Raw genomic sequence first — 72,089 nt, forward strand, 5'->3', positions numbered from 1 at the left:
GAACACAGAGAAAATATTCTAAAAAGAATTCAAACATACAGCGTCTCCAGACATTTTTCCTTAAACCACAATGCGGATCCTCAGGGTCTTTCCATAGTGGCAGTGGAGAGATTCTTGGAAAACAAAAGAGGAGGTAACTGGTTTAGACAATTATGTTTGGGGGAATCTGCCTGGATATTTAAACTAGAAACTTTGCACCCCAGAAGATGAAATTAGGCCATTAGATTACTCTTGTTTGGATGATTAGAAATAAGGCAATGTCACGCCTCAATTCAATTTACATATGAGTAAACGTGCGTCGCCATATGTTCTCTTGCTGAATATGTGGAATTTAGCTCTAATATAATATAATATACTCCAAGGATGTTTCACCAATTATTTTTATTCCATTTTCACCAAGTCATTTTGGTTTAATCGCATTTACAAATACACAGATGTTGACAAGATGAACAATGATTATTCCATAATATAGCACTTTACCCATACTATTTTCTGTTATCCTCATTTATTTTATTCTATATGTTTTATTGTTTTTATTTTGCATGACATTATGTATTTTGACTCTTTATATTGGTCTGTTTTTTCTGTTGGCATTATTATCATTATGATTATCCATATGTCACCATTTATTATTTCCGTCTATTTAGCTCTACGTGACTGTGCTACTAGAATTTAAATAATGGGTTAACTAATGTGCATGATATTCAGTTGTGTATAGAATATCCCCTCTAATGAAATTAAAACATTATCTACTTCTAACTCATCACAATATAATTAATAACAAGAATAAGAGGCCCAACTTCTTAAATCAATGCTATAGATGAATTTAGAGTTTGCAGTAAAATTATATGGTTGCCAATATTGATGTATACAATTTTTATATTGAACTAACTATCAAAGGTGGTCCCTAATTGAGGAAAAATACAGTGATCCTACAAATGCTGTCAGTCTTGAAAAAGACTCTGTTGTATCAGAGATTAAATGCGTTGATGTCACGATCAGCTATGTTGCTCCAGTTTTGCAGCAGTAGCATAGTACCTTGACCTCTGAGAGAGAATCCATCACAACACCTTCGTCAACCCGGCGAGTGGAGCTCCACATGTACAAAGCCATATTAAGAACCCTGCATACACTCTTAGACACCACTTGACATACCTGGAGAAGGGGAAGTGTCTTCATTTCATCCACTACAGTAGCATCTTGCCAGTGGGTAAAGCTAACTGTGGGGGTCATTCAGTCTGGGGAATCCATCTGGCAGCCCATGTTTTATGAGGTGTGGCTTAATGAGGCTGTTCATATCTGTGCTCGGACACCAGCACAGATAACTTTAACTATACCACTAAAAGGTAATAATCTATGTCTGGCTGCTACCTGCATAATTTTATTTGACTTTTTCCAGATATCCACACAGTGTGCTAGTGGAAACATGCTTATATTGGGACTTGTGTACAAATAAACTATATTGGTCTATGACAAACCACTTTATATTAGCAACAATCTATCAAGCTAACGCTGTGAATTTTTATACACTATTAATATGTTATTATTGTATGTCTGTTACTATTTTATGTATTATATTGGGTCTATTTTCTTACAAAATATAATTATTTATTGATACTTGTTGTAGCCTTATGTTTCTGCATACTCTGATATACATTTAGGCTTTTACCGAGCGCAGTGTAATCCCCTCTTTTCTGATGTTTTATTTTTATTGAAGGTGGCACTAAATTTCTTACATTTGCTGCTGGTTTTATATGCTGGCTATATTTCAATCTGTATCAGCGCTGGGAGCTAGGTAGAGATTCTACCACCTGATGTGTTTAGTCCGTTTAAGATGTTAAGCTTCAGCTGAATGATATTTGAGATTAAATGGTCTTGTAATTCTACCAATGTACTAAAGGCACTAGCGCACGCAGGGGGGGGGGTTCTGAGTACCTAGAAACCCCCCCTGCTTGCCGATCCATTGCTGCAGCTGACCGATATGAGGAGACAGCTGTGTCAGTAGCGCAGCATCTGCCTCCTCATATCGAGAGGTTTCCAGGTGTGCCGCCGGAAAAGAGGTGGAGAGATCCCGTGCCCGCAGTAAACAAACTTACTTTGGGTCATGACTAATGGACACGTGACAACTAACTTTGGGTCCGGGCAGCGCTTGGCTCAGCCTCTGCCCGGGCCATGACTAGTGGACACTTGAGAGCATGACATCATAGGTCACGCCCGCCGCTTTGCCGTCACAGTGCTCCCTGCTGCGCAGTGAGAGGTCCTCCATGGTAGGCTGCCGCTGTACCTGCTTCCATGGCTGAGGTGCAGGAAACGCCTTTCTCTTCCACGGTCAGGTAGGGCCAATATAAAATCTTATAGCCAGTGTGGTTCTATTTTTATGTGGGATGTATTGTTTTGCCTTCTGTGGGGACAATGCAATGTTTTTTTTAATGTGGGGGGGAAATGGGATTGTTTCTTATGTGGGAACAATTTGTTTTGGGGTGGGCGCATCTTTAATAAAATTATGTCAGCAGTGTTTATATGCAGAGTTGTGTGTGGTGCGCGTGTCTGGGGGGTGCTCTACGGGTTTTAAAAAACTCAGGCACAGTAGGTAACCATCTAGGTTCACTAATGGCAGTGCCAGCCCAATACATATTCAATCTACTACAGTAAAACAAAATGTGTGTTTGTGTGTTTATTTTACCAGAAAAATAGCCCTATATATATATATATATATATATATATATATATATACTACATACATACACACACATATACATATATACATACACACACACTGTAATGTATGGAAACCCCCCCTTAAAAATCCTGCGTTTGCCCCTGAAAGGTTACACAAACTTGGAGTACATAAGTGTGTAGGACAAGTTAAAATTGATAAAATCCACAATGTTATTCATATTACCACTCCTGCATTCATGGTTTTCCTTTTCACATACCCACAGGTAAAACAGATACATTTATTATACTTAGAAAAAAAATAGTTGGCTTGGTAGGTAGCCAAGAATTAAGACATGCAGGTTTCTCTTTAATCACTCAGTGCTAAATTCAGATTTATGGTGAAATGAGCGCTGAATCATGTGTACGTGTTCAAAATGTGAGAACTAAAGTAAAACTTTAAAAACAATATGGTTCAAATATTATATGTGAACAAGGATAAGTTGGAAAATGTTTATACTCTTTTGTGAATATAATTGTAGAGAACGGGACCTTTTGCAGTGCTCTATGGTCCGGTTACATTCGTAAAGGTTAGTTTCAGGACTCACTGACAAGCTTTCCCTACCTCCACTCTTGCAACCCAGATCTGCAAGAGGTTGTTGTGCCCACTGATTTTCTTTGATAAGTGCACCTGGCCGTGAGTGGTTGATGGTAATGTTACTCTGCTGTTGCTTTGGTGCTGCTGGTCTGTGGTTTTCTTCCTGGCTTTCCAACAACACTTCAAGTATTCACATCAACCTCTACCAACAGTACCTGGTCATATCACTGAATCAGGGCCAATGTTACAATTTGTGGTCACGACTTGTCTCCCTCTAGCAGTTTACCTTCTCCTGATGCTGTTGTTCAGGTTCCCTCAGTTGCTAGGCGATCTTCACATGCTATCCACAGCATGGCATGATTGATTCATTCTCCTATTTGTGCACACTGGCCTTTTGCACCTCGCGACTATACCGTTCCTTTTGTTTCTCTTGGCTCTGCTGCATGGTCAGCATCCTGTGCTGTCTCGCTATATTGTGTCCTGGTTCTCCAGCTGTATTGCCTAGCCACTGGTTATTGGGTTCCCAGCAGCTTCTGTGCTGCCACCGACTCCCAAGCTGCAGTAGTGGCTTCCATGCTAATACCGACTCTCAAGCCACTGCATTGGCTTCCCAGCCACAACAGCAGCTTCCATGCTGTCACCGGCTCCCAATCCACTCTATCGGCTTCCCAGCCACACCAGCAGCCTCCTTGCTGTCATTGGCTCTCAAAGCCACAACTCAAGTACACCAACTTGTGTAACGGCTCTCAAAGCTGCACCATCGGCTCTCGAAGCCACTAAAACAATTTCATCAACTTCTGCTACTGGCTCTAAGCTTCACCATCAGCTCCCAAAGCCGCATATCCATTACACCAACTTGTGTACCAGCTCTCAAGCAACATCATCGGCTCTCAATGCCCCACCGTCAGCTCTCAAGCCACGCCATCTGCCTTTGCCATTCCATTGACTATTTGCTTCTTGTTCCTCACATCATCACTAGATCCCATTGATTATTCATGCAAACCACTAGTACCCGGAGTATTCAGACCAGGCGGCCATCTAAGTACCAGTGAACATGTCTAATTCTATGGGAACAACGGGTGGCTGTAAGTGGCAGAAGGCCTTGCTAATTTGGGTTCTAGGGGGTTTGCATGGAGCAGTCCCTGGGACTCATAACAGCCAGAAGATTCTCTCCAAATTCAACATTTTCCAAGATTCACTTTCCTCTGTGACTTCAGTGGCTTCTCCCAAGCAGCAAAGAATGAAATCACTGGCTCCTTAGTGGTCCAGTCAAAAATGCACAAATCTCCATCCCACCCGGATACCGACAGTAACTTTGTCTGGCTTAATACTTTAACTTATCTGGGACCATGTTTTCCTCTGCTACTGACCTAGCTGACTTTTCCATGCCCTTTTTTGAGTTAAAAGTTGGCTCTACAATACTCCTTTTTGAATACTCCTGATTTCTTTTATACGTCTGCAGTTTTTTCTGGGTTTCCACCTTAATTTGTAACAGTTTGTGAGCCTGAAATTCAGACTTGTGTGAATTATTGTATGTAAGCCCTCCATGTCAGCTATTCTTTGGGTCTCTTGACAATTGTGATTTTTACATTATGATATACTATGTTATGTCTATATTGTCCCATACCAGTGATCACCAGGCTATGCACCAAGTGCATAATTATAAAATGTATCCCCAAAACTGAATGATCTTGCACTTTAAGAAATTAAATATTTTGTTAAATGCATCTGACCAGTTTCAAACATCCATTAATCTATTTACCGCACCTGCTTCACACAGCGGGGAGTTAATTGCAGGCCAGGCCCTCAGGCTGCTTAACCTCTGGCTGGTGATCGCAGTGTGAGAAGCAGGTGGTCAGAAGCTTTGTGCAGTCTTGGCCACATCCATACAGTTGGGGTGGTACTGCAGGCTCAAGCTCCTTGCAGATATTCTAATCTGCACTGTGCCAAGAGGAAAGGCACAGACATAAAAACCTTCAGGACAAGGAGCCAGCATGTCAAGACCTGGAGTGTTGTACCATGGTGATACCCCATTTCACCTAAAGGGCTCCTCTGCAGATTGGACATTATAAAACAGATAACAGTACTTTTCTGTACTGTATATATTTTTACACACTTGCTCACCAAAGATGATTATGAACTTTCATATATTTAATAATTGGGCATTTGAAGCTAAGATCACCAGGTTTGTACATTGTATCTATTTATAGCGACATAGTATGTTTTTATGACTTTTTTGTGTTACGTATCTTGAGGTGTATCGTATTTAAGTGTATTAAATTTCTTCATGTTTTATTTGTCTAAAATATACCATCCTATTTAGTTATATTGACCACTAATACACTTAATAGATATCAGCTCCTTCACATATTTTTTTTTCACATTTCACTAATTGTTTTACTGGGCCAGCAACCAGTTGGTTTACTTTGCAACTGGTGTTAAAGATATATAAAAAATTTTGCTAGTAAACCAAGCAACAGAAATGGAAATGTTCCTTTGAACATTTCACTATTGTACAATCAGATATTGGGGGAGGTGTACGAAGCCCAGAAGCGGTATCAGCGCACATTATGTGCGCTGATACCGCTTCTCCCCGATGTATGATCGGGGGTCTGGGCGGTAAATGACAGGGGTGCCATACGCCCCTGTCATTATCGGCGCTGCTATCTACAAGATAGCAGCGCTGATAGCCTGGGCTATGTACGAATGGTCAGATCGTCTGACCATTCGGCCGGCTGTAGCTGTCGTTATCGACAGCTACAGCCTGGCGTTAGCCTATCCCCACAGCAGGGACAGCGCTGTCCCTGCTGTGGCGGCTGCCGGCTCCATGCGGGGATCTCGCGATACTTGCGAGATCCCGCGCATGCTCAGTGGAGCCGGCCGGGAAGAGATACAGCGCATCAGCACTATGCTGATGCGCTGCTGTCTCTAGCGGGTAGCGCCGGAGGGGGGCGTTAACGCTCCCCCTCTCCGGCCGATGAGATGTTCGTACATCTCAACGGTAGTGCTTCCTGCTTCACCTCGGTAAAGAGGTGAAGCGGGAAGCATTATAGCGGCACGGCAAGTGCTGCTATAATACGTCTACCCCATTGTCTCACCTTTTTTTTCCTCCTCCAACCATCTTCTCCAATAGCTCTACTACTCTATCCTTCCTTAACTCAACTCCCTTTGCTTTACCCATTTCCCTTTACCTCTTCAGTCCCTCCCCTTAACTCTTCCTCCCCCATGAACTCTTGTATTAACATCCCTCCACTGTTTGAAGGTTCATGGACTCTATCCTTGTTTACTTCAATTCCCTTTGCTTTCCCCCAGTTCCCTATCTTCCCTTAGTCCTATTCCGCTACTTCAACATGTATTCTTGTATTCACATCCCTCTACTGTTTTTGATGGTTCATGGTCCATTTCTCTCCAAAGTTTCTTCTCCTCACTCTGAATTTCCCTTGGCCACTAAATATCAAAACAAACTTGTTCAGCATGTTATTTCGGTGACCACTTGTCAGATTGCCATTGCCTAGTGGCAACCATCCCCAACATACAAGTGATTATCAACAGTCTGGCATGTTTAACAAATGGAGTTCATTACTAGTATCCTACATAATTCCTCAAAAACATTCAACAAGGTTTGGGAATCTTGAATTTAAAATTTTCAAGCTTGTTCACCATTCTCTTTATAGCAATACTGCAATGGACGGTTCTCTTTGCAGTTTTTCCCCTATCCTACTACTTATCATTGCTCCTCTTCTCTTTTCTTCCCTCTATACATCCAGCACCTCTGCTTCAACTTCCTTTCCTCCTCTTCTCTTTTCAAGTTGCATTTCTTTTTATACTAAAATGATCAGCTCAAATTTAACAGCTTTTTGGTATGGAGATCTTCTGCTACAATATCTTCCTTGAGTTTATGTAACTTTAAAATCTCCTAACTCCATTTACTGAAATGCAGCCCCAAACTTGCAAGGAACCTCCATTGTGCTTCACTGTTGCCTGTAGACACTCATTGCACCACTCTACAGCCCAATAGCTCAGAACTGGCAGAAACCAGAGGGACTCAAAACAAAGGAATGTACATACCTGCACACATGGTTGGAATAATACTTGTCATAGAGACCCCTTAGTTGTAGTTATATTTAATTATTGAAATCCAAAAAAATGGGGGTGCTGCCAATTGACAAATAAATACTGCTTAAATTGTAAGAAGAAAGAGAACAAAGATTTGTCTACTTATATGGTGCACAACTGCAAATTATATTAAAAGATAAATTCTTTATTGATTATAGGTTAAAAAAAAGGTTCTCATGGGAACAAAGATTAGCGAAATAAAGGTTTAAAAAAAATGACATAAGATGATAGTAAAGATATTATTAATAGGAGAAAAACAAGGAAGAAAATAAGATTAAAATCACAAAGATAGCCTACTATGTGACATTTATTGTCTACAATGTATATTCGTTATTGAAGGTATTATTCACTTACAGTGCCTCAAAAACATAAGATTTATTCTTACAAAATCTTACATATCATAGATTAAGTACATTAAATACATATGTTCAAAGATATTGATATTTATCAGCTATTCTCTCTTCCTCCTACCTATGGTCAGAGATATAGAGGTTTGTCAGCTATCTTCTCTTCCTCCTATATATATCAAGCTTCCTTGTCAGTATGTTATTTAATTATACAAATCCCCACGGAGGTGTTGGTTTCACAGATATTATTGGAGGAGAGAGTACAGTTACAGTGTATTTGTCTCTAAAACCACACTAAAAATATTATTTCTTTAAATTAACATAGTTTATTGTTCTAATTTGGTGTGGTTGATACAAGGAATATACCGCTAAGTTCATATCCCTATATAAAAAACTATAGCTCATAGTGGGAACACTAAATATCTATCATATTGTTTTCATTAGTTTTTGAAAGGGTTCTAATCAGCTCTTATACTGTGGATATTTGGACTATATACTGAAATATTCCACATATTTCACTTGGAACTCCAAGCATTAGTGACAGTATCAGTAGTATGCAATAGTGTTACTTTTTATTTTATTTGTAATAAGGAGCACATACAAATTGAAATCAGCTGAATTGTCCTGTAACTGGACATATGGGGGATCACCCTATTAGTGTGTCCTATAACTGGACATGTATTGCTTTATTAAGTAAGGCTGAAATAGGTGATGCGCTCAGTCATTCTACACATTTCTCTAAGAGCATTGACACATAGTTACAGTGTTGGTATTATACAACAATGTTGCTACCCCTGTCCGTTATGTCGGCAGGTTGATTTGATATCCCTATTCACATTCACTTCAGACAAGTAATAATAATACTATCAATATCCAGCAACAGTGTAACCTTCTCCCTCCACAAATTTTATTTACTGAGAGGGTACTATTCAGCTCTTATATTGTGAATATTCATACCATCTGTTGAAATATTCAGCCTGTTTAGCTTGGGATTTCAAACAGTAGTTACAGTATCAATAATCTGTGGCAATGTTATTTTCCCTGTTATTTATAATAGTAAACACATGCAGATTGGGTCAACTAAATTGTCCTGTAGCTGAACATGTGGGGAATCACCATATTGTTGTGTCCTATAACTGGACATAGATTACGTTTTCCAGTTAAATTAAATATATGGCGCGCTCATTCTTTCCGCACATTTCTTTGAGAGCATTAATATATGGTTATAATGTTGGTATTATGCAGCAATATTGCTACCCCTTTTAATTATATCAGCTGAATTAGTATCCCTATTCACATTTGATACAAATAAGGAGTGACAACACGATGAATATCCTGCAACAGTGTTGCTTTTATTCCTTCGCTGGTAGTGATAAGGACAGGCTGATTCTATAAACTAACTTGTCCTGTAACTGGACATGAAGATTCCCTATCTATGTGTCCTGTAACTGGTCATATATTACATCTAAGAGAGGTAAAGGCACGTGTGTCACACGTCGGGTGTGCCGACATGCATTTCGCTAGTTAGCATTTTCAAGGCAAGACGATTGCCTACATCCTTCCAGGCTAAATTCATATCTGAGGGCCAATGGGAATGTGTCCATTAACCACATGATTTGTTAGACTAATCACATAATTTTTGACAAATTTGACATGAGTTCCATGATTTATCCATTAAATGATGTGGTCTCAGAAGTTAAAGGAGAAAGGAGAAGTGCCCTTTTGTTTAGGTTTAATATATTATAGACCACATATACATCATATAGTATACATAGGATGCATTACATCCTACTAATTAAATATCCATTAATAACATAAGCACTATTAAGTTTATTGAAAAAGTTCCAATGTCTAAATTAGTCATTAAAATTTACCTACTAATCCTGAAGTATTATATATTTTTTTAAAAATAAACATTTTTTAGAAAAAATAAACTCAAAATATCTTCTAGATACTTGATTGTAGTTGATTATATACATTTTCATTTAATATATTAGGGCCATAAGCAATGAGAAAAAAAAATCGTTAAAAATAAAATTATACCCTTGTTATGAAAAGTGAATAAAATGAGTGTACAAGTGTGAATAATTATGTTTATTTAATAAACATGATACAGTAAGAAGGATGTCAGAGGGGGGACATTTAACCCCCCATTACATATATACACTGAAGTGTAGTTTAAATAACTAATAATGGTTGTGAACACACACGACAAAGTAATCAACATTAAATTGTGACAAAAATCATAATGTAGTGAGAGTGAATAAAAAGGTGTCAAAAATAGTAATAATTTATTGGTATGAAAACTATTTAGTAACCTATCAGAATAAATTGTCTTCTACAAATCATGAGAACTCTCATGTATAGTCATATAACTTCCAAAATAACAAAGAAAAAGAGACTACCTTCATTAACCCCTCAGTAGTTGTGTTATAAATCTAATTGCTGTATATTCAATTAGTGTATGAATTCTACTTGTCCACCCATGTGGTCCAATGTGGTGGAGATACCACCTTCACAGATTTATTTTATATTTATTAATCTGGAAATCCTGTTAATCTAGTAAAATACAACCTTTGATCTCTATTATTATTATTTAGTGTCTTCATTATACACATATAGTTAGTGAGATGCCATTAGTTATGGAATCAACCAATTGGTCTAGAAATTATAATCAGATATTGTTGGTTACAAAATTTGAGGAAATATAATATTTGTTGTATACATATCTATATAAGAAAAGATAGATGTTGCTAGTTATTACAGAATAGATTAGAATACATGTATATTTTTAATGATTATTTACAATATATTATTATAGATCTTAGAAGACAGACAAATCACTTATAGAATGCCTATTACAGTAAATATACAAATTTAGTATTCACCACTTCCAATTTTGAACATACCATTTCCCCTATTGATACGTTAATTGTCTCCTCATCTATGATCTAATTAAAGCTGATATTCCTGAATAAATTAGGAAATAATGTATTAAATGATAATTAATGGATTAGTGTTCTTATGGCCAAATTACAGTGCTGTACCATATCATTAATGGATATTGATATATTTAATGTACTTCAATTTAGACAGAAGCTAATAATGCTAGGATAATGCTGCATATTTTGATTCATAGCATCTCATTATCCATATGAATGCGTATTTAAGGTTCTTTAGAGAAAGGGAGCATAGCCGTTTTCTTCAAGCCTCCTTGATGTAGGCTGTTCATTAGAAAGATGAATTTTGTCTTTTCATCCAGGTTACCTCCTCAAATTCCCATCTGGACATGTTTAATGCCAAATGCTTGTAGGGTACTAGGATTACTGCTGTGATATTTGTAGAAATGCCTAGCTTCTGTCGTGAGGTGTCTAAATTTTTCTAGATCAGTGCTGCCATTACGAATTGTCCCTGCATGCTCTAATATCCTCACTTTGAGGGATCTGGATGTTTGGATTAAACACCATTTAATCTAGCATATTCTCCATGATTTTTGTTGAATTTACGAGCCTGTGAGGCCCACGATACATACCTAGGTGTAATTAATAATCCATTCAGAGATCGCAGAACTCCAAAGAAAAGTCTGCATGGTAGCAGAAGAATTGTGTATTTTGGTAAGTGACCGAAGTGTGCCAGCATCACGATCAGCTGATCCAGATTGCTGTAACTGAAACAGCCCCGGTTTGTGACACTAACCCCTGAAGGTACTTGATCCTATTAATATGCCTTCCTTTTTCTGCATTAGATGCATTCTCTACTGAAAAGCAAAGGCTTTACCCAATTCCATTAACTCCTGTCAAATGGGTTTCATTTCCCAGTAATCCTTTACATGACCATACCACATACAGTAAATAAATTTGTACAATATATACATATATGTTCCAGTCAGTAGTTGAAATTTTTTTTAGGAACACCTTCCCTTATGTTGTACACATACAGAAGAGCAATACTGACTTGAACAATGCAAGCCCAGGCTTTGAATATATCAGTGTGATGATCTCATTATGCTGCATATAGTTCTAAGGTAAGTATCCTTAGTGGATAAAGGACATGGAGCTCAGGTTCCTGATTAACCTGCACAGTCTTTTAAGGTTATCTAATCCTTTGCTCTTTGACTAGAAAAATAAAATAAAGTATATATTGTGATACTTGGGGTAATTAGCCGAGTATAAATGGTATCAATGGTGCAGTGTTAGGTGCTTGAATCAGGGTCCACACAGCATTTCAGGTTATAAATAAAAAAACAAACAAAAAGTGGTTTTAAGGTCAGCATAAATATGGAAACAAAAATAACAAACGTCTAGCCCCATTTGGGCACCAACTCACTTCTGTACCTTTGCAGACTAGCTTCCCAAGGTTAGTCAAACATAGTCCAAAGTCTCTCTGCCTCCTGCAGAGCAACACTGGGATAACTAGCCTGCCTCTGGCTTGTCAATCGTCAGCTGTCCTGACACAGGCTCTGGCCTGGTCTTTAACTGGCTGGCTGCTACAGCCTCACAGTTGCAGTCTTAACAGTCTTTTAGATGTTTTATGTTTTCCCTACCTCCTATAGGTCTGAATTCTTGCTTCCTAGCCACCAGTGGTTTCCCAGTACACACTGGTCTCTAATTGCAGTCCCACCTGGACATTGACTGCTCCAGCCCCATCTGTGCAAAGGGCAGCCATTAGGCATCTTCCCACAATCCTTTTCCTCTGTGTGGGTGGATCTTTCTTGCCCCACACCGAATCTGCAGCTCACCAGCACCGTTTATTCTGTCACATATTATAAATAATAAAAAAAAAAAAAAAATAAGTTCCTCATGTGTCCACACTCACTTAGAAGTGATCAGCCTGCTGGGGTACTACACAAAACATTGGTGTAGGAAAAATCCATATTCCAAAAGCTGTATAGTAAAATATAGGGGTGCTCTCACCAGGCTTTCAATCAAAGTTTATTTATTAATCACATCAAAATATATTGATCAACGTTTCGGTCCTCACAGGACCTGTGTCATCAATATACAATTAATCATTACAGATAAATGTAAGGCCTATATGTGTAATGATTAATTGTACCTTGACAAAAGGTCCTGTGAGGACCAAAATGTCGGTGAGTATATTTTTGATGTGGTGAATAAATAACCTTTGATACCTCTGATTGAAAGCCATACAAAAATACATAAATACAGCCTCCCATATCCAAAATGCTTGGGACCAGGGGTATTTTGGATATCGGAGTATTCCGTATTTTGGAATATTTGTATACCATATTGAAATGTTTTATAAATAGGGCCCAAATCTAAACACAGAATGCATTTATGTGTCATATACACATTATACACACAGCCTGCAGGTAATATTATACAATATTTTCAATAATTTTGTGGCTCAAACAAAGTTTGTGTACATAAATTAATTTCATGTATGTTTCATATACACACACACACAGTCATTTTATGCTTTAAGGCACAAAATTATTAAAAATAAAAAGTTTTTATACATTGATCCATCAAAAAGCAAAAGGTTTCACTAGCTCGGTCATGCTAAAAATATTCCGTATTTCAGAATATTTGGATATGGGAGACTCAAGCTGAAAAAAATAAAAAATAAATAAAATTATATATTTTATATCTTTGGTGCAGTATACATCCTTAGAGTTCTTATCACAACTGTCTGCTGCCGCTCTGCAATACATTATTTCTACAGTATGTAAGACAGACGTTAATTGAGTAATTTTATGCACAGCAGTATAGAAAATTAGTATGAAGTTAAGTAAAAATCCTCTGTTACCTTCAAGTTAAAACTTCTTTAGTATTTCGCTAATATGATCAGTAGCAATTTCCTATTTCATATATTAAAGAAGCTTGTGAATCTACAGGGAGGGAAGGGAAGGTGTGCCTTGGTAGTTTAAGAGGTTCAGTCTAGGTGAAACAGACCTTGTCAGCCTTACTCATGGCACTGTACATATCCTGTTGCATCATCAGGTCAGCAACAGTGTCTAAGAACTTCCCGCTGAAGAGATGAGCAGGCTTAGCTTTGTCAGTTGTCTCCTCCTTCACTGGGATCCCAGTTGGGAAATTAGCTCTGCCACTCCCCCACTTCTCAGAGACACTTCAACAGCACCTCCATTTAAGTTAACTCCCAATAGTCCGCTCACTCCACTATACTGTATATATGCGTACACTGCCTGCCAACTGTCTCTTGGCATGCTGTGCTTCTAGAAAAATTTTCTCCTTGTGCTGCTGAGAGTCTGTTTTACCCCTTACAGGCAGTGCGATTCTATTCCAGTCTATAGAAGCATCTCTACGGTTCATGGTCTCTTGCACAACCAGGCAGCTCTGAAGTCACCCTGAACTTGTTCAGTACATACAGTAAATAGGATTTCAATTACATTTTTGTCTTACAACTTATTCACACACGTCCACTTTCCAGCTAACAGTTTTGTCTATTATAATATATAGCCTATAGTTAACCAGGTGCTACATATGAATATAAACACCTTTTGACCAAATATATATAGATAAAATGTTATGTATGCTTCAAATAAGGAATAATAATTTCATTTGGAGACCACAAGCAGTCATTTGTACATTTTGCCAACATGCCATACCCAATAACAATAAGACTTTGGCCTTTTGGTAAATAAATCTCACTTTTCAAAGCCACCATTTATTGATGCTTCTGAGTGCAGAATTTGAAAACAGTAATACTATTAAAGTTCAAAGAAAGTGTGTTTTGCATTTAAACGTATTGTTGTTTTGAATTTTGCTAGCAAACAGAAGGGGGATTTTAAAATCCACCATTTAGTAAATAAACACTTTAGTCTAGCTTTTGCTTCACCTTCAAATACACACTTACATTTTAAAGAATTTAACCACTTCACTACCATCTACATATTCCACCTGTGTATTCTTTAATGAGATATGAGTTGCTTCAATTTGAGTATTTATATGGGTAAAATGCCAGGAACCATTTAATGAAAGTCCTACAATCAGTCTTCCATTTGCAAATGTTGCTCATACCCCCTGCAGATGCAAAAAAATGCCCCAAAATAACTTGCCAATAAGATAACCACTAGAAGCAATATGAAGCAAGATAAGAACCTAGACTATAAGGTCATTAGAAATTATAAAGCCTAATAAAATGCCAATTAGTTACAGCAATTCCCATGTTTAGCAACACTCCATTATCATATGGCCAATTGCTGAAATTTAAAATGGTTTTGTTTAAAGTGTGCCACTAGACATAAATCCGTAGTCATGTATTAACTCAAACTAGTTTATTAATTTAGGTTTACAATGGAGGTTTATATTACAAAAATAGACCTTCTGGTAACAAACATTAAAAAGTGGAAATGTAAAAAAGGAAAAAAAGTTAAGTTAGAATTCAGAAGAAAGCAAAAAATGCAAACAAACCACATGACAGCACTATTCCACGGACCATCTCTCCAAAGCAGTGCATCAATTCTGTACATGAACCATACCCTGTGACAAACTGTATACAATGATGTGACCAAATATTTATAGGTTTTAGATTTGCTTGTACTTTATTTAAGTTACTTTTTTCTTTCTGCCTCTGACAGATTTCTTCAGTGGAGCAGATTGAGTGAGAACAGTTTTGTTTTCTTCCTCTTGTGTTTTCTCTGCCTAGAACATGGATAAATTCAAAATAGAAAACTGAATTCACATTTTAGATAAGGCAGTGTACAAATATTACATGACTTGCAATTTCCACTTACTGATCTCAAAAACATTAGCATATTTGCATACACAATTGCAAAAACATTGTCTTAATGCTTTGTATACATGAAGGTATTTTAATTTTGCAATATGTCAGATTACAGTTGCCTTATATAAAAAATTAAGCTAACCTTGGGAAGTTCCCATATAAGCTTCTCTTGGTACTACAGTATCACTTTTGAAACTGTACCCATACACTCAAGAAACTTTCCACACTCATGTGGTGCTAATCCTGATCAAACACACTTTATAACAAACACTTAGAATTCATTTCAACATATGTGGATAATTTTTATTACATACTTAATTGTGACTTCTATACTAAAATGTATTGAGTAGTTTATGTGCCTAATAATGTCCACATTTAAATTATGAATGTACTAAAGACATCTCATTCTCAGTCATCAATTCTGCTCAACACAGTCTTCTCCACTGCAACTACCACTCTCTCACTACATATCATGCCCCAACGATGCAAAATGAATTTTAAGAATTGGGTTGGGTATAGTTTGTAGACACTCATTTTGACATAGGATTATTTACATCACCATGTCGACAGCAAGGACTTGTCACCATGATTAGAATGTCCAAAAAACATTCCTGGTGGTCCAGTGGTGCATTACCTTGTTATGCAGCTCCAGCGGCTCCAACAGTGTCATCACCATCTGGCAGTGCTGTGATGAGGACATCTTACTTATTAAGTGGTTCTGTAGGTGAGTAATGCCTCTAACCATGACCTTCCCCAGGTGCCCAACCCTCCTACCCTGCAGCCTAGCCATCCTATCCCACAGCATGTTGAAGTTTTAGGTCAATATTTCATAATGCCAACTTCATAACATTAACATTTTGAATGTCAACATGGCATCCCATGAGAATTGTTATAAGTTAGACCTGACCTGTGCCATTAGCAGTTAGCATGCTCTATCCGACCCTGACCATGCAGCTTACATGATCATACAGAAACTTGTGTATGAACAGGGATGAGCATAGCACCGCGCCATTTGGAAGCTGTCCTGCACTCTCCCGTGTGTTTGCTTTCAGCAGTCTGTGTGCCAATGAAATTAGAGTGAATTGCACTCTTCTTGGAAGACATAATAATACAAGCAAGTGTCAATATGGAGCAGTAAATCAGGCACCTACCAATTTCAACCTTTAAGCGAGAAAGCATGTGCCTGTTTGTCATTTTATGCATGGCCAGAGTTTTGGACCTAGCTACAGTGTATCAAATTTATCATGGTGGTGTAGTTTGACCAGGATTAGGTTTTTGCCTAGGTTTGAACTTCATCAGGCCCAGACACACCGTCTCTCAAACCCTAAAAATGTGAACACACATTACACAGGTTCCAAGGCTGGCTCCAGTGGAAAGATACTTTAGTAGCTTCCTCAGTCTGAGCAAACTTGATGATTCAAGCAAGTTCATTCAGATATTCCAGAGCTCTATGGTTGCATGCAAGGCCGCAACTAGAAACTTGTGGGCCACAGCAAGATTTTAAAAGGGCCCCACAGAGATGGGAAAAAATAAATACATTTGTCCCCACACAGAGAACATTAATTTTATGCCACACAGTAGTACCCCTTTTACACATGCCCTTTACTGAGTGTGCCACACAGTAGCAGTGCCACTTATATTTTATGCCCCCCCAGCAGCTCACCTCCCCATGTCCCTCCAGCAGCCTCTCGCCTCCCCAGATGCCATCAGCAACCCGCAGGTGTGGATTTGGGGCTGGGCTGCCAGCTAATTACAGCTGATGCACCAGCAGGCAGTGGCAGACATGGACAAATAGCACTGGCATAATTAGAATCAGGTGCTGGTCTGAGCACAGATTGCCTCACGACCATTGTGCTGTCTCTCCATGACTGCCTGTCAGTGCACCAGCTGTAATCAGCTGGTGAGCAGGCACTGAAACATAACTGACACCTGGGCCCCCCCTTGATGGCCCTGAATGGACTGGCCCACCTTGTGTGCATGATTGCCACAGAGGCACCTTGGACAGCACAGCAGCTGCACCCCTTGCACACACAGTAGTTACACCAATGTTTGAATGCATGTTAGCAAACAGTGGAGATCCTTTATAGGATCAATGGTATGGAGTTACAATCAAGGACAATGTAAACAAATAATGTCTGGGTTGAAGACTGGACCCTGAATTACACCTGCAGCCTTTGTCGGTTATCCCAGCTAGTTTTGTATAAGTGAACTATTATTGTGTCCCCTTGGTGGTTAATGTCTCCTTTAATCATAAGAGTGTGAATATTAAAGAGGCCTCCAGCTGAAAGAGCAGTTAGGTTAATGGTGTTGAATGGGTAGATGCACATTTCAGTATTGTTAATGAAATTGAGGGAGTCCAATTAAAACAGTCATACTGTAAATGTAGGGGAGGTTGATACAAACCAAGATTACAGAAGAGAAATGGAGGGTGTGATTGCTGAGGGGGAATTAGGAAGAGTTTGGCAAAGTTGATAGTGAAATGATATGGTTCAGAGGACTAATTAGGTTTGTGTTTGGGGGGGTGGATGAGTAGGGTTAGGCAAGGGCAGATCAGGAAACATAGCTTTTTCATTAATCAAGAGGCCTGAGGGAGTTGGATTATGTATGTAGTTGAAGGCAGGGACAGGAAGGGTTGATTGGTAGTAAATTTGATTTGGAATAAAAAAAATGTTATTAAAATTTATGAGAGAGGAGGGAAGGAATTTACAAAAAAAAAATTTAAATCATTCACATCAGTCTATGCCCCAAAGAAAGTTTATTTTTTTTCTTGGCAGATGCACTTGCAGGAGAGCAAGTGCATCTGCTTAGAGAAAAACTAAAAAACTTTCCCAAAAGACCCACTGGTGATGAAGATGAGTCAACACAAAAAAACTTTTTGGATGGATGTTCTGCAGATGATTTAACTGGCAGGAGATTCAGTTAAGTAATCTGTACCCCTTTGTAAAGCCAGAGTAAGTAGAGGTAGGAACCTTGAAAATCATTGTCTGGATTTGGGTAGAAATAATTCCACACATAAGTAGTGGATTTTTTTGTCTTGTGGCCAGGCATAAAAATGGGCAATAACTTTCTTCCACTGTTGCTTGATTTACACAAACATCCTCATCAACATCCTCATTAGTGTCAGCTACACAAATATCCTGCTCATCCTGGTGCACTTCCACAGAAGCAGCCTCAATTTCTATGTTAGCATATCCACTTGTGCTTACATCATCATAAGGAGGAAGAACCACCAGTCATGAATAAAGGCCAAGACCTTAGCTTTTCCTTGCCACTTCATGTGGTGAACAGCATACTGTATTGCCAATGTTATGTCTTTCTGCAGCCAACTTTCCCTTTGATGGTTTTTTCTTTACCACTGTAAAAGATTGGTTCTTGATTTTAGATGCACTAACTCAAACCCTGTATGCCCTTGGGCATTGGCTTTAGTAGATTATGGAGATGGACTAGTATCGTATGTTGTTCCTGCTTTCCTCTCATTCTCCAGATCAACAAACATGAATGAAGTGTGGGTACAGCACATGCCAATTTGTACCAATTTAAAATATTACACTGTGGTATCAATGACCATGACCTACAGTGTCACAAGATTATTTATGAATAAGAATAACACTGCACTACCACACAGTGTCACAAGATTTTTTTTGAAGAAAATAATAAGAAAAAACAAACAAACAAAAAAAAAAAACCACACTGCTATACCACAGTGATGTCATTATGTTTTATATATAATACATGTTATTTAGCACTTTGTTGTGGTCTTTTAGTCAGTATGTAGACTAATCATTTACTCACAACAATTAAGAAAAGTGGTGAAATGTTGATTATATTGCGCTACCACTTCGTGTCACAAAATTTTTTAGGAGTAAAACACTGCACTACCACTTAGTGTCAATATTTTTATGAATAAAAATAACACTGCACTATGACTTCTAGTGTCACAATAAACTGCAGTCTGGCCGGCAGTGTCACCAAACAATAATAGTACAGCCAAATTGCTAACGTGCACACACAAAGAAAAAAATAAATAAAATAATATTATTATTTTTTTAACACTGGGGAAGAGCACCCCTGAATGAGACAGCACCCCTTCTTTATGGACAACAAAGCATCCCTGCCAAGTGCGGACAGACCACCTGATAATTATTGTTTATATATAGCCATTTTCTCCTAAAGGACTCAAAGTACTTTACATTTACAGTACAAAATACAAAATAAGCTTAAACAAGGGACATTTGTGAAATGCTTGGGTGAAGAGATAAGTCTTGAGTCTATTTTTGAAGAATTCTACAGTTGAGGCCACTCAAACTTTGCGGGGAAGTGAGTTCCATAAGGTTGGAGCCACAAAACTGAAAGTTTGACCCCAGACAAATTCTGGGAGATTCTAGGTACTGTTAATAGTCCTTTGTCAACGGATCACAGTAATCGTGTGGGATTGGTAAGGAATCAGAAGCTGCTTCAGGTATTTCAGGTACCTTGGGCCATGGCCATGTAGGGCTTTGTAAGTTAGTCAGCCAATCTTGAAAAAACAAATCGCCATCCGACAAGCAGCCAGTGAATGGAGTAGAGAATGGGTGTTATTTGGCTGGAATGGGGCTGGTTGGTTAAAATAGCCTGGCAGCTGCATTTTGTACCATCTGCAAGCGGTGCAATTCTTTTGCTGGGAGACCAATTTATGGGGTGTTGCAGTAGTCTAGGCATGATGATCTAAATGCATACATTAAGTGATTGATTCTGGCTATGTTCCTCAGATGAAAGAATGAGGATTTGATTGTGGCTGATACCTGATGTTTAAGTGTCAAGCCACTATCCAGGACAACACCAAGATTCCGCACATGTTCAGTGTTTTGAAATTCTGATCCCCCAAGTGTAAGACCTGTTGGTTTGCTATGCTGTAGCCAGCTATAATACTGGAAAATAGCATCCCTAATTGACAGAGCACCCCCCCCTGGACAACATAGCATCCCTTTGTGGACTGCAGCCCTAGCCTAATGGACAGGACAACACAGCAGCAGCCACAGATAATTGACAGGACAAGTGACACAGCAGCTGCAGCACCCACTGAAGGAAGTCCCGCCTTTACAGTATATTCTGCAGCCTAAGCCTCTTTATGGACACCACAGCAGCAGCCTTCAGCCCAAGACCCCAACTGGATACACACACTAAGTGACTGACTGCACATCTGCTAGCTTCTCTCCACAGCTGGAGTGAAAATGGCGCCGATCGCAAGGACCTTTATACAATTTAAAACCCACGAGAATCAGACAGTGGGAGGATGACGTTTTGAGATCAGAGTCACGTGGGAAACCTTGTGCAGTGTTCGGAACTCGGTCCAGATCTCAAAGTTCTGATGGGTCCAGTCTCGGAGAACCGGACCTACTCATCACTACTATTTTCGCCATGGCTGTGTCTTACTGTATATTTGGCACTTGTGCAAAATTATGCAAAAAAGTCTCATGAAGCATTTAAGTAAAAGAAGACACCCACTGCTACATCCAAAGATGCAGCATTGGATCAACTGCGTGAACATCAGACATTGAGTAATCCTACTAATGATGTCTGGCAAAATCATGCTGCCGGGCTAGCCACTGGCTTCAGCGAGCCCAGAAAACTGGTCTGACACACCACCCTTATGTGCTAGTAGCATAACAATCATGCTGCGGCTTTTAGTGTACTGTAACCCACATCACAGGACCAGTTCTGCACATGCAATACGGCTCCTGTGCAGATCATTGAACAGATATGCGTAAATCTTTCAATCCTGCCATGAATCAGATAGCAAAGTATAAGCCATACAGTATATTGAATAGAAATCTCACCTTTTTATTCCCATCCTCAGATGTTACCTCTTGCCTACTGTCACTTTCAACTTCCTTCTCTGATGCCATAGTCTTTACAGGGACTTCTTTAATACTAGTTGTAGATCTCTTCTTTCGACCACTCTTAGATTTTGTACCAACAGCAGTTTGAGAGTTAATATCATGGTCCTTTGATGGAGAAAATATTACAATTAAGAGGCAATTCCATAGGTGATTTAGTTTTAAACAAGTGTAAGAGCAACAAGCCCAAGTTTTACTAGCGGTTAAAAAAAAAAAAAAAAAAAACTTTAAAATTGTGCATTCGGGAGGTAGGAGGTGAAGGCCATCACTGACCGGGGCCTACAATAGTGATTAGCCCCATCTCTGGGCACATCTCCCATTAATAAATACTGTACTACTTTTGTAGGAATGAATGTTTGCTTTTAAAGTGCTGACTATTTACAAAATTCAGTATGCAGACATTGTCAATATTTCCCACATGGACTCTAAAAGTGTCATCAGTCCTGGGGATGAAAAAAATTGGTCATCACCACTATATCTACATGGTCAGTCAGAACCCCAATTTTCAAATATATTCAAAGTTTATTGCATATAAAAATGTTATATTGTTGAACATAGACCTAAGCCTACCAAGCTCAACTTTCTAAAGTTAAATTGGAGAAGGGTCAGAGCACTATTTTAACCTTTAACTTGTGTGTACACTGTTTAAGTGGAGATTTCCCCATTATGAGTTATAGGTAAGTAGAAAAAAAAACCACCACACTCGGTCACACTATCCCTGCTCATTAAAAGCCTGCAAAGGTACCAAGTTTAAGTACATTTTCATAGTAAAAAAAAAACCACTCAAAATGAAAAAAATATTGAATGGCACATCATGTCCATCTACATTGCAAGCTTTCCTGTGCACTCTATGGGATATAAGAGCAATCTTGCTTTGTGGAGTGTAGTGTAACTGGCTGATGTGTGCAGCTGAATATCACTGATGCTCAGCCACAAATCAGCTAGTTTAATTTACCCATTAAGGTGATTTTCTGAGAAACCATTCTCCACAATGCAATGAAACTTGGTTCTAATAAAGTTTGTTGAAAAAAAAAAAAAAAAAAAACACCCAAACAAATCAATAGTGATAATATTGATCCAGTATATATTTTCATACATAGTTACTAGCAATTTTGCCACCCACATTCTCTGTACCATCCATAGATTCAATAGCTTTGTAAAAGGTTGAAGCAGAAACATCATTGTCCTTCTTCCTGCCACGTTTATTGGGTTTGAAGTCTTGGAGGGCCGTTTTCTCTATATCAGCAGACACCTTAGAAGATCAAAACATTTTAGTAGGTTACTTCACTACATTCTAGCTCAAACTTTAAAGGAAAGTTTACTGAGGACTATAATCATTGGTTAAAGCAAGTCATTTATATATTTCTGTAACTTAAAAATATAAGATCCCAACCACCATAACAACCTTACTTACCTGGACTGTAGAAAAAACAGGAGATTGTCAGAGTATGGTTTCCTTGCCTCCTCCAAGGCAGCATATACTGTAAAAATTGATTAAAACTCACCTTCTCCAGAATTAGGATTGGAAAGAATACACACGGAGGGGTATAGAAGACCAGAAGCCTCCTCTCCTTCCTCTCCACAAGCTGTAAGATATCTTAACACCATATATTATTTGACTTAGGAAATGACACATACTACCATGGAGGAGTCAAGGTAATCAGTTTAAAAAGTAATTTCCAATTAACTTTTCTTCTCTCTTTAGCAGCTATTACAGTGGAGTTAATGTATGCAAAAGATGAAACTGTTTTATGTGGGCCCCATAACTACTTCAAATATAATACACTCCACACAATAAAATTAGAACGAAAAGTACTTTGTGCAATTACATGAAGAAAAAGTTGATCTCATCTGAATCTTCAATATGGAAATCGTAATGTTTAGTGAATATACAGTACAGTCTGAAATAGATGCAGAATCTCTCCCATGATGCAACCATAGCTGTAGTAGAAGTCCAATACTTCCTGTCCACTTTGACTGTATAGGCGTCCCAAATCCAGGATTTTATCAACCTTGTAACAGATGCTTTTGAGGCCAATTAAAACTTTCCTTTATCGTTTATTAAAACAAACGATTCCATGGTGTTTCTAAATTCCTTAGTTGGCAATTCATGCCTTTTAATCCCAATTTATATCTATTTCCCCATATTCCCTGGGCTATACTGTAGATATCATTGATAGATTCAAAGCTGCTGCAGCTGCTGGATGTAGCTTTTATTCAAACCTTCAGTCCATCCCAACTAGGAAATAATTTACTTCTTCAAGGTGAAAAATCTCTCTCCTGGGTAGTCGAGCTATTGTTCTGTTCACTTTTGTTGGTGTCCCAGGTCTATGCCTCTTCAGAAAAGAAGGCTATATATGCCAGAGGTTCCCAAACTCTGCCAATATAGTCCAGATATTAAGGATATCCATCCTTGAGTTCAGATGGTAAGATCAAATTGACCAAGGTACTAGTTAAGTCACCTGTGCTCAAACCGGGATATCCTTAAAACATTGACTAATTACAGTTTTGGTACCTCTTGTTAAATGCAATATGGTGAATTCTTAATGATGAATTTGTCTAGGTGCACTCACTTTTAATGGAGTTATGAATAGGGATAATTAAGTATGAGTAAAATGCCAGGTATTTCTTTGAGGACTTAACGCCAGCATCAGTGGTAACTAATTTGAGTGTGGATTTGAGCCATCAGATGCTTCAGTTTCAACCTGCTGCACCACATAATTCATGCTCCTCAGAATCAATGTTGACTAATGACTCATCTCTTGGATTTGAACTGGTTAAATCTTTCTTTGTAACAAAAAATATCAGAAAATGCAGTTTTTCATCCATGTAATACAGTGGTTCTTAAATGCGGTCCTCAGTTGACCAGGAAATTGTGAACTGTGTAGGGCAGCATTTTTCAACCACACTGCCATGGCACACTAGTGTGCCATGAGCGCTTGTCAAGTGTGCCACAGCGGTAAGCTCAGCGTACTTGTACTGTAGAGCGTTTTATTCCTGAGGAGGCTAATGTAGTGTGTTTTATTCCAGTAGAGGCCAATGTGTGTATATTTTGTTTATGTGGGAGCCAATGTTTGCTTTTTACTGGACTCGCCTGGTACATTGCCTTGGCAATTTTGTGTAGTGTGCCTCAAGTTGAAAATCACTGGTGTAGGGTCCTAACAGGTGCACAAGTGTATTCATTACTCACACTTTAAAAAAAATCCATAGGTGGAGCTAATTATTTCACATGATTCTGAGAAGAGACCTGGAGAACATGCTCTGTTTTGGGTCCCAAGGACATCGTTTGAGAAACTGATGTAATACATTTAGCCACATGAAGGGATGGCTGTTATTGCTAATTAGAACTGCAGTTAATGTATATACACATCAGGTACCTTCTAATCAAGCAGAACAATGCAATGTTTAACTTGATAGATTTTTCATCTGTCTGATTAAATGTTTAGCCTGCAGCCCATAATTAGTGCATACAACACAACCATATAAAATCCTAAAAAAACAAAGTGTGATGCCTGTGGCTTATCCAGTATTTGATTGGGACAACTTCTCCATAGGTCTTTGGCTAGGTTTGGTTCAAGAGCTGCTACAGGTTAATACTAAATGATGACAGTCAGGAATGTCAAATAGTCAGCAACCCCTTCAGCATCTCAGTGGAAATCAATTTCAGCAATTACAAAATGCTCCCAGCATTCCCTGTATTGTAATTCACAACACATTATTTCATCACACACTGCACTAAAATGCACCCATCTTAAAAAGGTGCAGAGCAATAATTGCAGCAGTAAACAAGAGAATATAGTTCCCATCACACCACCAAATGTTTGGTCCCATCTCCTTCACTAACACTGAAGGCACATGCACCTGGGTTTCAGGAAATAAGCAGCCTATCAATCTTCAGTCTCTCCTGGCAGTAACTCTACTGTAGGTAATACCCAAAGACTATAACAACAACAAAAACATGCCCACCCAGACTCTAGGATGAAAACAATAGTGAGACATACTAAGCAGGGTCCAGTATACCATCTAGATGTGTTATCTTCCCTGTCCTGACATTAGAAGGCTAGTTTACCCCATTGTTTATGCTGACAGAAAAGAGAAATGTTGCATTGCATCTACTTCCATTTGTACATTAAAACATGGTTATAGGGATGAAGTCCACCATATACATTAGCCAGCTAATATTTGCCACCTACGTTCTCTGTGCCACACATGGGTTCAGAATCTTTGTACATGCTTGTAGCAGTATTTTTCTTCTTCCCGCCACGTTTATTGGGTTTGACATCTTGGAGGACTATCTGCTCTACATCTGCAGGTTCCTAAGGAGACAAACATTATAGTATGTTACTTTACAAACCATAAGGCAAGTTTACACAGATAAATGTGAACATTTAATGGGATGTAGTTTATTTCCTGGCTGTAGGGATGCCAACGCGGAAATCCCAACACCAGTCAGAATCCCGGCACCATCTTCCCAATGGTAAGTATTGGGATGGTGGGGGTGGGGGGGGGGGGGTTGGGAGGATAGGGGTTAGGCACTAGAGGGAGGGTTAGAGTTAGGCTGCAGTGTTTAGGTTGTGGGGGCAGTGACCATTAGGTATAGGGTTCGTATATTTACCACCAGGTCTTGGTATCCTAACCGTGTCAGGATGCCGGCATCACGCTTCTGACCGCCAGCATCCTGTACCCAACCCATTTAAACCTGTACTACAGATGTGTAGAAGAGTTGTCCAATGTAATCCATTACAATTTGTAGTGACAAAAAAAAAATTTACTTATACTGAATGTGGACAAAGTAGCCTTGCCGATCAAATTCCTTTGCTTGTTTGTACAGTTACTGCAATATTTGTAAAATGCAGTATGTCCAAATGCTAAATATTTCCACTGAATAAGTTTTCTAGATAATATTTACCTTTTTCCCACCTGCATTCTCTGTATTCCCTGTAGAATCAGAATCTTTGTGCAAGGTTAGAGCAGGAGCAGCATTTGTCTTCTTCCTGCCACGTTTATTGGGTTTGATATCTTTGACTGTTTTCTGATCTACATTAACAGATTCCTAAAAAAAATTAAAATTTTAGTACATTACATAAAAAAAAAATGAAAACAAGAGATGATGGAAATGGAACAAACATAGGGGTTCCAAGATAATGCGAGCAGGGTCTCATGTCTTCCTGCCATGTTCCGATCCCAAAACAAGGCAAAAAAGTAATCTTCTTGGCATTGGATTTCATATTAAAGTCTTGCTGAGTATGTTGGACTTTTAGATCAACTTATTTTGTTCACTTTGCCAGGACCAAAGGGCTGTCAAGATCTTGCTATTGGATCACTACAATTTGGCAACCATCATAGACCTGTAAAGTTTAAGCCTTTCTTTCCAATTGACACAATTTTGATATCTGGTCAGGCTTATAAGAATTGCCCACAATTATTGGCACCTGTACTGTGATTCAATTTGATACACTATGAATCAAAGGAATGGTGGAAGAATATTTTACAAATTAATCACACTTATTTTGAATACTGGAGGGAAAAAAAAAATGCAAATTTGAATCACTTGTACAAACTAGCTTTGATGTACTTAAGCTGCCAACCCTCCAGTTTGAACTCAGCCAGGAACCTTGTTAGCAATCGGCATAGGTGGAGACTTCCTCAAAATGTGGAAAATTTCATGTTCATAAACTCCAAATCTATAAGGAAGACCTTTGCCACCAAATGCAACAAAGTACAGAGACTTCTGTAATAATGGAAACCAGTGGGGATGAACTACTATTGTGTGTTGATGATGTGAACACTGATAAGATTAAGGAGGATGAGGATGATAACGGACATCTTCCCAGTGTAGAGAGGTATAACAATGCTGTTGACAAATTTAAGCCTTTTGGTTGCTTGTTTTGTGGGGTACCAAACAAACCAAGCACTTCATCGACAGGACTGCCACTTTTAGAGCTAAAGTGCTTGGTCTGTCAAACTGTGCATGTCCTTTTTAATATAAAACATAAGGGTAGGTGGGAGGGCCCAAGGACAATTCCATTGTTTACCTACAGTATTCAATTCATTATGGGCTTTGCCAATTTGTGTTTAGCAGGCAGTGTATATTACAGTACAGAAAAGAAATATGCCCGCGCTCGGTTTTACCCATATCATACATGGTACCAGCAGCATGGCAAAATTAATGCCATAAATGTATACAAACAGAAAAACGTCTGCTATCGGCACTAACAATAATATACTACAAATTTAAAATAAATATATATATATATATATATTTATTTTAAATTTGTAGTATATTATTGTTAGTGCCGATAGCAAAAGTTTTTCTGTTTGTATACATTTATGGCATTAATTTTGCCATGCTGCTGGTACCATGTATGATATGGGTAAAACCGAGCGCGGGCATATTTTTCTGTTTTGTTTCAAAATTTTGCCTTGTGCTATCATGGCAGCTTTCATTTAAGGTTATAACAGCCAGCCCCTGTATAGATGTTTTCCTCTGTATCTAGGAGGTGAGTACATTTAACTGCAATGTAATGACGTGCTAGGCATATATGCTAGTGTTAGGGACCTGAAGAAAAATGGGGTCCCTTGATGCTGGGCTGCAGGCTTAAATGCTTTGATCAAATCATGACAAAATCCCCTTTGTTTTATTTGCTGCACACATAGATAGATTTTTAGTATATTATTGTTAGCGCCGATAGCAAAAGTTTTTCTTTAGTGTATATTACAGTACTTTGAGCATTGGTGTTCTGTAGCTTGCAAGACTACAGTATCTCTTTTTTTTGGTCTCTGAATAGTTGTGTACACATTTAGCTTTATTGCAATAAAGCAACTTGTATACTCTAACACTTGAAACTGGACAAACAAGCAGCAAGACTGCTATGTACTAATCAAACAGGGTCTAATACACATCAGTCTCCACCAATGATGGCAGCCAAAATGCATTGGGGCCCCTTACGCTATGCAATAGTACAGTTTGCAGTTTGATTTTAAGAGAATAATGAACTTGAGAACAGAAAAAGATTCACTTTTTTTTACTCAGTTCTTACCTCTCCCCCCAAAAAATAAATGTTCTAAACCATGATAGTGTATAAAGAGAGGGGTGACCTAAAAACAGAGGCGACTAAGCACACAAAAGAATGGGGAGGGGAAACAAAGCAGCATCTTACTCCCAGGGACTGGATAAAAATAGGGAAAGAGTGGAATCCAAAGAATGCATTCATCTAATTATCTTCGCCTATAATTATGGAAATACAGATGTGTCCTCATACTGTACATCTTACCTCTGTAGGCTACAAGTCGTGTTAAACATAACTCGTGAGCGTTGTGTGACTGTAGTGTTAAGTGTCTTTTCATGCTACTTTTTACCTTCAAATTGATGTGAATAGTACACACAAAAAGCTTATGCTGATTAAAATATGCGGCATGCCTATATTTTGAGTGCATCTACATGTGAAATGCTACATTACAGTGTCAGCGGCTGTGACATTAACTTAACATTTCACATGCAGATACACCCTCAATTGTCACAACTACAAGGGCTGTTTAACATGCAAGAGTTATTTGGACACAACTGAATTGCAGACAATTAAAAGTCCCACCAATTCCAGTACAACTTTGGCTTTCTCCGCTGTTTAAAGATAAAAAAAAAAAAAAATTAAACAGAATAGGACAAAATTGATAATTTGTTACCCTAACTTAAAATTATCAATTTTGAGGGTCATCCATGTGCATTATCACTATGCAAGAAATGGACGTAGATAATATTTGTTTGAAGAAACATTTAAAGTGATCCATTTTCCATTACATACCAGACCTGCCAGTATACTCATTGAAGGGAAAATAAAAAAAAAAATAAAAAAAAAAAGAGTTATGGTAGTACATGCCTCAGTTAACTTTCTTCAAGGTCCATAGGGTCCACAGGATCTGCCTTGAGGTATGTAGTTGATGTGATCCATTGCACCAAACAGCTTCCAGCTTTGAGGCTCACAGTATGCACTGGTCCTCCTCCCTATATACCCTGCCCCCAGCCACAGGAATTCAGTTTGTAAAAAAGCCTAACGGTAAGAGACAAAGTGGAGAAGGAAGTACAATGAACCCAAGAAACACTCAATACGGAGAGTGAATCAGTGATACAAAAAAGCAAAAAAAAATTATCCCAACTTAGGTCAGGTGCATCAGAGTGGGTGCCCTGTGGACCTCGAAGAAAAAGATAACTGAGGAATGTTATACCATAACTCTAAAATTGTCTTCTTCAGGGTCCACAGGATCTACCTTGGGGACATCCTAAAGTAGTTCTCTTCAGGGTGAGGACACTCCTGAGCAGAGGAGAATTTTGACTCCCAGGATGCTTCCTTTTGGGTGGCAAAGTATCAAATGCATAAAAATTTGATTAAAAAAAATAAAAAATAAAAAAAAGAAGTGTATGAATGGACACCAAGTGGCTGCCTTGCACAGTTGTTCAGCTGAGGCACCATGTCCAACTGCCCATGATGGTCCCACAGACCGAGTAGAATGTGTTGTCCTCTTGATTGGGACAGGGAGATCAGCCTGTGTATAAACCTGAGAAATAGTCATATGCAACCAGGAAGCCAAAGTCTGTTAACTGGCCAAACTTCATTTGTGAAACCCATATAAAACACAAAGAGCACATCTGATTTCCTGATTGAGCTAGTACAATCCATGTAGATACGTATGGCATGAACCACATCCAGGGAAGCTTCACCCTTAGAAAGGTCTGAAAACAGAGGCCAGGGACTATAATTTCTTAAATATGAAAACAGGATACCATCTTAGGAAGGTAACCCACTCTAGTACGAAGAACATCCCTATTTTGCTGAAAAATCAAATATGGGGAGCGACATGACAGTGCTGCCAAATCTGAAACTCTGCGTGCTGAGGACATTGCTAGGAGAAGAAGGGTCTTCGCTGTAAACCATCTAAGGTCCACCTTATCCAAGGGCTCATAAGGAGAAGCTTCCAGTGCCCTTTGAACCAAAGAAATCCAACTGTGCCACCAGAGGGACAAATGGAGTTTGTAGATGGAGAACCCCCTGCAACAATGTTCTAACATCCTGCAGGGGAGCAATTCTGTGCTGGAACCATTCTGACAATGCAGAAACATGAACTCTCAGGGTAGCCAGGTGAAGACCCAAGTCTAAACCTTCCTGAAGAAAAGCAAGCACTTACAAGACCATGAAAACTTTAGGGTCATATTTTCTGTGTGAACATCAAACAAAAAATGAATGCCAAATCCTGTGATAGATGCAGACCGAAGCAGGCTTCCTTGCACTCAGCAACATCTGGATCACAGAAAGAGAAACCTTTGGCCTTTAAGATGGAAGACTCAAGAGCCAGCCGTCAAAGCCAGCCAAAGTAAATCCGGATACAGGCAGGGACCATGCACTAGTAAATCTGGTAGTAGAGGCAGTGGAGGTGGACTGTATTGATAGACATGTCAGAATGGTGAACCAATGTCTCCTGGGTCAGGCAGGAGCCATTAGTATTATCCTGCTGCCCTCCAGTTTGAACTTTGATGACCCTTGTTAGGAGGGAGCTTGGAGGAAACAGGTATGCCAACCTGAAGTCCCATCTCAATGCCAGAGTGTCCATGAAGGTGGCTGAGGGGTCCCTTGTTCTGGATCCGTACCTGGGGACCTTGTGGTTGTGACATGATACCATGAGGTCTACATCTGGTAGTCCCGACCGGTCCATCAGGAGTTGAGAGATGTCCAGATGGAGAGCCCATTCTCCTGCATGTGTGTCCCGATGACTTATGAAGTCAGCTTCCCAGTTGGACTCCTGGGATGAATATTGCTGCAAGATAACATTCTGCTCACTGCAGAATGTTTGCCACTTCCATCATGGCTGCCGGACTTAATGTGCCTCATTGATGATTGATATAGGCCACAGTCGAAGTAGATCCTGTGCCAGAATGAGTGCTCTGTGCACTGAACGAAGCTCCAAAACATTTATCTGTAGGTGCCTTTCCTGATCCATCCACCTTCCCTGAAAGGTGTGATGACCTGTCACTGCTCCCCATCCTCGTTGACTTGCATCTGTGCTGAGTACCCCCCAATCTGGGACCCATAACAGGTGACCTTTGTCTAAATGAGTCATTAGTCACCAAGCGAGGAAGAGACGAACATCTGGCAAGATGCGGATCTTCTGAGACTTTGTCTGATGATACCAACCATTCCAATGAGACAGAATTCATTGCTGTAGGGACCTGGCCTGGAACTGGGCATAAGCCATAATGTCAAATGTGGACACCATGGAGCCCAGCTCCTGCATTGCCAAGTAAATTGATACTTCCTACTTGCAAAGTAGACTATGCACATGAGATTAAAGTGCTGCAATATTGTCCTCTGGCAGAATCATCATCTGTCCCAGAGAGTCCAGCAGCACCCCTAAGTGCGACATTTGATGAGTTGGAGAAAGAGAATACTTTTTCCAATTGATTATCCGGCCATGCTCTTGTAGGCAGACAATAGTCATCTTGAGAGGACATTGTGCCAATATCAGGTGGTCATCCAAACATGACAGTATCCTGACTCCTTGTTGTCTGAGATGAGCTGTCATGACTGCCATTGGCTTGGTAAATACCTGAAGTGCTGTGGCCAACCTGAAGGGTAGAGCCTGAAATTGGTAAAGTTGCTGATCTACCACCATTCTCAAAAATCCTTGGTGAAATTGTGCAATAGGAACATGCAGATAAGCATCCTGTATGTCTAGGCTCCATTGCCAGCACAGATGCCAGTAGGGTTTCCATATGGAATTTGGGCACATGGATGAATCTGTTGAGAGAATTAAGATTTAGGATAGGGTGTTGTGACCCATTTGATTTCTGAATCAAAAATACAATTTAATAACCACCCCTTCCCTGTTGCATCACAGGAATGGGGATTATGACTCCCGGCCTCAGGAGGGCGTCAATAGTCTCTTGGAGTGCCAGAGATCTGACTGGATCTACAGTTTTCTGTGGGAATTATCCCATCTAGAGGAAGACTGTCCCTTTGCCCTTCCTGTGGGCGAAAGGACAGAGCTGATGACTACCTATACCAGGGCTGGGAATCCTTTTTTCTGCAGAGGGCCAAATATATATATATATATATATATATATATATATATCACTATTTGTGGGCCTGGTGCAGACCATGCCCCCTCAGTGTGCCCTGGGGAGCTGTAAGGGCAGCAGTGTGACCATCTTAAGTATCCTAAGGATGTTCCAGGTGGCACTGCTGCATAGATTATTGCAGCAAGGTGCCATTCTAGGCACCGTGCTAGCCGGATGAGGCTAGCAGAAAAAACTCAGGAGGACCAGACCAAATTATTATGTGGGCCTTATATGGCAACCAGGCTGGAGGGTCCCCCACCCTGACCTATACTTAGGGGTAGTCATAGATGGCAACTCACCAGATACTATGTCATCCAGCTCTGGTCCAAACAGTACCTTCCCAACTAAAGGTAAAGACTCCAGGGCCTTTGTGGACCCTGTATCCACCTTCCAGGTCTTTAGCCAAAGGGTTCATTGAGCATTTCCCAATACCTTAGAAGCCAAGATCCCTGAATCAATGACATCTTCCTACATATACATTGCAGCTTCTTGCATCTGCCTGAGATGCGACAGCTGTTCTCTGGTAGCATATGGCATGCTTTCTTCCAGAGCATTCGTCCATTCTTCCATAGCTTTGGCTACCCAGTCTACAGCCATAGCTGGTCTGGTAATAGCTCCAGATAATGAAAACACTGATTTTAAATAGATAAAGTTTTCTGTTACCTCTTTTAATGAGGATGCTGCAGGAATGGGTAATGTAGAGCTCTTGATCAATCTAGTTACATGAGCAACTACTGATGGGGGAACTTCCCATTTGTTACACTCACCAAGTGCAAGTGGGTATTGAGAGGTTAAATTCCTTGTAACATGAAAATGTTTTTTTTTTAGAGTACTCCATGCTTCAGACATGAGATTAGTCAGTTGTTCAGACTGAGGAAAATAACCTGTAGCCACCTTCTGACGCCTAAAGACCGGAGTCTTAAATTTTCTGTCCAACCATCCAACTAGTTGATTGGTTGGAACGAAAATCTGGTAACATATAGGAGTAAATGATGATCAGCAATTTGCTCCTAAATGCCAAAAAACAGATGAAAATGGCCATTCAGACAAGTTTGTTAAATGTTTGATCTAAACAATTTGTTCAAACAGTTTTTGTAAAGTTTCCAGCATTTGGAAGCAAATTGCTGGTTGGAATGAAAATCTGGTAACGTATGAAAGCAAATGACAATCAGCCAGTTTTATGGTTGGACAGAAAATCTTTAGGTGTATAACCAGCCTTCAATTCAGCAGAACCTCCTCTTCCTCTATACTGAGGACAGATCTAAATGCTCTCACTAGAGAGGGGACATCCACAGAGGATTGGATGGTCTTCTTCCACTCAGCAAGACCCCGAACTCTCAGTATTAGAGTGTGATGAGGAGGCAGAGTCAGAATCCTTAGGCAAATGTCTGAAGAGAACCTCTTATGCCCCTGTTTTACTGCCACTGGTCTATTCACCTGCACCACTTGCTGAGGGGCTATAGATGGCAGCATACTCTGACTACAGTGAGCAGAAGAATCAAACCAATACGGATTCATGGGGGACATATACAGTACATAGAAAGATGCAAATGCTGTGGGTATCACATAGCAGGAGACAATACCGTGGCAAGAGCATGCAATGCTGTGGCCCTGTCCACCAATTGCAACAATACCGGAGACCAAGAGGCCACCCAGGGTGGTTCACATGTACAAGATCAAAAAGGTGGCTGTTTACAACAGACACTACACAACCCATCTTGCACGAGCTCCTGTTCAGACAGGCCTGCAAAACAGGATTTACATGACTTTAGCACAGGAAGATCATCCTTCTTTCCTTTACCTTTAGACATTTTCAATGTGTAACAGGAATAAGGTATAGAGTATAAATGTAATGTGACTTTAAATGAAGAAACCCCCACACACCTTCAAAGGGATGAGGAGAAACAGTGATTGATATATTTGACAGTTTTGAAAACAAAAAAGCAGTATAAATACATCAGCTAGCATCAGTCACATACAAAGCATAAATGTATTCAAATGCTAAATGCAAATGAACTCTTAATCAACTGACCAGCCCCCTGACCCAAGGGAGAGGTTTACAGAGAGACAGACCTAACCTCTGAGGCCAACAGCTTTCAGCAGCACTCCCATGGTGGACTGAGTGTCACACACGAGGTGGTCAGAAGTAGCAAACCAGATGTGGGAATCCACAACTGGAAGTCGCATCCGGGTTGGAGAAGGAGCATGCCTATCTCCCCATAGCTGCGAATTTGATGGCACGGGTACACTGACCTCAGTAGTAGACGCTACCTAGTGCATCTACTACATGTCCCTAGTGACAGACGATGTAACCCAGGCCACCTTAGTGAGGACACATTAAATGAGAGTCACCCGCAGCTACCTCCAATGAGTCTCCTACACTGGAGGCCTGGACTGCTCTGCACATGGTTCCTCATGAGGAATCAGCTTACCTGCAATCTCCATGAATCCGATCGCAGTCCGGACCCCAGCAATGCCGCTACCCGAGCCATGCTAAGGCCCACCGAAATCCCCAGGGCATATAGTGGTACTGGCGTTTCAGCATCGACGGAGGTAGGAGTCACAGTATATGTTTCATATTTGGCACCCAATACTGCTAAACTCAGAAATTCAAATAACCAAGGTAAATCAAAAAAGAAAAAGCCTGGGACTGCCTAGGCAGTCCTGCTGTTAAATGGTGCATCTGGATACTTGCCACACACCAAACAAAAATACTGAATGCCTGTGGCTGGGGGCAGGGTATATAAGGAGGACCAGTGCATGCTAGGAGCTTCAAAAGCTGTAAGCAGTTTGGTGCAATGGATCACGCCAACTACATACCCCAATGTAGATCCTGTGGACCCTGATGAATAAATATTTGTATTATTATTTTCACCACTTAAACATATACAAAACATTAAAAGAACATTATATTGACTGCAAAAATTTATGTCTGTCGAGGGGTGACTGCCATATATGTTGAATCCATCTATACCCCAATTGTTTACAGAAAGAATTAAAAGCTATATCTTAACGTTACTTTATATTAAAGGCATACATGCCTACACCCACGAAAGTCGCGGGAGGCTCCTTTTTTATTCAAGTAACCCACCTGCACTCCCGGCAGTGTAGGCACTTCTCCAGCTTCCTAGTGAAGTGGGCAGAATGGGGAGAAACTTACCTGAGATCTAAGGTCTAGGGTTAGGGTCGTGGGGCTTAATGACGCGATTCTAGTATAATCATGTAATTTGGCCCTGCCCCCTATTAAAATATGCAGAATTTGCCATGAGGGGGCAGGGCCTAATGATGTGATTGGCCTGGCCCCGCCCCATCACTGCCCGACTGCTGCCTCTCCCCAGGCTTCTCCTGGGGAGGGCAGAGTAAAAGTCGGCAAGTATGATTAAAAGAGTGCCCCACACAGGAATCTCTTGCTGTATATTACATATCATACATACATACATAATACAATTACTATGATTTGAGGTTAGAGACTTTAGCAGAAGGGAGAACATTAGCTCAGTTATAGATCCAGGTTTATTTAGATTGTTCTGGGACATCATTGGGGGTGATGACAGAGTCAGCTTGACACATGAGAAAAGGAAATGGGAAGAGATCTTGGAAGAGATTTTGTCCTAGGAGTTACCAAGGTACAGTACTGTAGAGGTGAAAATGGAAACAATGTGTTAAATATTTATACAGGAGGTAGTTAACTAGAGCAAATGGCTAAATGTGTAGATGCAGGTGACACTAAGTATGTAGAGGATGAGGTGGTCCTAGAAGTTTAGCAGGGGGAATATGGTTGGTGCATTTAGTTAAAGCAATCTCTGCAGTCAGGTTTCCATCCCCTGCAATCCAGAATGTTAAGGAAGGGCTTTTGAGCCCACATGCAGGCCAAGTGCAATACAGCCCAATTTCTATTTGTAGTAACATGAAGAGTTTTACAAACAAAGCAGTAGAAAATTGCTTTAAATATTAGTCCATAGATAAAATCTACAAGTGGATAACTATGCTTAATTAAAAGACAAGTTGCCTGTATAGACATGATCACTTGTGACTGTGCCAAGAGGATTTATACAAATGGGTTTTTAAGCACATATTATGGAGGGTCCAAAGTAAAGTGAGCCTCAAAATGTGTCAGAAAAGCTGCACTCATCCGACTATACAAGGAGGGCGCTATATTGTTGCACTCTGTCCAAACTGCAGCAGTTATTTTATTTAAGACAAAAACCTAAAATTAGAAAGCTGCAATATTATTCTATAGGAAAGCTTAAAAAGAGACCTATTTTAGTGAGTCTTTACAAAATGTAAATGTGTGGACATACTGAAGCTCTGGCTTTATGAGCTGCAGATGGCCAGGGGTGTGGCTAGGTAAATAGACACAGTGGATCCAAGCGTCAGATATGCTGCCTAAATATCTTCAATTCCATGTGGCCTGTATCTGCTTGTGAATGAGTCTCTCTCAACACACCAATTGGTGCCAAGTTTGGGGACAAAGTACCCATATACAATCTACTGCTATTGCATGTTTCATGGCCTGCACCCCCCTTCAAGTATGGAAGCGGTGGCCTCACTTCCAGATCACTAACTGGTAAACTCAGCTAGCTACATCTACTTATGTGGCTCAATTGGAGCTAAATCCACCCATCCTCAACTAACCTGCATCTAAACTACCTCCTGCATATACTTTATATATTCCTTGAAGGTTGGTCAGTGGCCCCATTCAGTATTCACTGCTTCCTATACAGTAAAACATGTCCAAGTTTATTGTTGCATTACTAGTTCAGATGTAACAATAATTGGTTTTTTTTTTTTCATTGCAAGTGTTAGAGGCAATCAAGGTTTGGTGCTGTTGTACTAGTACTGCTGCAGTAACCTAAACAAATTTGCAAAGTGGACTGAACAGACTCCTACTTAGAATAATGGGAAAATACTGAATATATGTACTGACTTTACATCTCATTTAATTTTTTTCCATGTCCTAAATTAGCTGAATTTATTGTACACCTGTGCCACACTTGCATTTACCCAACTGAAAGTCATATTTTAGAAGATGGTTTACTAGGGTTTGCCAAATGGTACTACAGCCATGTCGACTATACAGCTAGAATGACTATAGTCCCAAAGAAAAGCAAAGGCCACTAGACCAGTTCCGCAAGTTGTCTGATAAACCTAAGGTACTCCCCACAAAGTTTCTGTGTTACTCTAGTTTCAACTAGAGAAAAATGTTGAGGGTGATTTAACCAAAACACAATGATTTACAACAAAAAACACTGGGGTCTCAAGTGTTTTGATTTGTTTTTGCTTTTGGATTTGCTTAATAATTGAACCTCTTACAAGACCTAAAATCACAAGGGAGGAACTTAAATGCAATCCAAAACATGCAGGATCTGTTTTTTAGATCAGAGTTCTGAACTTGGCAAGAAAACATGAGCCGGCACTATGTTCAAATTGGAACCCCAAAGTAGTCCAAGCTGGGACTGTTGGACTCTGAACCCCAATTTTCTGGTGTGTTCAGTTTACAGCAAAACAGAATTGCTCATCTGTTTCTACACATAAATGTTAATGATACTATCTGCCAGTTCACATATGCCATTTCCCCTTCCAACAGATATCTTACTGGTTATTTAGTGTTCCTCCTACATATCTCCATTCAGCATGCCTAGTATTTATAAAAACACAGTTTAATTGACCCTTCCATTTTGGGGCCATTGCAAATTTTTTTTCCTATACTGTACATTAATGGGATGGGTGCTAATTCTGCCAATATATGCTGAGATAACCCTACATTTCTTTAGAAGGTATAAAGTAGAAATTATTGTGGTTCAGAAATAAAGTTTTGCCTTTTTAGGCACCTCTTCGTTTACTAATCTCAAGTACCAATTTTGTTTCTTAGATAGTAAGAAATTAATTGCCCCTTTGTTCTTACACAAAAGTTGTAAGAGCACAATGAAAGGCACTTCATACTTGTGGGGATCCCAGATATTAAAGATATGACAACACTATTGCATTCACACACCCAACTCTAGGCAAATACTCTTAAAGAAACCTTTATAACATTTACAGAAGTATATGGGTGACCTGGCCTTTATGGATGATTTTAATATAACATTAGATCCAAACCTTGATTGGTGTTACACCCCTGGTAACCAAGAAAAACCCTTTCCAGCTAATGTGTTTAATCAATATTTGGCTTGAAAATACAACCATCCTATTACTAATAATTACACCTGCTTTTCCCTAGGACATAATTTGTACTCCTGCATAGATCTACTTCTGACTATCAAGTGGATTTTTCAACAGGTTGTTTTCTCCCAACCACATGGTAAACCATAATTGTTGTTTTGGACATAGGACATTTCTATAATACTCTGACTTGCTTGGCATTTATATATCTTCGCTGGAAGCCAAGATAGAGCTATTAAAAGGTCATCCATCTCTATTAAGAAGAACAGATCAAATACTCCTAGCTTTACTTTTTGGTTTGCCCTTAAAAGTTGTTGTGCATGGAATGCCTACACAATTGGCACCTAGGCCAAGACATGAGTGAATGCATGACAAGATTATAAACATAACATTCATCTAATTGAATTACAAGTTGTAGCTAATCATTTCACTTTGGCCAAGAAAGCCAAAACACTGAACTGGCTGATAGTTTTTCCCAAAATCGGCTCAGAAATTTTGTTTGATTAAATTGGGTCAAGAACATTTATAACTTATCCAACAAAAACTAATTAAAAGGCTGCTTTATTTACATTTCTTCAGCAGTTGCCCCTCTCTGCATCCATCGTGTGGAGGGCCCTGCTGAGCTGATCAGCAGCATTACAGAAACTGGAGGAGAGTGCATGGATGCAGACAGGCTGGAAGGTCCCTCTGCCATTGGTGGCTGCTGAAAGTTTAGGTATCGGGAGCTGCAGACTGCATTTGACTGGCTGCATTGTTTGCGACCATGACAGGTAAGTGGTTAAAAACTCACCAAAAATTGTAAGGCTTCCCTACCTTAATCAAAATGGTTATAATATGAGCCAATAGGTAAATTGCTTGTTTACCTAAACTTCAAGGTAATCAGGCCAAAAACTAGAGTAGTCAATTTCCCGCTAGACAAATACATTTGCCTTTTATTTTTGAAAAACTTGCAAAGTATCATGATAGCTACTGGATTAAGGCAGATATCAGAGAGGCAATGCAATATATTCCTAGCAAGCTCTTGGCCCATATGGACTTTATATTATAAAGTTGTAGTAATTTAAAAATTACTAGAAGGGTTTATAAAAATGGTCTCAAATATTTGAAGCCTAAATCATTACTATTCACAAACAAGCAATGGACCCTTCCCATTGTAAAAACAATAATCCAAAAGCTGTTAAAATAGCCTGTAGACTAAATATCCCTTTCCCTTCCTTAGTTAACTAGGATTGAGTTGACGGCAATTGTGAGACAGGCATCGGAGAACACAAACAGGGTTTCTAAATAGTTTTCTCCCCATAATACCTCAACAATGATTTTATTGCTTGATGCAAGCTACAGTATGTATATTTGGGTTCTGTTGCTGGTTTATTTAATCAATCCTTACTGTGTACAGTATATGACCAATTAGCCAGCAATACATTTCAACCAATAGTCCCCTGATTTCAAAATACATCACTTTGAACTCCCACCAAACTGATATCAATACTGTATTTGACTCACTCAAACCTCCATAAGATTTGCCCTTCTAAGTGAATATATTGGAGAAATGGCAGTAGTGAGGATACTTACTTCAGGTCTTCTGGAATGGTCTGGTGATCATATTAGGCCCTTTGGTTGGGATGACCATTGACGTCTAACCTCCAATGATGGTTAGCCACCGATGGTTGATGCTTTTCCCCCTTGATGGTGGAGAGCCAATGGCTCTTGGCCAATGATGGCAATCTGGCAACCACTGCATGTCCTCCCCATTAGCCCCGGTGGGCTTCATGCAATCATTATTAATTCATCATACCACAAATGGCCATCCCAACCTTTGGTTATAAATCACTAAATTTATTATTAATCTTTGTTCACTATAAGCAAGACCCAAAAACTAGCACTTTATTTCCCACGAGTTTCCAGTGTACTAAAAAGATGTAGATCAGGAAACATTGATGGCTGCAGGTCCAGCACTGGAATGGCCCCTTATACAACATGCAAGCCAAAATACAATAGCATATATTCTACTTCATAACCCTCTTGAGTGGAACTTTAGGCATGTTTATAGCAAAGAGATGCTCTTTAATCTCAGTTATCCATCAATTTAGAGTGGTTAACATCAGCATCTACAGTATGCGATTTTGGACCCCTTAATACATTGTCAGCTGTTCATACTGCATTTACCTCTGAACTAACTGAAATGGAACCATATACAGTACCGAGTCTTTATTAGGCTTATAATTGATTAATGTTTATAATAAACAAAACATTTATTGTGTCCATATTTTTGGGCTGACCTGCACTTTGTTTTTATTCATTTTCATCAATGTCCAAAATAAAGATATGTTACAGATAAAGCATATTAATAATGATCGGTTGGCATTCCGATATTACCATCGGAAGATTCAGCAATGCTGACACTTAAGCACATTATGAAATGTGAAATCAGATTGTAAGCTGTGCTGTACAAAAGTAATACAACACCATACGAAAGATATGTATTTTAACTGCTTCAGAACTGGTTTGAACAGTGAGAATTTAATTTGTGCCACTTACCTACTAGAGAGAAGAAGGGTATCTGCTATTAGGAGTATTTTAATTGCTCATTTTGCAGCATTAATTTATCCCAGGATCCTCATTTTAAGCTGCCAATAACACACAGCATCTACAAGCACCATTAAGGGAGTTTAGAAATTAAATGTAAAAGACTTAATACAAAATACACAGTGGCCCTGAAGGCTAAGCAATTAATTATATCAGCTTGTGACAGAACAACAACACTGCTTTGGACGGATGCCAGACACTAACATGAAGACTGCAATGGGATTACTGGACTGTCTAGACCGAGAGGAAGAAGAAAGGTAAAATTATTTTGTCAAAGAGTATAGAGAGCTAAGAGCAGTTTCCTCACATTAACTATTAGACATTACAAGAAACAATTGTAAACGAAGCCTGAAGCTGTACTAAAGACACCAGTTTAGCTTACTCAGACTTTTGGGAAATGTTAGTCTTCACATTCATCATGGGTGTATACTATGCATTTAGCCATGTTACTAAAGCTTACCAAATTGTATACACATATACACAGACAGACCAGCATTAAGTTAATTCATCCACCTTGGTGCCCTATCCACAATCGATCCTGTGGGCAGATGTACCCAAATTAGAGTAATGCTAGCATAAATTGCTGTGTTTCAGTGAGATCTATAGATAGGATTTTGCAAAATGTAGACTATGAGTGGAGCTGTCTTTGTTTGTATGAACTGCGCGACTGACATTTATAATGTATATATCTTTTTTGTAAAACAAAGATTGGAAGAGTAGGAGTTAGAAATACTACAAATTATTAACTACAGTATACGATTAAACAACTCTACTTGTTGAAAACTAAACTCTTGCACAGGACCTAGAGGCCACTTCCTCTACATTGCAAACCACATAGCAAAGTATCACAACACAAGGAAATCATTAACAGGTAACCGTTGCATTTCCTTCATTTGCTAGTTTACATAATTCTAACAGTGAGCAGAGCCTTCTCAGCTCACTGAACTAGGTACATACAGTAGCTGCTTCATGTTCAATCAAAACAGCTGTTAAATTTCCTTTTGATTTTATCTTTTTTACCACAATACCTAAACCATCTTACTGTGGTGCATCATCACTTAAGAGCACTATCGTCTGTTTTAGTAAGTTTACTCTAGCCAAATCAATTATTCACATATTAGAAAAAAAAAAAAAAAAAAAAGAAAAATGCACATTTTATATTTTCCAGGTCACCTAGCAGGTGCACAGGTATATTCACTAGTCACTGACACATTTTAAAAAGATACTTAGGTGCAGCTAATTATTTCATTTGTAATTCTGTGAAGAGACCTGGAAAACATGCACTGTTTGGGGTCCTGAGGACAGAGTTTGAAAACCTGTGGACAAGATTCACATTATAAAGGGATGATTATGTCTCACATTGCCTACAGGAGCTGTACACTTATCACATGCCAAAATTAACTTTTAGAAAGATTAGTGATTAAATCATAACCTTAGAAAAACTGAGCACCACTTTTATCTTCTATCCCATCATATAAATACTATAATCATAATATTCCATGTTACTCTAGCACTTTTAAATTTTTTAAGGCACCAGCAAGGCAACCTTCTACCAGTTATATTACAACTGGTGGAAATCCAGTAAATTCTGGCTTTTACATTACTATACATTTCAGATTACTCATCCATTTAAAATGCATAATTAGCGCAGCTGTATTATTCATTAAAGATAAAAAAGACAAAAGCAGCTAGTAGAGGAACAAAAGTGTGCAGTCTTCCCAAATAAGGGCCTGATTCAGCAAGGATCACAATTGCAAATCTGCATGCAGGCAGCTTTGCAATTTAGATACTCGCAATAATGCAAATGCAGCAGGAGGTGTATGACACCCCGTGCTGCATTTGCGATCCCAGCACTGCAATGAGTTCGGTGGTCATGATGGTGGACGGCACCAGGACTCCGGCCAGCTGGCATTCGAGCCCAGGACACTGCACTGATAAACAAGTTTCCTGGGCTAGCCACTCCTGGAAAACTGGGCGTACACATCCCCATTTTATGGGAACAGCGGCCACCCCTGCGCCCACACCGCCCTTTGGGTCCTGCACACGCATAGATTCCCAATAATTGGGAATGTGCCATCAGCAGTGAACTTGCATTCACTGCTGAATCAGGCACTATGTCCAATAATAGCACTAGACTTGGGTGGCAGCACTATAACAGAGAAACAAACATTTTCATACTGTAGACCAGGGTGAGGCTAGTATGCATTGGGTTGTATTCCCTAGGGCATAGGGGGGGGCTGAAATAATGTGTCGAGCAGCCACAATGGAATTGCCCCCAAAAAGACATGTCCATGTTTTGTAGTGTGGTACCCAACTAAAGCTATATATGCAGTTATGGATGTACAGTACATCTGTCTTGAGATTTTTTTTATTAATGTGTTTACAGAAGAGATATGGATAGAACAGTGGCTGCTGTACAAGATATGATAGGAACTGATACTACTAGGCTAGAGTTTCCCTGAAGTCAGCCCTCAAGGAACCTTAATAGTCCATGTTTTAAGACTATCCATGCTTGACCACAGGTGACTTACGTAATTAGTACCTCGGTCAATTTAAGCAGTATGAATCCTACGTCAAACTGGTTTCATTGTAAATACACTGGAAAATTACTATGAAAGAAATGTGCATCAACAAATAAATACTTGGCCAAAAGTGAGTTTATTTAGGGAGGTTATAGTTATATGCGGATGAGAAAAGTATTATTTTAGTTTGAATATATACTGCTAGGAATAGGAAACAATATTACACTTGCTAATGAAGAGTTGTTTGTGAATGTGTAAAATTTGTTGCAAAATAAACTTTACTTGGAATGCAGCAGTGTTTGTATTTATATGAACTGTGAACTCTAATCCAATTTGCCTTTGCAGTATCTGCTCCGAAGGTCCTGCTAAAGAAGTGGTTATATACAGTAATACATGCTAACAAAAGATACATATTAATGGTTTATCATTTGAATAAATGACTTGTGGAAAGCAGTTTTTGTGACTCCCATTACCCAACGCTACCTGAGAACTAGTTTACTTGAATAAAAGGAAAAGTATTTAAAAACCTATGATTTTTGGGTCCAGTTGCCTTCATCTCTCTGCCAATGAAGAAAGAGAAAGCACCCCTGTTGCAGTGTACCCAATTATCTGAACCTACCCAATTCATCTGACACCAATGTGAGTGTTACACATTGGCGAGGGAGTATTATGTAGTAACCTTTGGATATATTTTGCTTGCACAAACCTTTACTGTATTGTACCTGCATCTACAAGCCCTCCTACCCTAGTCTAGGCCATCTTCATGTAAGGAGTAGTAAGTGGAAAGTAAATCAGTCTGCATGCATACACAAATTTTGAGTCCATGCATAGTGTGAGACGAAGCATTTTGCAACACAGAACGCAAAAGTATTTATTCTGCATGGAGCCCCAGGGGTACAGGAGACTTGGACAGTATAAAAGAAACTAATTTGTAAGGCAGTGGAAGAGGCTCTTATTCTCTCATGTATATTGCTCAAGGAAACAAAAGCTTAGTTGGTCAAAAAGCAATACTGCAAACATGTCTGCCTCTTCTGGCTATGGTCTATTAGAAGATGCTTGCATATGTTGACTATAAACAAAATTCCTGTAAATTCCCTTTCTTTGGGATGATGCTTGGTTCTACATAAGATTTCTGCCATTATGATAGCCACCCTAGATGTGCAGATTGCAGAGAAAGGAGGGTACCTTTTTCTGGTAAAATAGATTGCTGCTCTTTAATTCATGTCTTGACGAAACTCTACTATCCTGTTATCAGAGCAAGTTTGTAGATATTAAGCCTTTTGGGATTAAAATGATTCTTCTACCAGACTGAACACCTCTCCAGCAGAATTGTAGATGTGAAATTTCATCACCCCTCACCTTCATGTACTTTTTCATGAAGGTAAAAGTCCACCACCCACATCCATAGTCCTGGGCTAAATGTAATAATAGGATGAAAGTTCTAAAAGGTGCAAGTTTAGTGCAAAATGTTTTTAAAACTTGCACATGTAATAGGCTGTGAGAACAGACAAACTCATGTTCCTTACATTTTCACTACTCTCACGGTGCAAAGTCACATCCAGGTGTTTACCCATGGTAAACATACTTTGGGCAAGTTGTAAGGGAAAAGTGTTAAAAAATATCCGGGGTCTCCCCCAAAACCAAAACAAAGCAGCAGGCTGTGTGAGCTGGTCCCGGTGGATGAAATACTGACGCCAGAAGACTGGCAGCTGTAGATCCCGACTGTGGTAAGTAACACTCTTAACCCTCCCCTCTCTTAGTGTTGCCTAACCCTAACCCCCTCTCTCTTTAGTGCCTAACCTCCACTCACGGGTGCCTGATCCTAACCTCCCCCTTCCCCTAGCCTAAACTTAACCCTCCCAGGGGGGTGCCTAACCCTAAATCCCCCTGGGTGTCCCTAATCCTAACCCTCCCCCCCTCTGCAGCTAAGCGAGCCCAACTTACCTATGATTGGTATGCTGGGTGTCGGGATTTCGGCATGGGACCGATGATAGGAGTCTGTATTTTCACAGTCGGGAAGCCTGCGGTCGGCATTTCGACCGCCAGCTTCCCAACTACATCCTGTACATGCCGGCACTTGCCTGACAATGACATTTCCCACATGGGTCATGCACTTATTGTCTGATGTTGGGAGTGACTGTCAGCAAATCAGCACACACTCAGAAGAACTAATATTGGGAGCCTAGTGCTGGTTGATGAAAATACGGGGGACCCCCTACATCTTTTTTCCCCCATATTTTCACAACCAGGACCAGCTCACAGAGCCCAGTGCCAATATTTTTTTTACTTTTTTTTTGAGTGGGGGGGGGGGCACGTGATTTTTTTTAAATACATTCTTTACACTTACATGACATTTGTATGCAGATCTCCCTCATCTGTGCAAGCTTCTGCTAAACTCACAACTTTTAATGAAACTCACATTACTAGTTGCAAGTTTTTACTCAGAAAAACTTTCATGGACTCGCATATAACATACTCGCACTCTATTGGAAGTTGCGGAGAGTTTTATCTTGCAAATAAACTTGCTCCACGTCTGTTAGACAAAGTAGATGAGGCTTTCCAAGATTTCTCACTTATTTTTGTGTCTCTGGGAAGTGTATTCATCTCAGGGATGGTTTTGCTACTGCCTACAGTACCAGCAAATTTGACTGTTCCAATGGATTCTACTTTTTTCATTTGAAAGTAACTTCTCTGAAGCACTCAAAAATATGAGGAGACCATCGAAAACTTAAAGATTGTGTATTTTTTCTTGTTACTTATTTGACTGCTGCACTTACTTTAGGTTTACTGTTGAGAGATACCGACATCACCTGAAAATAATCAACCCTAGTGGTAGAATTTACCAAGCAGCAGACTAAAAACTGCAGGCAGTTTGCTGCACCAAATGACTGAATGGAATGAAAACAGTCACATCAGTTTATAAATGGCCAGACTACAGGTATTTTTGCAAAACCTCCCGATCTTTCTGGCCAACCAGAAATATGAATCAACACCTATGAAAGCAATCATTGTGTATTGAGTGGTCTGGCAGATAACAGAATTTTCTAATGGGGGAAATATGTGTCTATAAGGGGGGGGGGCAGTCATTTAACAATATTCAGTCTATTAAAAAGGGTGATGGGTGCAACATAACTATGATGTTTGCACCATTTATATATCCATAAAATATTTTTTTTTTTAGGACTTGGGCAAAAAACTATCAACTAACATTATACCGCTTCTTTAATATAGATATTAAATATTAGTATTAGATCCATGCAGTTAGTAAAGTGACATTGTGGCTGTACCGGGGATCCCCCTCCCCGGTCATCCAGCACTGTGGATGCCAGCAGCACAGACTTTTCACAGACAGCTGGACAGTGTGTCAGAGCCCTCCCTCCCACTCAGGTATCACAAACAGCACCTGTCCCAACCACCAAACACTTTACACATACACAGAGTCCAGGTTCCAGTGCCTGCAGTGTCCTCCTCCTCCTCAACCCTCCACTTGTGTCCTCTGTTACCTGAGGTGAGTCACCGTCACTGAGTGTCAAGTTAAAAGTAGGGGTGTGCACCGGCCACTTTTCGTGTTTTGTGTTTTGGTTCTGGATCTTTCTTCGTGTTTTGGATCTGGATTGGTTTTGCCAAAACCACCCTTCCGTGTTTTGGGTTCTGGGTTTTGTGTTTTGTATCTGGATTTTTTCTTAAAAAAAAAAAAAAAATGCTAAAATCACATAAAATGGGCCTTTTTTGTTCCTACGCTATTAATAACCCCAATAACATTAATTCCCACTCATTTCCACTCTATTCTGAACACCTCACAATATTGTTTTTAGGCCAAAAGGTTGCACCGAGGTAGCTGGATGACTATGCTAAGCGACACAAGTGGGCGGCACAAACACGTGGCCCATCTAGGAGTGGCACTGCAGTGGCAGACAGGAAGCCAATCAGCGTTATGGTGCCCATTTGCATGTAGCACGAACCCGGGAGATCCGTGCTACATGCATCTGTGCGATTGGCACAGAGCAATGACAGGTCCGTGAGACCCGTCTGTGCTGCTGTGGTAAAAAAAAAAAAAAAAAAATGGCGTGCACCCCCCCCCAAAAAAGAGCAACTAGCCCCGGGCATTAGTAACTCAGTGCTGGGTGTGCTTAAATACAGGGGACCAACTGACGTAGGGGTCCCCTGTACTTAAGCACAACCAGCACCGGGCTAGTCAGAACCAGCGCTGGTTGCAAAAATACGGGGGACAAACGAGGTAGGGGTCCCCCGTATTCTGCGCAACCAGCTCTGGGCTCTGATCCGGCCCCCCGCTAGAAAAAGTCCAGTGCTGGTTCTGGAACATACAGGGGAACCCTACTAATTTTTTTCCCGGGTATTTCCAGAACCAGGACCGGATCAGTGCCCAGAGCTGGTTGCGCAGAATAGGGGGAACCCCTACATCGTTTGTCCCCCGTATTTTGGCAACCAGCGCTGGTTCTGACTAGCCCGGTGCTGGTTGTGCTTAAGTACAGGGGACCCCTACATCGTTTGTCCCCTGTATTTAAGCACACCCAGCACTGGGTCACTAATGCCCGGGGCTGGTTGCTCTTTTTTGGGGGGGGGGGTGCACGCCATTTTTTTCTTTTTTTAAACAGGTTTTTATTTTTTTTTTACCAGAGCAGCACAGACGGGTCTCACGGACCCGTCAGTGCTCTGTGTCAATGACACAGATGCAGGTAGCACGGATCTCCTGGTCCATGCGTGCATCTGTGTCATTGAAATACACAGCAGCACAGACGGGTCTCACTGACCCATCTGTGCTCTGTGTCACTGTCAGTCACACAGATGCATGTAGCACGGATCTCACAAGTCCGTGCTACATGCAAATGAGCACCATAATGCTGATTGGCTGAGAGCCGTGACAGACGGCTCTGTTAGCCAATCAGCACTTTGCCCATTAAAGGCAAAGGCATTTTTTTTTAAATGGCCGCTCGAGGCAAAACCTTGAGATCCGACAGCAGATCTCGAGGTTTTGCCTCGGGAGAGGGATCCGGGGCAGACAGGGAGATCAGAGCTTGGGCTCGGATCGCCCCGGATCCCCGAAGTTCGGGTGGGTTCGGTTCTCAGGGAACCGAACCCGCTCATCCCTAGTTAAAAGTAGTGAGAAACTGAAATTGTACTTTGCAGGATAAAGTTCCAAACCACTACTACAATTGCCCCTTTATTACTGTCAGGAGCAGCTCTAATACCTTGCATACAACCTATACTACTGCAGCAATTTCTGTTATACTCCCAGTCATGTACTGCACTTCCCTTTAGTACAGAGGGTAATTATTCCTTAAAAATAAAAAAAAAAATGGGTGGGGGGCGGGAGTGCCAGTCCCTTACTTTGCTAGGTACGCTCAGACCCCTAGATACACCCCGGTACAGTATAATATTTTTTTTTCCTATCCCTTTGTAACGAGAGATAACTAAGCAATAACCACTAACAAAACTTTAGCAGAAGTGCAAAGGGCTCTGCACAACTAAAAATAAATGCTGGTAAATTAAAATTGCTTAATGAGGTCACAACCTTAATTATGGAAATATCACATTAGGTATCTATATAGAGGTCAGAGTGGTAGGTTTTGTTGACATTCAGGTCAACAGCATGTCAACATGTTCTGTACACCAGCATGTACAATGTCAACATGCAGAGTGACAACACTGACATAATGACGATATTTATAAAGAGAAGGACAGAATATTCCTTTGTGGTGCACTCTTGTTCTGATTATTTCTATAAAAAAATGTTTTTACATTTATCCTGTTGCAGAATTACTCTGCAAGTGAATTACCTGCAATTAAGCAATCAATGCTGATATTACTTATTTTTCTAATAATTTTTCATAGATGTGTTCATTGTATTTGAGATTCTTTTAATTCAAGTAACATTTTAATAGAAATAATCAGAACAAGAGTGCCCCACAAAGGAGTCTTCTGTACTTCCTCTTTATAAGCTACATAATATTTATTGTCTCCAGGAAGCACCAACTACATAACTCTAAACCTATAAAAGAAACCATTATACACCATAATTTGTTAATGTTCATACATTTCCACATATTTTATTATTCTTACATTTTTATTCATTAGCTCAACAGAGTCATATCAATTTTTTCTATTGAAAATTGGCAGAATGTCGACATTGTGATTTCCTGCTAACATTTTATTTATGGCTAACCCTAAATTGGGCGTCATGTTGAATGTTAACATTTATAATGTAAAATCAACTAAATGCCTAGAGGTCATGAAGTCCCCTGGCTATATGTAGATCAGAATATACCTCAGGGATTCTATCCATAACTTTTTTTGCCTTGATAGATCTTATATAAATTCTTCTAAGATTGTCCTGAGACCATCCATACTCATTTAAAAGAAGCAGCAATAAGTCAGCTTCCTTCTTTCTGCTATGGGAACCACTGAAATGTATTTGCTATACAAGTGCAATCCCCAGTTTAAAATAGGGCTGGCTCTTTCTTCCCTATTTCTGGGGATTGAGAGGCTTAGATCTCCTTGGGAACGTCTAGAGACAGTTTCATAAGATGTTGTACCCAGCTAATTGGGTCCATACAGATTTTAGCTGAACAAACCTATTTACCATGTAATATGTGTAGTTTCACAGTCCCTAAAAGTTGAAAACGTCGGTTTAGTTTTTGCACAACTGTGTGACAAAAAGCTCCACCTGAAAATGTATAGTGTTGTAATATCTGATCAAAGACTTAAGCCATAAATGTACCCTAGTGAATAAATGGTTAGTTTGAGAAACTAATCAAAGCACAGGGGATGCTGGTCCCGGAATCCAAAACCTGTCAGAATCCCTGCACCCCAAAAGGTAAGAAGTGGGGCTGGGGGGAGGGTTAGGTTTAGGGTGTGGGGAGGGGGGGGGGGGGGGAGCACAGAGGAGAGATTAGGTTCAAGCACCAGGGATTATATGCAACAGATTTTGGAACATTGGCATAGCTACATTCAAGGTAGAAGCCAGTTGGACTGGAATGTAGATTATCGGGTTAGAAAGGTGGTTCTCTATTAGATATGATCAACCCCACTATATTGCTTTATCATTCAGATACAGTAATACCAGAAGTGTCACTAAGCAGGTGGATTTTAAATGCATACTAGGTAGTTAAACCCTGTAGAGCCTTCAGTAGGTCATGGCTTTGATGGGCATTGGTGTGTGGAGGATAAATTGAAGCTGGCCATACTGGTTTAGGCAATGCCAGCTAACTATACCCACATAAGTAATGGAATAAGAAATATAACCAAATGGAAGGTGCCAGGGGCTACAGATGTGAAGGGAAAAGCCAATATAGAGTCAAAGTGATTACATGGCTCTTTAACATATTTTTGTTTTTGTTTAAGTTCATTATCTGGAGTAGACTGTGGTACACTCCCATATTCTGGGCACCCTGATGAGTGGCAATCAGACAAGACAGAAGACTTGACATTCCAGCGAGTTGTAGAGGCTCCTCGTGTAGCCAACCTTCTGAAAGTCCACACTGGAGGCAATGAGCTATGTATTGCCTAAATAACTGAATCAATAAATAGGAGCACTCAAAAAACCTAAGGGTAAGTTTCCCCAACACAACATGTTATGATTAGAGAATGTTGAGGAGATGCTGCAGCATTGGCGTGGACAAAGAAATTTAGATAGTTAGGTTGGGGAAGGGCGGTTAGCAGCTTTCAAATGGCACGTCGAGATGCAGTCGCCTTTTTGGGCAGCTTAGGCTGAACAGATTGGGACTATTACAGAGTTAGTAGCAAAGTAGGCATTCAAATTTCAGAAAAAAAAAATATGCACAGAATAGCTTATATCCACAGAGGTGCAGAACCCTACACATCTCAAGATTCATACCGTACATCTTTCCATTAGCAGCATATGCACCTATTTTTCTAAAAGTCATCATCCACGTATACTTAAACCTTCTGGTCAGCATTTGCATGCATGGTCTTCCTTTTCTGCCTCTCCAGCCGTACGTTTTGAAATGTGCATTGTCATTTAGGTGTGCATTCACTTTTTAAGCCTGTACAGTGCAAATTCACACATTATTCTATTCAGACTGCATCAGATCCAGAGACCGGTTAAAATATTTGGCCTCCCTAGTCTAATACACTTAAAGTATATTAGCCCCCCAATCACATCCCACATTGTAGTGTATCCTCCCTGACCACATTAATTTATCCATCCCTGATACTCTAACTACCCACTGGCACCACCACTGTCATAGCAATTTCAGCTTCTGAAGTCTATTTACAAGAACTGTGATGGTCACTATGCAGTTGTGTACTCATGGTGGGGAGAGGGGGGCAAGTAAGAGGAGAAATATTCCATCACCAGCATAATCATTGGATGATGACAGCCATATATATAGATTGATGTGGATCATAGTACATTAACAACTACAGTACAAATATGAGAACCACTTACCACCCCACCTCCCCCTGGATTTAATATTAAATGCAGCACCTGTATTTAGGAAATTGAGTTACAACAGACATTCCTCCACTCTTATGTGCACTCAGATAAGCTACACATATGTAGTCCCTGTCACTTGTGGTCACTCCTTCCAGCTCTTCTACATGTTGTTACATGCATATCTATCTGCATTTTAAAAAGTAGCAAGGACTTAGGCTGAGCAAGGATGTAAAGAAGTCCCTTACATATAACAGTAAGTGGTGAATAGCTGGGATTACCTACTTATGACAGCCACATTTCATACCCAGTGGACAGCAAGGTACTGTGGGAGAGTAAGTAATTTGGGAGAGATCTTGTGTAGTCTGAATTACAAGCCCCCAGAGATCAATGGGAGATCTTGGAGACCTGCATATTACAGTAGCTTCCAGTACAGGTTGGAATTTTATAGATGCCATTGAGGTGCTGTTTTTATCCCAATTTGACATATGCGGGTGAGGTCCTATATTAGAAAAACTATGAGTATGGTTTTTGTCATGCACACTTTTCCATTGTGGAGGACTACGCCTGCGCTTTGGTTTGCCATTATGCCAAATCTTCATTGCCAACACCCACAGCCACTTAAGCAAGAGCCCTAAAATTATTCATTACAGGGTGGTTGAATCCATGTGAAGCATAAACTGTGGATAATGCTGGTGCTAGTTTATTTTTTTTTTACTTTACTATTTTGGTGGTGGTATGTGCTGTGTAAAAGGCAATGTGTGGTTACTGTCAACACCATGCATCTTTACACCAGCCCTTAGCAACAGGCAATAAATAGGCCTACTAAGAGTCTACACCAGTGATTTTCAATTTTTTTAAACTCATGGCACACCGAACAAGATTTGAATATTTCTAAAGCACACAATCAGTCCCTCACGGGACAAAAACACACACATTGGTCCCTATGGGGAAAAAAAATAAAGTAAATCCCATTGGCCCCCACGGAAAAAAATTATTAAATTAAATGGTCCCCACGGAAAGAAAAACTAAATTAAAACAAAAAAATTTATGTGGGAACCAGCCAATTGCATTGATCCCCACAGAAAAAAATAAAATAACCAGCTGAGAAGGCTCACTGTCACCCCTGTCCTGTACCTCATTGGTTGGGGTTGCTCAATCACACTCAGTGACTGAGCACACAGTGCAGAGCTTGGAGCAGTGTGCAGGCAGACATGCAATGAGGCATGTGTGACCTAGGTCATGCCTCCATAGGTCACAGCCTGGGCACACCTGAGCATCCCTGAAGAGCCCAACACTGCCTGGGCCAGCAGTACAAGTAAAGTCAGCTCTGACCTTGCGGAACACTAGTGTGCCACAGCACAGTGGTTGAAAAATGCTGGTCTACACATTGTAGCCAAGCAAATTCTTACATGCTACAAATGAGCAATTCCTAAATCGGGCCCATTAAATACAGATCCACCTCATCAGTAGTTCTGTGCACATAAGCAGACACTCAACACTGCCACAAAGTACAGTACCTGCATCTGCGCTTTTTTAATTTCCAACTCTGAATGTGGAATTTCCATTTCTGTAAAATAAAAATAAAAAAATTGTAAAAATATGGTATTAGTATTTTTGTACACATGGCCTAGATTGCTGAAAGATCAAGAGGAAGTTTTTTTTATGTTTTTTTTTTTTTTTAATACAGGTGTGAGTGAGTGTGTATCATTAGGCTTATCAGTCTATCCCTTTACACTGGGGCACATGAATTACACAGATTCTGTGCCTGCTTAAAATCAGGTGAAACACAAACTATAAAAAAAAGTCAGCCAGCCACAGAGCCTGTGTACAGTAATGCAGGATTGTCCTGGTTTAAAAAAGGGATAGTATGGCAAGCCTATAAATTATTGACAGCACTGAGTTATTCAAGGACTAAAGGCCCCCCATACATCAGATATTGCAAATTGCACAATTGCTGCAATCAATATTGTATACAAATCTTTCCCTTTTTCAATCGATTGTGGCAATTCTGCAATCGATTGAAAGATTTTTATACACAATCGATTGCAAATTGCACGATTGCTACAATCAATCTCTGATGTATGGGGGCCTTAATGCTTGCTGCCATTTATTTACTTGAATTTACACAAAAGGTACATTTCTCAGAATGATACTTGTTCCATGTCTGTTCATTTAATAAAAACATCTGAAAGTCTACAAACATTAGTAGAAAACACAAATGACGACATCAGCCCTTACACAAAAGGCATATAATAATAATGAAAAAAAATAAATATATATTAACCTGTATTGTCTTTCACCAAAGGACATGCAGAGTCTTCATGGAGAAATGAACTTACAACATAAGTGAGGCGTCTAATTTTCTCATCAGTACTTAAGGAAAGCTGTTCTTGGGTATTATGTATTACACTTGGCTCATTTTCATCCAGTTTGTCAGCTCCATTTATAAAATATGTTTTTCTCCTGAGATTTAGCGGGTCCATTTCATCTGTATTTGGCTGGGGCTTCACTCTAGGTAAATTAGTTATAGAGTCTTTCAGTATACTGACAGGAGGGACACACTGTGAACCTTTCTTACCATGACTTTCAGCAGCTGATAGTTCATTTTCAACCACTTGCACTCTCGGCTTCTTCTTTGCAGGTGCCATTTGCCTGTCTGAGAAAATGTTTTTCCACAAACTATTTCAGCTACAGAACCAAGAAGACCTTCATCTATCTTGCCCCAAGGATTTATATTTAATTAGAAGTGATCACTTAATTTATCACATATTATTAACTCTCATTGACTGGTTAGTTTTTCTAATTGGCTTGGTATTTGATTGACAGGAACTGTTTCCATAGCATGTGAGCTGCTACTACTTCTAATTAATTAGACTAGTTTGATGTCTTTATATTATCGCTATTTATCTAAGTTATAATACTAACAACAAGAAACATTATTATACAACATAGTATTACTCATTTTAAAACAATTCCATAAAGCTTCTGACATGAATTTTGTCATTGTAGAACAACATATTATTTCTGCCAAATTATTTTTTTTAAACTTATAATTAAAGAACTTTCTGTGTATCATCTATGAAAAGTTTGTTCAGAGTCCAACCTACTAACATTTTAGTTTAGGACTCCCCCACACACACACTTCAATTATAAATGGTGTATGCCAGACAACTTGGAAATGTTTTCTGTCCATTCCTTAAATCTCATTTAAATCCTCTTGTCCTGCAATAGTAAATTTTTTTCTTTTGCAAGGGGATCTATACGCAAGCACATTTATATGTCCAGCAGGCACACAACAGCCTGATATGCCCTTCTTGTAACCACAGCGAAAAATACCCACAGAACCTCCACCTCCACATATAACTCTGCATTACACAAAATCTGGATCATTATTTCTAAAAAAAAAAACGGCATTTGCACTGCAGGACCTATGCTCATTCTGAGGTCCCGCAGGGCTTATATATACGGAGATTTAAAATAATGTATTCTATGTATGTTATTAAAGTTTGATAAATAGCTTTTAATCTTAATAGTCAAAAATTTCAATAAAAGGACCTCTCCTCAAACTTTCTGGGAGCTTTGCTTCATGGCAAGTTCAATGTTGTCTTGCAGCATTCATGAGTGTCAGTGCTCAATACTTGGTACTCTCTGACGGAGGAAAGCTTTAAAATCATGCATTGAAAACTTTGTTAAAATAAAAAAACAAGTTTTGTTTACACATTTAACAAATTGTTTTTTAATGTCCTGAGTCACTGAATGAAAAAAAATGACAAATTGTTTACTTTATCTCTAGTACAGAGGTTCCCAAAATCGGTCCTCAATGCACCCTAACTTAATAATACCCCTTTTACACAGGAGCTAAAACCCAGGTTTTTGAAGGGTTAACCCGGGCAGCTCCCTGGTGTAAAAGGGAAGAGGGTTGGATCGCCGGGTCGAGTGATCGGCAATCCAACCCAGGTAACTAGCAGGGTTTAACACGGGCATAGCCCGTGAAACCCAGCTGTGATAACAGCGCACTCCGTGTCACGAAGACCTGGAGTGCGCTGCTAGCCGGCCGATTGGTCCGGCTTCAGTGGCCCTTGGAAATGACGTAATCTCCAAGTGACCACTTTCACTCCGGAAAAGCCGGGTGTATGCAGACCCGACTCCGGTGTGAGTGGCGCCGACTCGGGAATATCCCAAGTCGGCACCGCCAAAATTCCGGGTCTGATCCGGATAGGAACTTTGGGCCTGATTCAGAGCCGGACGCTCTGACCAGAGCGCTCGCTCTGAATCAGGGCCCTCCTACTTAAAAATGGAGCGGCCTCTTGGAAGCTTGCATAGCTGTGGGTGACCACCCACAGCTGATGTGAGCATCCATGATGATGGTCGCAATGGTCTAGACCATCGCGACTATCGGACTTGCGACGAGACCCTGCAGTAGGGTCTCGGTGACCACAAGCCCTGGAGTGATTTTGGCTCTATCAGAGCCAAAATCACTCCCGCTGACATCACTAGTGATGTCAGTGGGGCTGGACCCAGATGGTAGGCGTTCCCATGGGAACGCCTCCATCTGGCAGCCACGCCCCCAGCACGCCCACCAAAGGGGGCGTGCTGTCACTCACCATCGACAGCACGCCCCCTTTGGTGTGAGACCCGGAGCGACAGCTTGGCTGTCGCTATCCGGGTCTTGCATATGCGCACGACGGAGCTCCCTCCATTGTGCGCATATGCTTTTGGGTACCATCGACCCGCTTGCGAGCGTCCTGCACTCACGAGCGGGTCTGAATGAGACCCTTTGTTCCAACTCCGGGTCAGACCTGGAATTTAGGAATTCAGTCAATTTGATTTAACCACCTGTGCTCAACCATGGATATCTCTATAACCTGAACTGCTGGGGTGCCTTGATTACTGCCTTTGGTAACCTCTGCTCTAGTTCCCAAACATGTGGGGCAGACACGTATTACACAGTTTGTTGTGTTTATAATTTTTTGTGTGCTTACATTATACTGTAGGTCAATAGTTGATCATATGGGTAAAGGCAGGATAATATTTAATTTATCATGTGTTCCTCTTCACCTGACCTGGCTGCCATGCTCTGCTAGACTATTTAGCTGGTTACACAATATACCATAAAATAGTGGGCATGATTCAGAGATTTACAGAAATTCAGTATTCTCCAATAGCTCCAATTTTTTAATCTGCACATGAACAGGAGCGGCACTGCGCATGTGCCAATCTGGTCCTGCGATATCGATCAGAGTGCTCCATAAGTCGCAGCATGATTGAGGTGCTACTATTATTTGGGGGTGGACACAGGGAGAGTTCCAGTAAATGGGGGGTGCATTGGCCCCTTTTTCTGCTCATGCCGAAGCCAGTGGCTACATACTTGGATGAGGTTTCACTTTCCCCGGCAATGTGGTTTTGCAGACTATTCGATACAGCATCTTTGGATGTAACCAGTGGATCAAAGAAGCCAGCAGTGGGCGTCTTTTAACACAAGACACCTCCTGTAGCCATTGCATATTTTAGCACAGCCACTGCACACAAAGATGCAGTGGCAGGCCCAAAGTGTACCCTGAAAACCACCCAATTCATTGTATGATGAATTGAGTGGTTGCCTTTTCCCGCCGAATGTGCTGCACATCAGATGAGATGATGCCACAGACAATGCATTATAGTTACAGTACACATGTAACAATACATTGTACCATCATACAGCGGATCATACAGAGGCCCTGATTCAAACCCGCTCGCAGGTCAGAAGGGTGTTTTTTTTTTTTTTTAAGTCCTGCCTCCTGGCCACTTGCTAAGCTGTGGGTGACCACCCACAGCTTTAGCGAGCGGCCAGGTGATGGTTGCAACCATCACGACCATCGGGGATTGCGATGAGACCCTTTTGGTAGGGTCTCGTTCGCGCAAACACCAGTGAACTTCCGGCTCTAATAGAGCCAGAAGCTCACCACTGACATCACTCATGGTGGGGCCGCCCCCAAATGGCAGGCGTTCCTTCGGGAATGCCTCTGTTTGGCCAGCCACACACCCCCCCTTCCCTGCCTACCAAACGGGGTGAGCTGTAGATCAACATCGACAGACACCCCTTTTGGATACGAGCACCAGAGCAAGTGATTTCTCGCTCATTCTTGGGCTCGCGCACATGCAGGGTGAACGTCGCGTGTGCGCACTGCCCGGCCATTGAATCAGCCCAAGTGTGTATAATGATGTGATTCACATGTCCCATTAAAGCTTCTTAGAAATTATCTGAAATTTCACAAAACCTACTGAATTTGTGCCACTCAAACTAAAAAAAAGCAGAGAAATTCCGATCATTAAGGCTGATTCCTTAATGCACATGTACCTTGTGCAATACAAATATGGTATGCCATCACACCCTGTGGTTAACTGCAGATTCAGCACTCTCACAGAGTGAGATTGTGGTCACTCACAAAATGGTGGAGCTGTTAATTCACAGAATTGTGTGCTCATTGGAATACAAACATGCAGTCTATGCAACTGAGGTCTGAGTAGTTATGTGGCATACACACCCCACTCAGTGTCCACAGTATCCACTCAGTGTCCACAATCTTCCCATTCATTCACCACAATCTTCCCATTCATTCACCACAACAATCCCACTGGGTTCCAACATCCTTCTCACTCCATACATCCATCTCATTCAGAATACACATTCAGCTCTCTAATTTCTAAAACTATCATACTCTGTATATGCATGTAAACTATCTTTGCCTCCATGCTACTATAACTTCTCAACAGCTGTGTGGTCTCCTAACTGTGCTAGCTCTATATTCCCTCATCCACACCAATCTGTCTTTCTCCATCCGTACCGCCCTGTCTTCCTACATCCGTGTCACTCTGTTTTCTTCCATATGCACCGCCACCCTCCCCCTAGTCACACCACTTTGTATTCCCCTCATCTGTGCCACTCTTTCTTCCTCCATCTGCACCACTCTGCTCAGTGGCAATCTGTCTTCCTCCCTAACCACACCAGTCTGTCTTTCCCAATCTCTACTGATGTGTTTTCTCCCATTGTGCTAGTCTGTATTCTCTCATCCATAGCAATCTTTCTTTAACCAGCTGCGCAGCTCTGTCTTCCCACATCCATGCCACTGTGTACCCACATCCACGTTGCTCTGTTCTCCCAAACTGTGTCACTCTGTCTCTTCTGCATCTGCACTACTGTTTTCCATGTATTTGCATCACTATGTGCCCCCCAATCCACACCACTATCTTCCACCCATCTGCATCACTTTGGCTCCTTCCCATCAGTGCTGCTTAATCTCCTCCCCCTCTCCATGCCTATAAATCCCCATCCACACTGCTCTGTCTCTTCCCCCATCCACTCCACTCTTTTCCCATCTGTGCAGCTCTATCTTCTGCTCAGACCTCAGTTGCATAGAGTGCATGTGTGTATTCCAATGAGCACAATTCTCTGAATTAGCAGCTCCACCATTGGTGCGGAGCAGTGTCAGAAACAGGGCCATGTACAGAAGCATCAGCAGGCGACAAAGGGACTCACTGGTGCTGGGCATGCACATAAAAAAATCAAATCAATAAAACACGGATGCATGCATGTATCAGTGAGATTCATCCATATGCACAACCAGCATAGGGCATTGGAGCCCCTTTGCTGGTTGTGCTAAATACAGGGGAAAAAATTATGTAGGGGTCCCCTGTATTAGACACAATCACACCAGGCTAATCAGAGCCAGTCCTGGTTGCCAAAATAATGGGGACAAATGACATAGGGGTCCCCTAAAAAATTGAATTCTCCCATAAAGAATTCCCGAGGGGGGGGCATGGTGTTTAAGGGGCTACACCTCAAAAGCTATTGGAGGTACTGAGCTGACATTTGGCATGGGTGAGTAGAACTGTTGCTCAGTGCTGCATGCCAAATTTCAGGGTCAAACAATAAAAAAGCCTCAGCCTCAGTAGGAGCCTCCAGCAAGTGTGCTCACTGTCGCTTCACTTGGGTGCACCAAGATGGCTGGCCAGTGCGGGCAGTAGCAGCGGTGAGCCCAGGGTAAGAAAGCGGCCGTTGGCTGCGGCCGAGAACTGTGGGAGGGGGGATAGCAGGCATTAGCTGAGGCAAGGACCCAGGGATGGTAGCAGGTGTTAGCAGCAGTGGTGTGGCAGCAGTGCGGGGGGTGGTGATGCAGGAGGCAGGACCCAGGAGATGTAGCAGCAGACAGATGCAGGCTTGGATCTGAAGAATCTATGATACCTGCATCTGTGTATAAATAAATAAACACAAAAGCATGGACGGGATAGGTGAGACCCATCTGTTCTTCTGTGTTTAAAGAAAAAAGAAAACCTGCGTAAAAAAAAATGGCCTGCCCCCCCCAAAACAAGAACCAGGAAACCCAATACTGGTTGTGCTAAATACAGGAGACAAATGACGTAGAGGTCCCCTGTATGAAGCACAACCAGCACAAGGCTTTTAAGAACCAGTTCTGGTTGCCAAAATACAGGGGACAAGGGGACAAATGACATAGTTGTCCCCGTATTCAGCGCAACCAGCACTGAGATCTGAGCCGGTCCTGATTCTGGAAATACAGGGGAAAAAAAGTGTAGGGTCCCACTTTGTTTACCAGAACCAGCACCGGACCCTTTTTTGAGGGGGGGTTATGCCACAGCCAGGGGAGCCCTTTCACCAGGCCCCCCAGCTGAAGCATCACAACTGACTGCCAGTCAGCCAAGGCCGGGGATCGCTGGGGAGCTGGGGACCTCACAATAAAGGGGTCCCCCTTATCCAGGGCACCCCTGGCTGATAGTCCGGGGCTATCCCCGACACCCCTTTCCAGTGGGTGCCAGGTTGATTATGTAATGTGTAGTGCAAAATAAAGACCAAATATTGTATTTTGCAGAAGCACTACAGGCCCCAGCAAGCCTCCCCCGCATGTTGGTACACAACCACAAGTACCAGCAAGCGGGGCATTAAGGGCCTGCTGGTACCTATAGTACCCTTGTAAAGAAATATTAAAATAAAATATAGACACCAATTGTTTTAAAATGTTATTTTTCTGCACCTTCACCTGGGGCGGCAGTCTTTAAGTTCTTTTTCATGGCTGCTGTTTCCACCAGGATTTACAAGGCATCTTCACCTGGAGGTCGGTGGCCTTTGAGCTCTTTTTATCGCCACCACCCGCCAATGGACTGTCTTGCCGTGTGCTCGCACTGGCTTATATAAGCCAACCGAGGGGGCGGGGCGATGACGTATCAAGCCGTGCTTGGCTTGTGGCGGCCAATTTTTAAAAAATGGTGCTGCTGCGCCATTTTTTAAAAGGTCCCACACGTGGTTCTCACCATTGAACTCAATGGTGAGAACCGCTTATTGGCTGAGAGGCGGAAGGCTCGCTTCTCTCAACCAATGAGCACTCCGCACTGGGATTTCTGTACTGAAATCCCACAGCGGAGCTGTCATTCGTATAGTACTGTACTTAAAGGACAGTACAAATTTTCATTGATCGGGGTATTTGCATTTATTTTTTTTTGCTAAGACCCTGGATTGCTTACTTTGGAATGAACAGGACCTGATACATACATAGGAGGAGGGGAGTATGGACTTTTTATTACTGTAAAACCATTGGATTATCTAGGTGAGTATGTGTGATAGTGTGTGTCGATGTGTGTGCACATGTGTGTGTGCATGTATGTTTTAATAAAATGTTACTTTCTATGCTAGCAGGGGAGGTGATTCCACAGCTAGGGTAGCCCTGTCACGGGCTCCCCCAGCCAAATCATCACTTCTGACCGCTGGTCATCCCAGGTCGGGGATCCCTGGGGAGCTGGGGACTCCCCCAATGAAGGGGTCCCCCTCTCCAGAGCACCTCAGGCCCAGGCTGATAGCCTGGGGCTATCCCGGGCGCCCCTGGCCAGTGGTTATGTAAAGTGTGGTGCAAGTAAAGAGTTAAAATATTGTCTTTTGCTGTGAAACTACAGTTCCCAGCAAGCCTCCCCCACATGCTGGTATTCGGAGAACCACAAGTACCAGCATGCAGGGCATTACAGGCCCCCTGGCACCTGTAGTTCCACAGCAAAAGTAATATTAAAAAACCACAGAACACACACACACACACCTTTGGTGCTGGTTATGGTAAATACAGGGGCACCATACGCATTTTCCCCCCCATATATTAACAACAATGACTTGTTCTGAAAAGCCTGGTGCTGGTTGTGCTTCATATGGGGGACCCCCTACATTGTTTGTTCCATGTATTTAGCACAACCAGTACTGGGTTTCCAAAGCCCGATGCTGGTTGTTGTTGTTTTTTGGGGGGCACACAATTTTTTGTTTTTTTACACAGGTTTTCTTTTTTTTTAGAAAAGAGAATATTTTAAGCACTTAAAGAGCACACTGTAGATTACAACATGTACCTGCAGTGGTAATTGGGGTAAGGGAAAAATTACAACCCCACAAGAAAATGATAGGAAGGAAATACCGTGCTGGTAAATAAAAACATATGGTAATATGACATAAAAATGTAATAATCATAAGGTAGAAAATGACATAGAGATATATACAGTGTACAATAAATCACATAAAAAACACAGAAATTAAAAATATGTAGCAAGGCAATGGAGAAATCAAATGAAGGCAAAAGTGGACTGCTAGAATGCTGAATAAATCGAATTGATGCTGTATCTAAAGAAACAGACACTCTGTATATCTGTATAAAAAGTCACAGTTCGCAAGCACCCAGCATGAAATAGAAACAAAGGCCCTCATTCAGAGGCAGTCGCAAGAACCGACCAATTGTTCTGTTTTTTAGTGCGGCCTCATGGTCGCTAGCTAAGCTGTGGGTTACCACCCACAGCTTTAGCAATCGACCAGGTTGATGGTCGCGATGGTCAAGACCATCGCGACCATCCGGGCTTACGACGAGACCCTAAGGTTGGGTCTCGGCAACCGCAAGCCCCAGGGAGCTTCCTGCTCTGATCGAGCAGGAAGCTCCCCACTGACATCACTGCTGATGTCAGTGCGGCCGCGCACAAAATGGCAGGCATTCCTTAAGGAACGCCTCTGTTTGTGTAGCCACCACCCCGCCTTGCCTACAAAACGGGGCAAGCAATCGATCAACATCGACAGCTGCCCCTTTTGTAGTTAGCTCTGAAGCAAGAGAATTTCTCTCTCGCTCCAGAGCTTGCGCTTGCGCAGTGCGGCCGCTATGCCTGCGCAGGGCCTTAACATCGACCCAGTTGCAAGCGCTCAGCACTTGTGACCGGGTCTGAATGAGACCCAAAGTGCTTTGAAAGTTTGTATCAGTGTATTCACCATATAGATGTAATGTTGTCCATCTGGTTGATCCAAATATATGAGTGGCGTGAGGCTGGTATAATGGTAATCACAACAACCGTGGGTGAAGGTATTTGCAGGTCGCCCTGTCAGGCACCATGGTAAAAAGTGGAAGGAGGTGTGAGTAACCAGCGTGGATGACTCAGGCTTCACAGGATACTCCAGTGTGGAAGTTCACTGTCCGGCATGGGTGTATGGAGAAGTTAGCCCGACAATGAGGCTGGGAAGTGGCTGGAGTAGTCCAAATGGGCAGAGACTGAGCATGGCCACAGCTGAGTCAAATTTCCCGTACCAAGATGGAGGACAGAGAACAACGGAAGCTGGGAGAGCTTTCGGTGACCAATGCAGTACAGCAGTTAGCAGCAGGTGTGGGACTGTGGGTGGCAACACCCTTTTTTTAAACACAGAAGCACAGATGGGTCTCACTGATCCCGTCCATGCTTCTGTGTTTGTTTATTTATACACAGATGCAGGTATCATGGATCTTTCAGAAACAAGCCTGCATCTGTCTGCTGCTACCTCCCCAGGGTCCTGCCACCTGCACCTCCACCGCCCACACTGACACTGCCACCGAACCACTGCCGCTAATGCCCGTTACTGTCCGATACTGTCCCCTGGTCCCAGCCGCAGCTAATGACTGCTACCCCCTTCCCCTGGATTCCGGCCGCAGCTAATGGCCGCTTTCTTCCCCTGAGCCCACCGCCATCTTGGTGCACCCATGTGAAGCCACAGTGAGTACACCTGCTGGACGCTCCTACTGAGGCTGCACAACAAGTTGAAACTTCCTATCTCTACAATGGCAGATTCCTGAGGTAATACTTTAAAAACTGTAACTTTCTTAATTACCTAAACCCAAAAAGCACCTACCCTGGAACAATAGCTACCTAATAAAATAAACCCCAAGTTTAAATTCGCCCCCTACCCTGAGTTATGCCTTCCCAAAAATTTCCCTTAGAGAACAGCAGAAAAGTGGTCCTAACTGAGAGTGTCAGAAAAACTGACAATTGGAACTTTAGATTACACCCAAATCCTAATTTTTATGGTTTTACTGTGAAATTTGGCATGCAGCACCGAGGGACAGTTCTACCTGCCCATGCCAAATTTCTGCTCGGTACCTCCGATAGCTTTTGAGGTGTAGCCCCTTAAACACCATGCCCTCCCCTCGGGAGTTCTCTATGGGATAATTCTATTATTTTTAGATTCAGTCTTAATATAATGGCACAACTGTCCCCTTATAATACAACGCTGCTTCACTGGGTTGCTTGGTCATTCAGGTGTGTACCCAGCTTTAATTCTTCTTCTCTGAGGTCTTCATCCTAGCCCTGTTCAGGGCTGTTGGTAGCATGGGCAGGGTTACAGGAAGCAATCCAGGTGAGCGTAAAGTGGAGTACCAGACTCCAGGTAGTATTCTGCAAGCCCTTGGACATCTCTAACAAGCAACATGGTTTTCTCCACATCAATAAGACTGCAACCTCACAGTAACCTTTGGTTTTGCACTTTATACGCATGTGTACTTGAAGTGCTTATGGGGCCTGGACTGAATACAATTGAGTTTGTTTTATCTAAAGAAAACTGAGTGAGTCCTCCTCAGTTAGCGAAGCTGCTCGAGCATCAGTATGTGAAATAGTGAAAAATTAGGCCACTAACCCTGACATGCGCTAACTATACGCCTATCGAGCAAACTGCAAACATTTTAGGATTTACAGAAGGTCTCAATCCCATTGTCTTCATCAAAGCTTGTGAGCTAAGGGCCTGATTCAGAGCCGGACGCTATTTGCGCTCGCTCGTTCAGAAAAAGGGGCCAGATATTTAAATAGAGCGCTCGCTCTTTGCGGTCTGTTGACGCCTCTATGTCTGAACAAGTGAACGAAACATGCGCTCGCAACATACGTCATCTCCGCTATTTATTAGATTAATCGAGTACATCGAAAGGCATCTGAACTGCTCGCAGTGCTTGTGGTTGCATTTTCCTACCGCAATCATGCGAGCAGTTCAGGTTAAAAGACAACCAAGTGACGTGGTCGATGACGCTGCTTTGTTTATTATGCACACCCTTAAAACGCCCGTTTTGACCATTTGGCACACCTGCGTTCGGATCTCCACTCCCCGTTTTCAAGCACCTTCCCCTGTTACCACCCACAAATGCCTCATTCTGTCATTCAAATTAGCAGGCATTCGCTATTTTGTGAGCACACAATTTCCGACTGCAATGACTGGTTCGCACATGCGTATTACAACCCATACGCATGCGCAGTTGTGCGAATGTCGCTCAGAGCGAATGAGCGGCCACTTACGAGCAGCTCTGAATCAGGCCCTAAGACTGCTGCAATTAAAATACACATTGGGGATGATTCATGAGTGTAAATTGGCCACAATTATTTTCAAATTGCATGCATGGAACTATGTAAATGCAGATATTGTTGTATGCATTTACAGTATATAGGATTCAGCACATGGGGTTTAGGGTGTGCCCAATCACACCCTAATATCGGATGCTATCAGTACTTGTCAGTAAAAATTACAGCTGATGCCGGCATACATGAGATGACAGGGTCAGAGAGTGAGTCAATGACTTACAGGACATAGCAGTTCAGCACCACCCTACCTTCACTCCACTGACCTAATCAGATGCACCCCAGAGGAGCTGAGAACAAAGTAGTACAGTGACTTGTACATGTACTATACAAAAGACACCATCCAGTTCTATTTGGCATAATCTGAATTGGGGGAACTACTGTGTGGCATAATGTGGTCATATGTAAGTGAGGTGATAGAGTTGACAGGGAATATAATGATATGGGGGAGATTGAGTGTGACATGATATGAGAGGAGATTAATGGGACATGATGACAGGGGGGATTATTGATGTAAATACTGTATATATCTAGACATGTCCCAGGTGGTGCTAGATATATCCCTCAGTCAGAGTATCCCTTTATATATATATTTGGGTACATGTCCTAATAAAATGTACTGTGCATGTCAATGCTCCTATTGATACACATAATTTCACAGCCATCATCATTATCAGTGCACACTTGCAACAGCTCTATCCATGGTTCAAGAGATATAAGTCAGATGGATCTCTGTATATGCACAGCCCAGCACAGTCCTCAATTCCATCTACACAGCCTCAACATGCCCTCACTGAAGCTAGCCTATGTGCAATCAACTTAACCAGTTATGCCTATTCAGATGTAAGTAGAGTTGTGACTGAGGGACTGATTCAGAAATGTATACTAACCTGATGGTTAGCACACATCTCTAATGTTTGGGAGTATGCACTTGGCAGGACTCATTCTATGCCTGATTGACAAGCAAAAGCATCTGGGGAATGGATCGGGGACTACCTGCATTCCTGAAAATAGGGGACACAGACCTCATGGCTTTGCAAGCAGCCAGGAGCTGACCAGCCTGCATAAACTGGCCAATGCTTGGGAGAATCACAACCATCAGTCACTATGGTGATCCCAGGCTTTGACCTCAGTCACAGCACTGGGATCGCTGATGTTGACAAGAGGTGTCTCTTTGCTTCCATTGCCTCCTACAGCAATAGCATTTTAAATGGATGGTATTGCACATCCTCTTGTAGGCAACTGTGCAATATCATCCATCTCTTAATAATGCACTGAGATGCATATGCTTTGGAATTGTCCATACATGCATAATCTCAGCTACAGATCATGCACAGTGCTAAAAAATTAATGCTCCATCCACAAAATGGACTTATGTGTAACTCTAATGATTCCTGGAGGAAATCGACATCTATCACTATAGAGTAGAGGATTATATAAGGTGATAGGTTGTGGGTACCCCTTGTAGACTGGAGATGATAACAACTGGAAGTAAAAGGAATGTGCAGCTACAGCCTTGAGGGCTGGAATACTTGGCTAGTGGCAGCCATTTTGCCTTGGGGGCTGGAGAGGTGTTGCAGCCTTGAGGATGGGCAAGTCTGGGTGAGAAGCAGCTTTTGGGCCAAGTAGCAAGATGTGGATTTGGCCATGTAACATCCTTGAGGGCTGGTAAGCCTTGGCGAGAGGCAGCCTCTGGGCTGTGTATTGGATGCAGATTTGGCCAGGTAGCAGCCTTGAGGGCTGGCAAGCCTTGGTGAGAAGCAGCCACTGGGCTGAATTGGATGCGGCTTTGGCTGTGTAGCAGCCTTGAGGGCTGGTAGACACTGGCGCTGGTGTGCTAAATTGTGCACTTAGGACACTAAGGTGTGACCTATGTCGTCGGGTTGACAAAGGCATTGGTGCACAGGATTGTGCACTTAGGGCCTCAATCAGAGGCGCTCGCTATTTGCAAGTGCTCACTCTGAATCAGGGCAGATTTAAAAAAAACAATCCACCTCAAGGCTGCTTGCATAGCTGTAGGTGACCACCCACAGCTTTTGTGATTGGCCTAGCGATGGTTGTGATTTTTGCGACCATTGGGCTTGCGACGAGACCCTTGTGGTAGGGTCTCAGTTTCTGCAAGCCCGACTGAACTTCCTGCTTGAATAGAGCAGGAAGTTTACTACAGACATCACAAATTATGTCAGTAGGGCTGCCCACAAATGGCAGGCATTCCTTTGGGAATGCCTCAATTTGTCTAGTCACCCCCTCCTCCCTGCCTACAAAATGGGACAAGCTGTCAATCAACATCGACAGTCGCCTGTTTTGAAGCGAGCCCCGATGCGAGAGAAGCTCTCACTCGCTCCAGGGCTAACACATGCACATTGCGCATGCCATACACGTGCATTGCGCACACCATGCATGCACACTGGCTGACCATCGACCTGCTTGCGAGCGCTATGCACTCGCAAGCAGGTCTGAACCAGGCCCTTATGATGCTGAGGTGCGACCTATGTCGCCGGGTTGACACAGGCATTGGTGCACAGGTTTGTGCACTTAAGACACTGAGGTGCGGCCTATTTTGCCGAGTTGACATAGGCGTTGGTGCCCTGGATTGCGCACTTAGGACTGTGAGTGCACTCTGTGCCACCGAGATGACACAAGTGTCTGGGAGCAGGAATGCACACTGTGCCGCCTAGATGACAAACAGCAGATGTAATGCGGACCATGCTGCCTGGATGGTACAAATGGCAGACAAGAAATAAAACAAACAGGAGAACTGGAACTCGACTGCAACAAACAGGAGACTAGCCACAACCAAAAACACATGAAAATGCTATCACTGGTATGGAGTGAAGGAGTGGTTGCATTTTAACAGATAGAGGGTCCAAACTGAGTAAACCCTGCAAGCCTCCCTAATGACAGACTTGCGTGCACCTGGCCTGTGCACACAGACATGATAAATAACTTTGTGCAGCTGATACTGCTCTAACACAGACAGTAATTACTGAACACATGAGATCAGCAGACAGGAATTAATGCTGTGTTCCAATAGCAACTAGGACTGGGAACTGCAACAAAGATGATCTGCTAATGCAGATCCTAACAGTACCACCTCCTTGATGAGAGGTTAAGAAACCCATAGTCCCTGGTTTGTCTGGAAATTTCTCAAAGAATCTTCTCAGAATGTAGGATCATGTAAAAATCTTTCCAGAATCCAGAATCCAGGAGCGCTCCACTGGTCCATACCCCTTTCAGTGGACCAGGAATTGAAGGCCTCCTCGTGAGAGTCTGGAGTCCAGAATTTTTCCACAACATAGTCTCAGTGTCTATGGATCAGGATGGGTGAGGGTCATGCTGGCCATCTAGAGCTGTACCTGAGGGATGAAGACACCAGCTTGAGCAGAAAGCAGTGAAAGGTGTTATTGATTCTGAGGTTAACAGGAAGCTTCAGATGGAAGGCCATATGATCGACTTGGGAGATGATTCTAAATGGCCCAATAAACTTGGGACCCAACTTTGGAGACTGCTGACGGATGTTGATATTTCTGGAGGACAGCCACACCAAGTCTCCTACTTTAAAATTACACAGTTGCAGATGCTTATCTGACCAAGTCTTGGCATGACAGGGTGATTTAATCAGACACTGGTGAACCTTTCTCCAAACTGAGCATAGCCTTGCAACTGATGTGGAGGAAGGAATATCAGTAGAAACTGTCTCAAAGGAATTTTCTCTAGGGTGCCGCATCCCAGAGTTACAGAAGAAAGGTGACATAGATGTTGTGGAGTGACTGGAATTGTTGAAGGCGAACTCTGCCATGGGAAGAAGTGATAACCAGTCATTCTGGTACTTGGAGATGAAGAATCGGAGGTACTGCTCCAGAGACTGGTTTACCCATTCTGTCTGCCCGTTAGATGTGGATGGTATCCGGATGACAGGCTGATGTTAATACCTAGGGTGGAGCAGAAATTCATCCAGAAACTGCGTCCCTCGATCAGAGACAATGTCAATGGGTAAGCCATGGAGTCTTAAAACATGAAGCATGAATAAGGAAGACAAGTCCTTAGCAGACAGCAACTTGGTGAGAGGAACAAAATGCACCATCTTGCTAAAACAGTCCACAATAGTCCAGATAACGGAGCAATAGGAGGAGGGTGGGAGGTCTATGATGGGTCCATGGCTTAGAAGGAGTAGGAAGAGGAAGCAGGAGACCAGGAGGAGGTGTACGAGGATACTTGTTTCGAGCACATATGTCACATGCTAACACAAACTTCCGTACATCTTGACCCATAGACTGCTACCATACCAAACAAGACAGTAACTCAGTCATCTTAGCAATGCTTGGATGCCCGGATGGTTTGAAGGAATGAAAATCCAGCAGAACCACCTTCCAAATCTCTATGGAACAAAGAGGACTCCTTGTGATCCGCAAGATTTCTGGTCACAGCTAAATGGATGTTAGAAGTGGGAACAATGGTATCATCCAAGACAGTGTTCAGCTGGACAAGTTGGAAACTGCAGACAGCGTGTCCGCTTTTAAGTTCTTGGAGCTGGGCCAGAACGAGATAACGTAATTGAAACAGGTGAAGAATAATGCCCATCGGACCTGTCTGGCATTCAACCTCTTAGCAGACTCAATATATGACAGATTTTTTTGGTCAGTGAGCACCGTGATGACATGGTTGGCTCCTTCCAGCCAGTGCCTCCAGTCCTCAAATGCCCATTTGATGGCTAAAAGCTCATGATTCCCAACATTGTAGTTCTTCTCGGCTGAGGTGAACTTTTGAGAAAAAGAGGCGCAGGGATGTAGTTTGCCATTCTCAGGATCTCTCTGTGATAGAATAGCACCCACACCAATTTCAGAGGCATCTATCTCAACAATGAATGGGAGATCTGGATTGGGATGTTGGAGGACTGGAGCGGAGATAAAGACAACTTTAAAGGAGTTGAAGGCTTGAAGCACTTCAGTCGACCAGTTCGCCACATCTGCTCCTTTCTTGGTAAGTCCCACAATAGGTGCAACTAAGGATGAGAAAGATTTAATAAATCTTCTTTAGTAGTTGGCAAAGCCAAGGAAGCATTAAACTGCTTTTAGATTGGTTGGCTGAACCCAATCTAAGATGGCCTTGACTTTGCCTGGGTCCATCAAAAATCCTTGAACGGCGACAATGTATCCCAAAAATTATACCTCTGGGACTTCAAAGTCACATTTTTCTGGTTTCACATGTAGATTATTCTCCAGGAGTTTTAACAGCACCTGCCGCATGTGCTTGCGATGTTCTTCCAGGGAGTTGGAGTAAATCAGGATGTCGTCGAGCTAGACTACTGCAAATACCCCGAGATATTCCCTCAACACATCATTGATGAAGTCCTGGAAGATGGCTGGGGCATTGTATAGGCCAAATGGTATCACTAGGTATTCATAGTTGCCGGAATGGGTGTTAAAGGCCTTCTAACATTCATTGCCTTCTCTGATGCAAACCAGATTATATGCCCCTCTGAGATCTATCTTGGTGATTTAGAAGTACTTTTTGCAAAGAGCAAAAAGGAAAATGACAAAAATGCCTTTGTAGGGGCACTCTTATATATAATTAACTTAGAAATGGACAGTAATGAATTAATTGATGTAAAGTTAAACTTAACATTTAATATACAACTTTTTTTAAAGAAATTCTCCCCAAAGGGTGAAGTGCATATTATATAATACATATATTAATCAGGAACAAAAAGGTACGTCCAATGGGATTTAAAATTTTAATAAGTAATCTGCTGATATCTAGGGTGAGAAAAAATATTTACCCCTAGCCCAATCTACAGTAAAAAGAAGCGTAATGGATTACAGTAAAGCAAATGTGTTGGGTGAAAATAGTTATAAGTTAGATCTCTTTTCATGATCGACATGTTCATAAATAACAGTAAATCAAATGAAAAACACAGAACTTAATGTAATTAAATAAATAAACTAATAAGATAACATTCATGAATGTCTGTTAATAGCACACACAATCAGGCATAGCGTACCTATATAATTGGGTCAATAAATGGCAACTTTGAGATCTATGGCCCTCATTCAGAGGCAGTCGTAAGCGGCCGCTCGATAGTACGCCTAACGATCGAGAATCAGAAAAAAAACAATTGCACGGCCGGGCGATCGCAACCAAAGTGACGCCCATATATAAACAAAACACCTCCTCTAGCTAGCGAGTGATAGCAGTTAGCGATCGAGTCAATCGTTGTCAGTCGTTGTCAGTCGCTGTATGTTAATTTTCTTCTGATGGTTGCGGCTGCTTGTGTTGTGTGCAAATTACACCAAAAATTAACAAAAAAAGCATAGAATAAGCCATTCTCATGAAATTTATTTATTCTTATT

At 41.2% G+C, this 72,089-nt stretch overlaps 1 protein-coding gene across 1 annotated transcript; it reads right to left on the minus strand.

The window, feature by feature from the left end:
• Positions 1-14,959: 14,959 nt before the first annotated feature.
• Positions 14,960-54,829, minus strand: LOC148542883 (uncharacterized). Its single transcript, XM_088460496.1, has 7 exons — positions 54,377-54,829; positions 53,610-53,659; positions 26,209-26,352; positions 25,493-25,615; positions 22,423-22,551; positions 21,240-21,407; positions 14,960-15,341 (listed from the first exon to the last, which is right to left on the minus strand). The coding sequence occupies exons 1-7, from the start codon at positions 54,738-54,740 to the stop codon at positions 15,246-15,248; spliced, it is 1,074 nt and encodes a 357-aa protein (XP_088316622.1). The 5' UTR covers positions 54,741-54,829; the 3' UTR covers positions 14,960-15,245.
• Between the last annotated feature and the right edge of the window lie 17,260 nt (positions 54,830-72,089).

This window comes from Taudactylus pleione, unplaced genomic scaffold, assembly GCF_031769625.1.
Source record: "Taudactylus pleione unplaced genomic scaffold, aTauple2 ptg000007l, whole genome shotgun sequence".
Taxonomy (NCBI): Eukaryota; Metazoa; Chordata; class Amphibia; order Anura; family Myobatrachidae; genus Taudactylus; species Taudactylus pleione.

Bases quoted from the DNA above. Each gene is read 5' to 3' on its own strand.
- LOC148542883 (XM_088460496.1), bottom strand. From the start codon at position 54,740: ATGGCACCTGCAAAGAAGAAGCCGAGAGTGCAAGTGGTTGAAAATGAA. The intron at 25,616-26,208 runs GTAAATATTATC...TTGTCTCCTTAG, and splicing joins AGAATGCAGGTGGGAAAAAG to GAACCTGCAGATGTAGAGCA. The intron at 21,408-22,422 runs GTGGGTGGCAAA...TCTCCATCAAAG, and splicing joins CTATGGATGGTACAGAGAAT to GACCATGATATTAACTCTCA.